Genomic DNA, 72,089 nt, shown 5'->3' with positions numbered 1-72,089 from the left:
TTGCACGGAAAAGTTTGCCCACCCCTGGCCTACACATTAACCACAATCACTTGAGGAGCACTTGGAGTGATGGTGCCTTGAAAGCCGTGATTGCTGAATGCGGGGAATGCATTTTTTTTTTAATTTTCCTGTCTCAAAATACAATCTACCCCAAAACGAAGGAAAAACAAAACGCACAACCCCAGTTGCAAATGTGGCGGGGAGCCCGCGCTCACTGCGCGCGCAGGGTGGCGCTGAGAACCCGCCCGGTTTCTGCATCCGATTGTAATTGGTCGGTTCAGGTGCCAATCACGCAGCAGCCAGACAATGGATGACAATAACTCGTTCCGCCCGGATCCAACCCGCCGGCTCAGAGCGCGCGGAGCCCGGATTAACCGCCCGAGACCAAATGCCGTCTCTTCAGCGCTGCTTGGCACCAAGTGTCCGCTGGCCGGCCGGCCAACCGCCCGCTGACTGAAACACAACCCCCCCCCATCCCCCCCGAGTCGCGGCGGTGGCAGCGGACCCCTCTGCACGGTCCCAGCCAGGGAGCCGCTAAAGCGCCGCCCGCTCTGCGCGGAGCCCCAGACCAGCCTCCGCCGATGGAGACGACCCGGGGCTGTTTTCCCCTCAACGTTTCTCAATGAATCCCGAGCAGAAAGCCCCCCCTCCCCGAACCCTTTCCTTACCCACGACCGGCGCTGCACTCCGCCCGGTCCGACCCGGACGTGCTTTTTAACGCCCGGATTTACACCCGGAGGCACTTAAAGGCGAAATACAACACGAAACATTCAAATGCAATTTTCAGTCCGATTCAGTGATTGTACTTATTCTGGCCGCTTTTGAGTTTCTTGGCAGTGTCGAGGTTATAACATTTTTAAAAAGGGTTAATCTTGAAAACGGTGGCCAGCCGCTATTTTGCATTGGTCTGCGGACCCTCCTCAAGGTTGGTTTTACATTGCAGGAGTAATGGCTGTTAGTTGGCATTTTATAGCTAGTTTAGAAGACATTATCCTTCATGCACATATATCCAGTGGGGCTATTAACAAAAAAAAGACTACAAACCTAAGCACAAAGCTGAAAAAGACTTGGGGTCTTCAGCTCCTTGGTGTAACGCTCAATTAAGGTAGTTCAGGACAGCACATTACAATAAATCGTTCACAAATTGTGGACTATTTACATGTAGTTGTGTATTCGGTTTCAAACTTCAGAAATATAGGACCAGGATGGTATTGAATAATGCTCGAAACAAAGTAAATTTAATACATTAACATTGCAGGATTTTAGTGACAAGGTTAGGTTTTTCAACCTTTCTTAAAATCTATATGGACAACGTTTATTCTATTCCTGTAATTGATTGATTTGATTTATTGTCACATGTACTGAAGTACAGTGAAAAGTATTTTTCTGCGGCCAAGGGGGAACATACACAGTACGTACATAGTAGACAAAAGAATAATCAACAGAGAACATTGACAAATGGTACATTGACAAAACAGTGATTGGATACAGTGTGGAACAAGGGGCCAAACAAAGCAAATACATGAGCAAGAGCAGCATAGGGCGTCGTGAATAGTGTTCTTACAAGGAACACATCATTCCGAGGGGGAGTCGTTGAGTCTTGTAGCTGTGGGGAAGAAGCTGTTCCTATGTCTGCATGTGTGGGTCTTCAGATTTATCAATCAACTTTCTCTGTTACTTCAAAAATCCATCAGGTCATGTCTATAATAAATCCATTCTTTAATTAATTCAAACATTTTTTGTGCCTGTTGATTGTATTCCCAATTATTATTTCTAAAACTATGGATGTTAAAGTAGCAAGTACTGGCCAGTCAGAGTGTGCTTGCATCCTCTTGCCACTCCATCCTCTAGCACAGGGTTTTCCTGTGTGATACATCCAGGGGTTCCGCAGGAGTCCAGCCTGATGTATAAAATTTGAACAATGCGATGAAGGTGCCTGTCTAATCAGAAGGTGGTTTCTCTCTGCATTGGCTGCTGATAGGCTCATTAGTGATTAGACAAACTGGAATCTGCAGGAAAGTCGGTCCTCCAAGGTCAGTGAAGCAGGAGGGGCAAGGGCCATGGATCAAGGAAGAGAGAATATGTGTGTGAGAGAGGGAGGTGTGTTAGTGAATGTGTATGCGAGGTGAGTGTGTGTGTCTGTGAAATGAGAATCCAGTTCTCCAGCAGCACTCCTAACATTCAACAAATTTGTGAGCAGAAGCATCACTTGATGAACCATGACAAAAAGATAAGACTTAAGTACTTTGTTGAGTAAGATAAATTATAATAACTGGAAAAGATATAAAAATACTTTCATAAATTAGTTTTTGTACATAATGCACAAAAACATCTTAACATAATATTTCTCAAGGGTTCGATCAGTATTCTTCGAAGTCGAAAGGGTTGTGTGGCTCAAAAAATTTGGGAATCCCTGCTCTAACAGTTCTCCCATATTTGTAGAAAATTGGAAGATTATGGTCAAACCTTCTGCTTTCTCTACCTCCACTTTCCTTTGAAATCTGGGATGGTAGCCATTCAGACCAGACAACTTACCCAGATCTCACCCATCAATTTTCAATCCATCCATTGCCTGTGCCACTTGCACTTCTACCAATATTTTGTCAGCATCTTAGGAAACACCAATACAAAAATGCATTTTATTCTAGCATTGCCCTGTGCCTCATTGCACACATCCCCTTCTATGTCCCAAATGGGACTCACTTCACCCATTCATTCATACACTTACTATTTACATGTTTGTAGAAAACATTTAGATTCTGTGCTACCATGTATACAGTCCTTTGATCCCATTCAGCCCTGGCAGTTCTTCCCAGTCTGGTTCCTCGAACAATTCCTCGAACCAGACTGGGATGAACTGTCAGGCTGAATGGGATCAAAGCATTGCATACACGGTAGTGCAGTGGTTAGCACTGTCGCTTCGCAGTGGCAAGGACCTGGGTTCAATTCCCGGCTTGGGTCACTGTTTGTGCGGAGTCTGCACGTTCTCTCCGTGTCTGCATGGGTTTCCTCCGCACGCTCTGGTTTCCTCCCACAAGTCCCGAAACATGTGCTTCACTACCCGAACAGGTGCCGGAGTGTGGCGACTAGGGGATTTTCACAGTAACTTCATTACAGTGTTAATGTAAGCCTACTCTTTGCCAGTCTTATTTTACTCTCCATTACCCCTCAGCTTTTTAAATTTGGCCAACTTCTCACTTGGATTTGGAATTTGTTTATTGTCACGTACTGAGGTACAATGAAAAGTATTTTTCTTTGAGCAACTCAACAGATCATTAAGTACAGGAAAAGAAAAGAAAATACATAATAGGTATACAATGTAACTATATAAACACCTGCGTCAGGTTAAGCATACAGGGGTATAGTGTTGAGGTCAGTCCATAAGAGGGTCGTTTAGGAGTCTGGTAACAGCGGGGAAGAAGCTGTTTTTGCGTCTGTTTGTGCATGTTCTCAGACTTTTGTATCTTCTGCCCGTTGGAAGAGTGAGTAAGCCGGGTGGGAGGGGTCTTTGATTATGCTTCCCGCTTTCCCCAGGCAGCGGGAGGTGTAGATGGAGTCAATGGATGGCAGGCAGGTTCGTGTGATGGACTGGGTTGTGTTCACGGCTCTGAAGTTTCTTGCGGCCTTGGGCCGAGCAGTTGCCATACCAGGCTGTGATGCAGCCAGATAATGCTTTCTATGGTGCATCTGTAAAAGTTGGTAAGAGTTAATGTGGAAGTAGAAGCACTGTTGTGCTTTCTTGGTGGTAGCATCGACATGGGTGGTCCAGGACAGATTTTCACTTAAGACTTCAAGTGACATGCATAATACATCCTTCTTTTGTTTCATCATATTCTCCATCTCTCTCATCATCCAAGGAGCTCTGGCTTTGGTTCCCTTACCTTTCACCCTTGTTTCAGGCACAGATTAGATGCAATCCAACATCTCTCTTATAAAAGATCACCCAGCGTTTTGTTCCTGCCAGTCTTTGGTTCCATTTTACCTTGGTTAACTACCCTCTCATCCCCTTGAAATTAGCCCGCTTCCAGTTTAGAAACTCTACTTTTGAGTTCTCCTTGTTTTTCTCACTAATTTGATACAATGCCTTCTTGCACAAGTATTCCCTCACAAATACTGGCTCACCTCATTCCCAGCAACAGATCAGTAATGCCTCCTCATTCGTTGGGACACAGAATATACTGGCCAAGGAAATTCTCCTAAATATATTTCACAGATCCCTCCCTCCTTACCCTTTAAAAGTTACCCCATTGATACTTGGGTAACTAACTTTCCCAAGTTCACAACTCTATACTTCTTGAACATCTGATTTGCCTGCAGATTTGCTCTTCTATGGATATTCATAGAATAATCACAGTAGCGTGATCATACCTTGTTCTCAACTCGAACCAAATGGATTCTGCCCTTATGTCCTCAAGGAAATCTTTCCAACAATATAATATCTTCCTTAATCAGTACTGCCACACCACTCCTTTTTCCCTTTCCTATCTTTTCTAAGCACTTACTATCCTTGAATGTTAAGCACCCATCCTCCATTTCTATTATTGCTATTACATCATATTCACATATGGCTATTTGAGCTTGTAGCTCACCAGTCTTATTCATCACACTTTCTGTATTTACACACCTGCATTGTAAAACTGTCTTGCTATTCCTTGCAGTCCTTCGTCTCCTATTTCTAGTTCCTTTCTCTTGTATCATCCAACACAGTTTATTATGAGCCTTTTTGCTCATTTCTACTTCTATATGCTGGTGCCCATCCCTCTGCTAATTTAGACTCACCCCAACCAAATGAACCTCCCCATGAGGACATTGGACGCAGTGCAACCCATCCCTTTTGAATAAGTGCCTCCAGCCCCGGAACTAATCCCAATGCCTCCAGTATCTGAAGCCCTCCCGATTTATCCTATCTTCCTAATTCTATTTTGCTAACGCTTTGCACTGGACTACGCCAGAGAGTTACTACTTTGAGGTCTTAATTTATCTTCCACCTTAGCTCCCGAAAGTATGACCATAGGACCTCAATAGAACATACAGTGCTGAAGGAGGCCATTCGGCCCATTGAGTCTGAACCGACCCACTTAAGCCCTCACTTCCACCCTATCCCCGTAACCCAATAACCCCTCCTAACCTTTTTGGTCACCAAGGGCAATTTATCATGGCCAATCCACCTAACCTGCACATCTTTGGACTGTGGGAGGAAACCCACGCAGACACGGGGAGAACATGCAGACTCCGCACAGACAGTGACCCAGCCGGGAATTGAACCTGGGATTCTTTATGTAATTATTAAATTACATCCCCTCTTTATGTAATTGCTATCGAAGTGTACCACAACCTCTGGCTCACACCCTTCATTCCCCACAACATGTGGGGAATGACAGTTACAAAGATGTCTGTTCTTCCAACTGTGGAATCTCATTTAATGACAGTATTTCACCTCTTTGCTAGTCCTTCCTGTGCAGTACTGGTATTATCCACTTGAACTCAAGTTGTAAGCCTTCAAATTTACTACATCCAATATATAATCTCTCTTATTTACCATATTATTTTGGAAATTTATGTTCACTCCATCCCTTAGAAAGCAACCATACCATTGTCCTTAAAATAGTACTTCCTATGATACTTTAAATTATTGTTGACTCTCAAATTATGTATCACTATGAAAACTTTAACTGAATCTCTAATCAGTGATTTTGCCATGGCTTTTCCATCGTGATCTTGTACTATTCTTCATATCCAGGACATTTTGCAAGCCTTTGACAGTATTTGCACCACACATTTTAGTTCCCATCATATGCCCTCGCACCAGAACTGTTAACAGCTAACCATGTTCCATTAAATCACATTATCGCTGCAGTTGACATTTCAAATTGCCGTCTTGTTAAGTTGTGTACTGTCAGGTTTCTGTCCTATCTTCATATCAATGGGCTCTTCCACATTTCACCCAATTAGAGTGTAAGATGTGGGCATGGTTCTTAATTGAATATTTTGCATATTTTCCAAAAACGAAAGGGACAATGTAGGCATTACAATTCAGAAGATGGAGTGTGCAATATTGGAGAGGATAAACATAATGAAAGAGGAAATATTTAGTTTTGCATCTTGGCAAGTAGATAAATATCCGGGCCCAGGTGAAATCCATCCCAGGCTGTCAAGATAAGCAAGGGAGAAAATGGGGAAGGTTCCGACCATTTTCCACTACTTTCTAGCTTGCTGGAGAATTGAAGGACTGCCAACATTGTATCATTGTACAAGGGAGAAAGAGATAGTCCACTGGCCAGTAAACCTAAACTCCGTGGTGGGGAAATCATGGGACAAAAACCGAGGGACAGTATTAATCATTGTTAAGGTAGTGTCCAGGGATCTTAGAATCACAGAATCTCTACAGTGTAGGAGGCCATTCGGCCCATTGAGTCAGCATTGGCCCTCTGAAAGAGCACCCTACCTAGGCCCACTTCCCCACGCTATCCCCATAATCCCACCTAATCTGCACATTTTTGGAAACTAAGGGGCAATTTTAGCATGCTTTATCCACCCAACCTGCACATTTTTGATTGCATTTTTTGAGGAGATAACAAGGAGGGTCGATGAAATGAAAAATGAAATGAAATTATTGTGACAAGTATGCTTCAAATAAAGTTACTGTGAAAAGCCCCCAGTCGCCACATTCCAACGCCTGTTCGGGGAGGCTGGTACGGGAAAACATTCAATGTAATCTACGTGGATTTTAGTCAAAATACTTGCAATGTCTAACATGACAGACTGGGCAGTAAAGCCCATGAGATTCAAGGGAAAGTGGTAAATTAGATCCAAAATTGTCTCAGTGGCAGGAAGCAAATGGTAACAGTCAACAGGTGTTTAGTAGCTAAGGGACTGATTTCAGTGGGATTCCATAGAACTATAAAGTCCCTTGATTTTTGTGGTATATATTAATGATTTAGACTTGCATGTGGGGTCAAGATTAAGAAGTTTGCAAATGATGCAAAAATGACCATGTGACTGAGTGAGAAAGAAAGTTGCAGACGACCGGAAGGTATTAATGGACAGGTCAAGGGGTCAGAAAAGTGGCAAATGGAAGTTCAATCAAGGGAGGTGTGAGGCACTGTCTTTGGAAAGAGCAAGCAAGAAAGCAGAACACACAATAAATGGAAAGTTACAGAAAGGTGTTGAGGAACATAGGACCGAGGAGTCCATGTCCCCAGAACCCAGAAGGTAGCAGGACAGCTAGATAAGAGCAGGTAATGCTAGAATGGTATAAAACACCAGTTAGGCCTAGAGTACTGCATACTATTCGGATTGCTGCATTGTAGCAAGGATGTGACTGCACTAGGGAGAGCATAGTGGAAATGTATCAGGATGTTACCAGAAATGGGAGAATTTTAGCTATGAAGAAGGTTATAGGCTGGTGTTGTATTCTTTGGAATAGAGATGGAGGGGAAATTTAATTGAGGTGTACAAAATTGAGGGACCCAGATGGATAGATAGGAAGGATGTATTTTGCTTAGCAGAGATGTCAACAACCGGAGGATATTGATTTCAAGTAACTGGTCGGAGTAGAGGAAGTTGAGGAGAATCTTTTTGATCACAGTAGCAGTGGTTAGCACTGCTGCGTCATAGCACCGGGTTCAATTCCAACCTTAGGTGTCTGTATGGCGTTTACACATTCTCCCCGTGTCTGCATGAGTTTCCTCTGGGTGCTCCAGTTTCTTCCCACTTTCTAAAGATGTGCAGGTTAGGTGGATTAGCCATGCAAAAATTGCTCCTTAGTGTCCAAAAGTTAAGTGGGGTTACAGGGATAGGGTGCTCTTTTAGAGGGTCAGTGCAGACTCGATGGGCCAAATGGCCTCCTTCTGCACTGTCGGGATTCTATGGATCAGGGGTCATGGATATCTCAGCTTACTGAAGAGACCCTCAAGTCTTTTAACCCAGTGGTTCTCAAAGGTTAATTGAGGAACCCTTTTTCAAAGGTAGTAGTAATCACGGACCCCCCGACCCCCCCCCCCCCCCCCCCCCCCAGGTAAATTATACTATATCATGTTCATAACTATGAATGACTATGATTTAGTACCCATTACTGAAACATGGTTAAAGGATGGTCACGACTGGGAGTTAAATATCTACGGGTATCAAACTAATCGGAAGGACAGAGTGGATGGTAAGACAAGTGGTGTAGCTCTGTTACTTAAGGATGACATCCGGGCAGTAGTGAGGGATGACATCAGTGCTATGGAGGATAACGTTGAATCCATTTGGGTGGAAATCAGGAATAGTAAGGCGAAAAAGTCACTGATAAGAGTAGTCTATAGGCCACCAAATAGTAACATTACAGTGGGGGCGGGCAATAAACAAAGAAATAACTGATGCATGTAGAAATGGTACAGCAGTTATCATGGGGGATTTTAATCTCCATGTCGATTGGTTTAACCAGGTCTGTCAAGGCAACCTTAGAGGATTTTATAGAATGTATCTGCAATAGTTCCTAGAACAGTATGTAATGCAACCTACAAGGGAACAAGCAGTCCTTGATCTAGTCCTGTGTAATGTGACAGGACTGATTAATGATCTCGTAGTTAGGGATCCTCTCGGAAGGAGCGATCTCAAGGAATTTAAAATACAGATGGAGGATGAGAAGGTAAAATCAAACACTTGTGTTTTGTGCTTAAACAAAGGCGATTACAATGAGATGCGAGAAAAGCTGGCTAAGGTAGACTGGGAGCAAAGACTTTATGGTGAAACACTTGAGGAACAGTGGAGAACATTTTCCACAGTGCTCAGCAAAAGTTTGTAACCAACAAAATGGAAGGATGGTAGAAAGAGGGAAAATCGACCGTGGATATCTAAGGAAATAAGGGGGAGTATCAAATTGAAGGAAAAAGCATACAAAGTGGCAAAGATTACTGGGAGACTAGAGGATTGGGAAATCTTTAGGGGGCAACAGAAAGCTACTAAAAAAGCTACAAAGAAGAGTAAGATAGATTGTGAGAGTAAATTTGCTCAGAATATAAAAACAGATAGTAAATGTTTCCACAAATATATAAAACAAAAAAAAATTGGCAAGGGTAAATATTGGTCCTTTAGAGGATGAGAAGGGAGATTATATAATGAGAGATGAGGAAATGGCTGAGGAACTGAACAGGTTTCTTGGGTCGGTCTTCACAGTGGAAGACACACATAACATGCCAGTGACTGATGGAAATGAGGCTATGACAGGTGAGGACCTTGAGACAATTGTTATCACTAACGATAGTGATGGGCAAGCTAATGGGGCTAGTGATGGGCAAGCTAATGGGGCTAAAGGTAGACAAGTCTCCTGGCCCTGATGGAATGCATCCCAGGGGAACCAAAAGAGATGGCTAGGGAAATTGCAAATGCACTAGTGATAATTTACCAAAATTCACTTGACTCTGGGGTGGTCCCGGCGGATTGGAAATTAGCAAACATGACACCACTGTTTAAAAAAAGGTTGGCAGAAAGCGGGTAATTATAGGCCAGTGAGCTTAACATCGGAAATAGGGAAGATGCTGGAATCTATCATCAAGGAAGAAATAGTGAGGCATCTGGATGGAAATTGCCCCATTGGACAGACGCAGCATGGGTTCATAAAGGGCAGGTCATGCCTAACTAGTGGAATTTTTTGAGGACATTACCAGTGCGGTATACAACGGGGAGTTAATGGATGTGGTATATCTGGATTTCCAGAAAGCTTTTGACAAGGTGCCACAGAAAAGGTTGCTGCCTAAGATAAAGATGCATGGCGTTCAGGGTAAAGTAGTAGCATGGATAGAGGATTGGTTAATTAATAGAAAGCAAAGAGCGGGGACTAATGGGTGTTTCTCTGGTTGGTAATCAGTAGCTAGTGGTGTCCCTCAGGGATCAGTGTTGGGCCCACAATTTACATAGATGATTTGGAGTTGGGGACCAAGTACAATGTGTCTAAGTTTGCAGACGACGCTAAGATGAGTGGAAAAGCAAAGAGTGCAGAGGACACTGGAAGTCTGCAGAGGGATTTGGATAGTTTAAGTGAATGGGCTAGGGTTTGGCAGATGGAATACAATGTTGACAAATGTGAGGCTATCCATTTTGGGAGGAATAACAGCAAAAGGGATTATTATTTAAATGATAAAATATTAAAACATGCTGCTGTGCAGAGGGACCTGGGTGCCCTAGAGCATGAGTCACAAAAAGTTGGTTTACAGGTGATTAAGAAGGCAAATGGAGTTTTGTCCTTCATTGCTCGGGGGATGGAGTTTAAGAATAGGGAGGTCATGCTGCAATTGTACAAGGCGTTAGTGAGGCCACGCCTGAGAAAGAACATATTGACGTTGGAGGGTGTGCAGAGGAGATTCACTAGGTTAATCCCAGAGTTGAGGGGGTCGGATTACGAGGAGAGGTTGAGTAGACTGGGACTGTACCCGTTGGAATTTAGAAGGATGCTGGGGATCTTATAGAAGCATATAAAATGATGAATGGAATAGATAGATGCGGAGAGGTTGTTTCCGCTGGTGGGTGAAAGCAGAACTAGGGGGCATAGCCTCAAAATAAGGGGAGGTATTCAACCAAAGGTTTGTGAATCTATGGAATTCCCTGCCCAGTGAAACAGTTGAGGCTCCTTCATTCAGTGTGTTCAAGATAAAGATAGATCGTATTTTTGAAGAATAAAGGGTTATGTGTTCAGGCGGGAAAGTGGAGCTGAGTCCACAAAAGATCAGCCATGATCTCATTGAATGGCGGAGCAGGCTCGAAGGGCCAGATGGCCTACTCCTGCTCCTAGTTCTTATGTTTGTATAATATGAAAGTGCTGCATGTAAAGATTATTTCAATAATAATTTTAAGGCATCAGATATCAGAGATGGGTGTGCCTGCTTCTTACTGCTCGTCTTTCCTTGACAGGACCCTGGGGATAGTGTTACAGACAAGAGACGGATTAATGAAAACTTCCCTGACTTCTCCTCTCACTACGTCTGTAACAGAAAGGGGTTTTTAATTTTCCCCCTTTATAATTGGTGGTATATTTTCCCCAACACTTAAATTTGGAATGTTCTGATCCGCTATTAATAACCTCACAGCAATCTAGAGCAAAGGTAAAATAAGAGGGTTGGTTTATTTTGCATACAAACAGTATGCAGGATGGGATTTCGCAACATTCATCCTTTTAACACTAAAAGAGGGAGAAGGGAAAGGGGTACAGGGAAGACCATGATAAAAATAAGAGTTCTGGTTTCACGCGAGTCCCAAAATCAATATGATGTATTCCTTCAGAGGTTAGCAGGCTGAAGCTGTTGCAGGGTGATTTGTCTTTCCAAAAGCGAGGACTTCCACGATCGAAAAAAGCATGCAGGGATGAATAGGCATTGATACAGGAGTTCTGATGTTCCACTAGTACAGTGTAGATAAGGGCCAGGCAATTTACCTGGACAGAGTTCTTTCTGCTATTACTTATTGAACGATAAAATGGTAGACTGTCTGGGTTCTGTTCCAAACGGTAACATTATGGATTCTAGCAGCTTGGGGAGGCCATGTCACATACCTTCCATTTCTTCTGGGTTTTGGACAAAAGGTTTTACTTTTTCAGGTCTCTAATCTTGAGATGTTCAAAGCAGTCTGGGGCCCGTTTGTCCTTGCAGACATAATGGCGTGTTCTAACTGAATTGCAACAGAGTCACGTGTCAAGCACATTTAGCCGGGTGTTTCCAATGGTTGTGATTGTTGGAGATCAATAATCTAAATCCCAGGACATCACTGCAGGAATTCCTCAGGGTAGGGTCCTAGGCCATAGAATCCCTACAGTGCAGAAGAGGCCATTTGGCCCATCAAGTCTGCACCAACCCTCCGAAAGGGAACCCACCTAGCCAACCATCTTCAGTTACTTCATCAATGACCTTTTCTTCATCACAAGGTCAGAAGTGGGGATGTTTCCTGATGATTGCATAACGTTCAGCATTATTCACAACTCTCAGACACTAAAGCAATCCATGCCCTTATGCAGCAACACCTGGACAACATTTAGGCTTCAGCTGACAAATGAAAAATAACATTTGAGAGAAAAAAGTGCCAGGCAATGACCATATCCAACAAGAGGAGCCTCACCATTCCCCCTCGAGATCCAATGGCATTACCATCACCAAATTCCCCATTGTAAACATCCTTGACTAGAGCTGAATTGGGCCTACATGAGGAAAAACCTTTTTACACAGAGGGAAGTGGGAGACTGGAATTCTCTGCCTAAGTAGGTGGTGGAGATAGAGAACCTAAACCTTTTTTTTTTAAAAAGTACCTGGATCTACACCTTAAGTGCTCAAAGCTACACAGCTACGGACCTGGTGCAAGAAGGTGGGACTAGAAATGGCACCTGGGTGTCCTTGGGCTGGCATGGACAAGATGGGCCGAATGGCCTCCTTCTGTGCTGTAATTTTTCTATGATTCGATATAAATACTGTAGCTACAACAGCAGGTCAGAGGCTGGAAATTCTGAGGTGCGTAACCCTCCTCCTGATTCCCCAAAGCCTGTCCACCATCCACAATGTACAAGTTAGAGGTGTGATGGAATACTTTCCACTTGCTGGGATGAGTACAGCTCCAACAACCCTCAAGAAACTGGATTGTCCAGGTCAAAGCAACCATTTGATTGGCACCCCATCCATCGGCTTCAACATCCGTTCAGCCCACTATCAATGAACCAGGTTGCAGAAGTGTGTACCATCTAAGAAGCACTGCAGCAACTCACCAAGGCACCTTCAACAGCAGCTTCCAATCCTTGATCTCTACCACTAAGGAGGACAATGGCAGTAGAAACATGGAAACACCACAATCTACAAGTTCCCCTCCAAACCACACACATATTGTCCTCGAGAAGGTAGTGGTGAGTGAGTTACATTCTTGAACTTCTAGTCTTGTGGTGTATAGACAGATAGGACGATAGATGGATAGATAGATAGATAGATAGATAGATAGACATATAGATAGATAGAAGGTAGACCCAGAGTGCTGTTAGGGAGGGAGTTCAGGATTCTGGCCCGTTGACAATGAAGGAACGATGATGTGGTTCCAAGTCAGGATGGTGTGTGGATTGTTTGTCCAAGTTTGGGTGGACCAGAACTGAACAGCGCCCTGGGGAAGCTGATAAATCCCAAAAGGCTAAGTAGGTTTAAACACTACTTAGGCACGCGTCGTATGGTCACTCCCCTTTTGTGCTTCAGATTCCGATGCCTCGCGGAACTTGCGTAGATCCCGCAAGGCGTGCACAGATCCGAGGCATGCTGAACATTTCCTTTTTTTTTAAGAAAATATTTTATTCAAGGCATTTTCATACATACACACAAAAAAATCAGAACAGAAAAACTCAATGAACAACCACACTCCACCTGCCCCTCTGACACCAACCCCACCACATCTTGCCTTCCCCATACCCCCCCCTTGCTGACCCCATAATCCACCTTAAAGAAATCAATAAGCGGCTTCCACCTCTGGGTGAACTACTCTGCCGACCCCCTCAAAGTGAACTTCACCTTCTCCAGCCTCAGGAGTTTTGCAGGTTAACTTTTTTTAAATATAAATTTAGAGTACCCAATTATTTTTTCTCCAACTAAGGGGCAATGTGGCGTGGCCAATCCACCTACCCTGCAAATCTTTGGGTTATGGGGGTGAAACCCACGGAGACACGGGGAGAACGTGCAAACTCCACACAGACAGTGACCCACAGCTGGGATTGAACCCTGCTCATCAGCACCGTAGGCAGTAGTGTGAACCACTGCACCACCGTGCCACCCCTTCTGCCAGGTCATTTACCCACACTCAGGCAGCTCTGAGTTCTGCCACCCTAACAAAATCCATCTCTGGGCAATCAGGGAGGCAAAGGCCAAAACATTGGCCTAGCTCAACCCCTCGACTCTCTGGTCTTCCGAGACCCCAAATATCGCCACCACTGGACTCGGAACCACGTACGCACCCAGCACCTCGGACGTCATCTGGCCCCTGCCAGAACCCCCCGTCTCAGACACACCCAGAAATGTGGATGTGGAAGTGAGTCGCGGGCCCCCTGCGCACCCCCATACCTATCCTCTACCCCCACAAAGAACCTACTCATCCTCGCCAATCATATGGGCCCGATGCATCACTTTCAACTGGATGAGACTTATCCTCACACATGACGAGGACACGTTCACCCTCTACAAAGCCTCGGCCCCCACCTCCCCTCCCAACTCATCCTCCCAATTACACTGGATGTCCCCCACCAGGGCTCCCTTACACTCCATCAACTCCTCATAGATATCCAACACCTTCCCCTCCCCTATTTTGTCCTTCAAAAGCACTTTGTCCTGCAAACCCAGGATTGGCAGCCCAGAAGTGCTGAACCTGCAGATTCTCCTCAGGTTCAGGTTCTCAAGTCCTGCAAATGTTCCCCCTATAAACAAGTCACCAAAGCTCTGAATCCCTGCCTGCTGCCGCCCCTGAAACCTCACATCCAGCCCCACCAGCGCAAACTTTTGGTTATTAAAGATAGGTGCCCTTACAGAGGCACCATCCAGCCAGAAATGCTGCCTCCACTGCTCCCACACCCTAAGGGCTGACATCACTACTTGGCTCATGAATTATCCAGCCGGCAAAGGCGCCAACAACAAAGTCTTCAAACACGTACCCCTAATAAAACCTTTTTTGTTGTTACACTTAGAAGCAGAGCTCGAGGCACAGATTAGGCACCAAATCCTGGTGACCGGAAGGGGGAGCTAAGGAATTGGGTTTAACTAACACTATGTCACCTCTGGTAGTACATACTCTGAGCTGGCATCGGCAGAATTCATATGTGTGGTGAACGTATTACTGCTACCATTCACCATTGTATTGCATTACATTGTATTGTGTTATGTTATGTTATGTTGGTGCCCTTTGGGCTCCGCCCCCTCTTGGGAGGTATATAGATCTGCAGCCTGTAGGCAGCACTCAGTACAGAGCAGTCACAGATCTAAAACCACTGTTCACTTCTACTCATCGTCTGGTGTGAATTGATGAGTCGCATCAATATGTAAGTGGGGGACAGAACCAGGTTGCCTTTCAGCCTGGGTTTCTCTCCTCTTCCTGCCTGGAGTATGGGTAGGTTTGTGGGGAGGGAAGAAGGTTTTGTGCATGCATCTGATTCACTCACAGTCTCCGGGTTCTCCCTCCCTCACACACTCACCATCGAAGGAGGACTGAAGTTGGCAGAGAAATTAGTACCGTAGAACCCTTGGAAGAACACATTCAGAACCAAAATCAGAACTACCTGTGGGGAAAGTAAAGCCTGAGCATGTACTGGAGGAGGATCCTGTGGTAAAATTCCCCCCACTTGTCAATCCAGCACCCATTCTGGCTGAGGATTCAAGGATCTTCTCCTGGTCTTCAGATCATATTGTCAAACATCCTACATCACAGCTCTGACCAGAGACAAAGCCAGAAACAAATTCCACCCCCAAAGTCCTTGTGAATAGTGATTGCTAGGATGGCAGAGTGTGTCACCAACACGCCTCAGGCCAGGAGGCAATAAAAATTACCCGGGTGATACAGAAATACAGCGCATAATCTAATATTCAGACAGTCATCAATTATCTGTCGAGAACCTGCATCAAGATATTGATGAGACGGAACTGAAATAATTTTTCCACAAAATATGGCAACTTGGAGGAAATCCATATTAACACCAAGAGTAATGGCCAGAGAGGGGTCAGGAAGGGCCGGAGACATGAGTCATTAGGTGCTTTACCTCTTATCTTCTTCTCTAGCAACCACCAGCCAGATCCGAAGTAGGAAGATCAAGGAAGCAGCACTCAGTGACAATAAAGGTCCAAAAAGAAGTCCATGAGGTAGGTGCAAAAGGAGAGTAGGAATCTGGCACAACCCATTACTCAGCCAATAATAACTGTTGTCCAAAACAACGGCAATCACTGGCCCAATTAGCCTGTCAATCAGGATGGGTACATGCGAAATTGGCTGCTTTGGATATGAACATCCAGATTGGCCACTAAACTCAGGTGATTAAGCACCATCTGTACCCCTACTATCCCAGGCCCCACTGCAGTCTAGTTGACAGTAGTCATGCTTGATTGTTTGAGATCAAAGGAAGGCTTAACTATTTTACTGTGAAGAAAGTGCAAGATATTTAAGTTTGCACACAATGGCAGCAGTCTAGTAGACTCAGAGTCTCCCAAAATCGGCAGTATTGGGTTTGTAAACAGTTGTGCAGTAAACTGTCCATTTACTTATAAGGTGAAAGAGAATTGGGGTCAAAATAACTCATCACCATGCACTCTTAGATGCATAGCTTATGTGTTTCACATTGCCAAGGGGAAAGAGGGCAGAGGAAGCCATTTTTGAGATCAGGTCACAGGCTTCTCTACATATCAATGAATATCACTGACAGCAGCAATGTTTCTCTGGTCAACAGAGAAAAGGCTGCTTGGCTTTGCAAACTACCACAGGAGACAGTCCCTATTCAAAGAGACACAATCTGCAGCTATCCAAAGTTTCTGAGGAATTTGTCCTGGCATGGCCAGGGGAAGAACGATCATCAGAACAGACTTTACTGTTGTGCATTTAAGAAATTCTCCAAAAACTGAGGAAAGTACCTGGAGATGATTACTTGAAGCAACCACTTAGTGAAACAGCAACACAGGAATCCATTCTCTGGGAGAAACTGTGAATTGTCTGCTACACAGACTGTATTTCCATAGGGAGTGAAATATATTTCCATGGAGAGTGAAATATGTTATAAGTATAAAATAGGAATTTTCCTCACTGTAGTTTAAAGTATAAGTTGCATACAAAAATAATATGTTTAGTCAATAGTGCTTTTAGTCATTGGTTATATTAAAAGTTTTAAAATGTGAAATCAGTTGTACAATTCTTTCAACAAGTAACTGGAAGTTCAAATGTCTTTTTACAAACGTGATCAGTCTCGCCGATGATGTAACAACAGCACAGATCAGTTACCTGGATTACTCACCGATAACAGTAGCGATCTTAAAAGGACAGACTGGATTAGCAGCTAAACAGCACAATCGTACGACCCATCCTAGACAATTGGCAAGACATATCTATGTTCAATAGTAATTCTTATGTTTTGAGATGTGATCTTTGTCACAGGAAAGATTTAAAAATGAATTATGTTAGAGGATTAAACTTTAAATTAAGGTTAATTTTCACACTTGAAGTGTCCATAACAACTGGGGTTATTAAGCGTTTCGTTTATTTTCCTCTCGTGGACAAACAGAACATCCAGAACCTATTACAGTTGGGATGATTTAATTATTGAACCAAGTATGTGATGTCTTGTGAGGACATCTCTTTGGAGAGGGACAGTTTGGCTGCCAGGTTTACTTGAAAATGCTCGATGCGGAATGAGTCAGAGACATTGATTTTTCCTATGAATGCAGGGTTGGAAATGGAGGGGAAGGCGAGACAAGGGCAATCAGCCATTTTGTTTTTTTTAAACAAAATGACAAGTTGAAGGCCTGGGAGCGAAAATGCAGAGGTTAGTTCTTGCAGTTAGTCAGTTGTTCAGAGAGAAAGCTATTGCCAAAGTAAAGTCAGCCCACAAAAAGGACAGAGCATGTGGTTTATCTTTATTTTTTCCTCATTTTCAAAAAGAGAAGCAAAACTGCATGAAGAAAGGGAGATTTGCTTACAAAGGTTATATTCACTTGCTGTCTATAAAATAAAGCAGCTTAACAATTCAAACCAGGGCTCATCTCACTAAAGTGTTTCTCATTCTGTGAAGATATAGACTAGAGAAGTTCAGTCTAAATGTCAAACACACTATAACTAAGGATCTTATTGTTAAATATTCAGGTTACATCATCATATAATTAGATAAATAGCAGTAGGGGCACACCTCTGACTGCAAGGTTTTCAGCTCACCGAAGAGAGTGATCATCACCACTGCGCCAAAAGGAATATCTAAGACAGACTCAAATTTGTAACAAATTCAGAAAATGTAATTTTACTTCCTCCATTGACTTAATCTACTTCAATTTCCTATGCTCCAAAATTGACTGAAAATGTCCGAATAATACAAAATACCTTAAAGACATACAATATGGAAATGCATTTTAATAACAGTAACACTGTATAGATACATAGCTGCAGTGTAGTTCACCTTTTAAGAACTAGAACACAATTGTTGTGCTGATGGGACAATGAACATTCTGGGCTAACAGTTAAAGATGTCATAAGCCAGAGTATTGACTTTTGTCTGGGATCTGCAACACAGTTAAAAAATAGTTATTAAATTATCACCTAAAAATGTAGTTGTAAAAAATTGCCATTTTATTGGTTGGCCATAAAATACTTAATTTTATAATTTTGTTGCATCTATTGGAAAGTTTACACTTAAGTGTCCACAGGACCGCCATCTGTGAAATTCAACGCGGAAGCATGAAAATAGACATGGTTCAGTAAACATAAAGGGAAAAATCAAATGTTCTTCAAAGGGTAACAGATGCTCAGCAGCAACAAGTTTGCACCAAAAGTGTTTACCAAGTCACAATAGCAATGACAATGGCAGAAACTTTGCAATTTGCCCTGCATCATCTAAAAATTGGTTTACCGGTATGACAATGGTGAACTGAATCATGATCAGAAAACTTATTGCAGCTCAAAGTGCACATTACGACCAAATCAAAAAAATGACGGGGTCAGCATCTTTGCTACTGCCAAAAGTGCTAAGGCCATCATAAAAAAAACAATTTGTGCAGTTAAAAGATGCAATCAATCCTGTTTAACTACATCTTCCTTTTGAAAAATCTTTCATAGGCAGTGTAGTGGTGCAACACCACCACAGAAAGTGGTGGAATGTGGCCTTTCAATCTGTGAATCCCCATAGAGGAAGTTTCTGATCTGCTGGGGCGGGGGGGGGGGGGGGGGGGGGGGGGGGGGGTGGCGAGAAGGCAAAGCGCTTTTGAAAAAATATGACTGGACACCACAAGCTACTCATGCAGACATCCCAGCAGCCACCTCAGGAGCAGCAACAATGGAAGGAACCTGGGAAGATGTCTGTTGAGCTATTTTGGACAGGAAACAAAGCACTGTAACATGTGATCCAGAGGTAGAAAGTTAGGGCCCGAAAGAGAATATATTTTAAAAACTGAACCAGAAGAAAAAAAAATGTTAATTATATCTAGAAAAAGCTATACACCCTGAATTCCATCAGTTCTATCACCAATTAGAGCTCACCTAGCATCAGTTACCGCAACAGGGAGCTTACTGTCACCGACTTAATTAATTCAGCTGGCAGGCTTCAGAACACACAGTAATCATACAGCTATCAATTCCATTTATTCTCCAGAAGATTGCAAAATGGGAGGGCTAAGGAAGACACAAAGAAAATCCCTTTCTTTGTATTAAGATAATATTTCTACTCATGAGCAGTGATATTGCTACATTAACACTCAATACCACTGTAACTCTACTATAAAGGAACACTCCTTTTAACATTAATTCAGAATATAGAATTTTTTAAAAATTGTACAAGATTCTAATTCATGCATTTTTGTAATTACATTATTTTTGAGACAGAATTGCTTTTCAAAGATTTTTAAGTTACATCTTAAAACTTAATCAAACATTCAAACAGTACATTAGCCATTTTACATCTTTGAATGTTATGGTGTCATCCAATGGGGTGGAAAGTGCTTCAATTAAGGAACTAGGGGGTTATGTTCCGACACAACAATTGAAATCCTATATTTGTTTCAGAGCACAGTTCAATTCTGCCTTACTCTCAGCAGCCTGTGTAGAAAAAGAGAGTGCTTATTCATTTGCAATATGCTACTGTCCACATTGGAGATGAATGCTCATGAATCAAAAACATTACATTCAGTTTTTCAATCGTTAGAAGATCATCAAGAATAAAGAATATTTCAGCTGTCCTGCTCCCTGCCCCCCCCCTCCCCCACCCCCCCCGCCCCTTTCTTCCCCTCATCCTCCATTTCCTACCAGCAGCTGACTGTCAAACAATCCAAATACTGCACTTGTGTTCATAATTCTGCGATGCCAAATATGGTGCCTCAACCAATATGGTCCTGCGAATAAAGACTATCCAGAGAATTTGTACGGGCAATTTAACACAGCCACAATTTCAGATTGGAAACATTTTTTTTCCGCTGAGTTTGAAGTTGTATGGGATCTTTGAAATAGAACATGTTCCTACTCTGTATTGGCATCAAATGGGTCAGTTACTGGTAAAGCTTCCTTTATTTTGCACCAACAATGCGAGATCTAATTTTTTCCAGGGTCAGTCTCTTTTGGCCATGGATTGATTAACTGTTGCTGATCTGCTTCCAGTACTGAAAATATTGCTAGCCACAGCACAGGGGTTCATCAGATATTTCTTCTCACTTCCTATATGTTGCTACAGTCCCAAAGAACCAAAGGCTGCTCTCCCTTTCGAGAGCTGACTGGTGGTGATTTGCCTGAGGGCCACTACATCTCAGGTGAGAGGCATAGTTGAGAAGGCAGGCCTTCATGAGTAACTTCAGCTGGTCCAGGAATTGAACCCACGCTGTTGATGTTGCTCCGCATGATGAACCAGCTGTGCAACCAACTGAGCTAGCCAACCCCCTCCCACATTATAGCTTTACCTTGGCTCTACCCAACAGCTGCAGAGGTCATTTAATTTGTACTCCACCAGACTACATTTAATCCCAATTTTAGCTGCAGCTAACGCAAGTGTAACTTCTCCCATACTGCCCATGTCTTGGCCTAAATAGGAATGCCAATAAATTAAGAACAATTCATGCAATGTATTCAAACCTACAGGTAACTAGAGCAGTTGCAAGATAGAGCAGATTTATCTCACCACTCTGGCTGGATTTAATATTCAGGTCCCTGAATTAAAAGACCAGAGTGCTAACTCACTTCACCACTAGATCCCTTTTAATCTCAACTTTTAAGAGGGATCAGAAAGTTGGGCAGCACGGTGGCGCAGTGGGTTAGCCCTGCTGCCTCACGGCACCGAGGTCCCAGGTTCGATCCCGGCTCTGAGTCACTGCCCGTGTGGAGTTTGCACATTCTCCCCGTGTTTGCATGGGTTTCACCCCCACAACCCAAAGATGTGTAGTCTAGGTGGATTAGCCATGCTAAATTGCCCCATAATTGGAAAAATTAATTGGGTACTCTAATTTATTAAAAGAGGGATCAGAAAGCGGCCAGGGGCACTGATTAGTCCAACACATTATTTGTATAATTTGGATAGCTGACAAGTAAAAAAGAATATCTACAAGGAGGGTTTGCTTGTGTGCATGTGCCCGTTTGTCTCCAAAGTGCCACTAGATAAATTTCGGAGCTAGTTTGATCGGTCACAGATGAATGATGCAAAGATCTTATGCAGGGAGGAATATACTTGAAACCACTAAGAATGGGGTTGAAGAGAAAGGTGAATCAATATTGGTTATTAATCAATAGCTTTAATACTTTGAGATAACTGCCCACGGCTATATAATTCTGGCCTTCTGATTTAAATTTAACAGGATTCTCTGTTCCCAGTCAGCGAGGACAATGTTAGTTTCAGTATAGTTGAGAACAAACTTTACAACATGCACATGTACATTAAAATCACATCTACTAAGTAATTTAAGATAAAACTTTAAAACAGTGCCCAAACCAACTGAAATGATCAGACACCAAAGGAACAATTATGTCAACGGGACATAGAGACACTGTTTCCACCCCATTATACAGCACCCCATTATACAACATAATACAATGACAGTTTATCAAGCCAGGGCTAGCAAACAGCAATATAACCTACTAGACAAAGTTGAGGATTCCTTTATAAATGAGCAGTTTTGTCTGCTACTTGACTCCTTAGACAGGTCAAATGTAAATTAAAAAAATTATTGCAGTTTAAAGCAGTTCTGATGCATTTCTAACAGACAAGTTTCGGCTTTGTTTCCTGTCGGACAAGTTTTCTTTAAATACTATTTTCTAGCCCTTGAATTTCACTTTCCAAAAGTGAAGAATAGGGTTCATCAAAATCTTCTCATTCCAGCTGTTCATTTTCCACCTCTGTTTAGCCAAACCTGTAGGCTGCCAGGAATGGGTAATAAATTTAATCACACAATAAAAAAAATAAAAACAGACAAAAATGAGAATGGATACAATTATCATAAATACATAGTCAAGTGCTGGAGAGCCTTCCTCGTTTTTTTTGGACTCCATCCTACCTCCTTCCGCCTGTGCCATATCCTGGTTAAATAATGTTCAGAGTCCCACAGAGGGCTGGGAAATCCAGTGGTTCTGGCTTTTGGCCCCTAAAAATAATTCTAAGAGAACAGATTTTACTCAACCATAGGAACACCAACACAATATCCATTTTGTATAAGCTATAACACATCCACATATTAACCAACTGTGAATACTTCAATACACCAAGACTACCATATTTTAATGCTATTTAAAAAAAAATAACTTTATGTACATAGTTATTCAATGCACAGCATTTCAAGCTGCTTGATCTTGAAATTCTAAGTGATTTTTCAGTGGCACAGCCCACTGATTTTTACTAACTATTAATGTTTACTTTCCCATAACAAGTGGCTTACAGTAGAATTATTCCAGCTTGGTTGTATTTGTTTAGAATATTGTTTGGGAAGAAAATAAAGTATTTCTCACAAACAGAAATACTCAACAAAAGCTGAACAGAAATTGGCTCTCGATTTTCTGCTACTGCAGAAGACTTCACTTTGGTTTTACCAGCAGATATTTGGCTCTTTCCAGTTGAGAAGTTGTCACAGAAAGAGGCTTCTCAGCTTCCTCCATTCAAATCGACAGGCATTCTGTAGCATTCTTCTCTCCAGTTAACTGACCTCCTAATGAACTCCTTGGATAGAGGTTCTTTAAAACTGCTCATATCCGACTCAGAAATCAATGGGGGATCTGTAGCGGCTGGAGTTTCTTTGGCCTTGAGGTTTCCAACTATATACAGTGGTACATAACTGCATCTGTTCAACATGATGCTAAGGGAGTATTTGCAAACTGCCTGCAGAGGAGATAGTTAAGGGTAGCACTAAATAAATCCTTCACCATCTGTCAAGCTTCTCTGAATCTGCTGCTTGTCATCCACATTGTCTCCAGCAGACTCATTCTCCTCACTTGATTCTATGTACACAGGCCAGTTGGCCTCTTTGTCCTCCTTCTCCTGGGTCTCCAAAACTTGCTCAGTCTGGCTCAGATTGACCGGTGACGTTTCCTCGTTGGTGGTCATCACACATGTGCAGCTATCACAGAGGCCAAACCGCCTTGCACCATGCTGTAGGTTGCTGGTAAATGTTCTCCTGCATCCCTTGCAGACAATTGGTCTGTTCGAACGATGTACCTGAGAGAGATGGAATTCAAAATGTATAGTTCAACCTTTGACCATACAAAGATGTCTTAATCAAATGAAACACAATAGGATTTCAAAGTGAGAAAAAAATAATGTTAACCTCCAGGTCACAATATTTGTTGTAACAAACGGTTAAATAGATATTTCTGGACAATTGAGTAAAGGTCTCATTTATGTCAGAGACTATGAATCACACCCAATCTGAAGGAAGAACTGGATAGCAACCAATACATTTACTAGTAACCCAGGGTCTGTGGTAGTGCAATTGGTCCAGGTGTGGCCTACAGACTACTGAAAAAGTGGCAACAGTCACCAATAGATTCCTGCATTTGTCCAAAGGACACAGCAAATTTACATGTTGCTGACAACCAATGTTTAAACTGAAGGGTAATGCACTTCAACATTCTGTTAGTCTTGCTGCTTGAGAGCTTTTATGTCAAGTAGAAATGTTTTTCCATTGGTGATATAACACTAACACTGTCACTCAAGTCATTACCCTATTCTAAAGAACTGAAAGCAGAAATTACCACTCTGTAGGGAACTGGTCCAACCAACAAATGCAGAATTGCTGAAAACAACAGTGCCATGTTGGTTTGTCAGTACACATTAAAAAAAAAGATATCTAACACTTTTATACCAGCTGTTCAAAATCAAATTACTTCCAAGGATATTGTAAAAATAGGATACTGTAAAAATAGAACACATCATTTCTGAATGGCTTTGGTAAATAAAGCAGACTCAGCTGTTTAGCTACAGGTTGGGTCAGAAAATAACTGGCATGAACAGAGGGTACTGATCCCAGTCCTGCCTGCACAAGTACTCACTCACTAGACTTGTAGCTTTGTTGTAGAAGGAAGCACAAGCTGCCCCAATGCCTCGGATGGTAAAGGCAGTGTACAGCCAAGCCTGAAGGATTCTTGATCTATGTTGGGTTAGTTGGTACAACAGGGCAGGCGTTGTTAAGGCCTTTCTAGATACTCTGGACGTTTTGTCATGCCCACGACAGTCCACGTTTGTGCTCATACTGCCAATATCCAACTATAAACCATTGTTATATAACCCTCAGCAATAGAAACTGGTGAACTGAACTAAATGTTGTATCTTTCCATACACATTGCTCTAATTTTCTGAAGGCAGACTGAAACTTTTAAACAAGAAGCAGCAGATATTACTGGTCAAGTTGTTTTACTACACATACATAGTAGTCGTCCATACAGGCCCCGCAGTTCCCCCTTCCCAGAGTGCCTGCGTCCAGTAGTTCCTCTAACATTGTGTGTCTCGGGGTCCGTGGGCATGTTGTCCTCTCCATGCGGAGGAAGCTCTTTACCTGTAGATGTCGCAGTTTGTTCCCGTTGGATAGTTGTAGATTTTCTGTCAGTTCCTCTAAGATCGCTAGCCTGTCCTCTGTGTGGAAGCCCCAGTCAGTGTCCCCCCATCCTGTCTCCACCACTTAAAGGTGGCGCGAACCTGTGGCTTCTGCAGATGGGTGCCATAGTGGACATTTTGCTTGGCTGAAGTGCGCCCCCCCACTCCCCCCATGTTGCTGATCCAGTCCGTACATTGTCTACCGAGACAAAAGTCTCCCAAAAATTCCTTTTAGCCAATAAGAGTTGAGACATTAGCAGCCTGGAACACAAAGCCAATTTCCAATCACTGGACAAACATCCTTTGTCAAAGGACGATTGGAGAGGTAGGTCATGTGACATGGGCCTCTGGCTTGTGGAACAGGTATTGTTGCCTTGCTGAACTGCATTCGTCAGTCTGCTATTCACCATCTGACTAACAGGCCACACCGTAGTAACTCTAGGATGGCCACCTGGCTCCATGAAGTCTGTACTATTGCCTATAAGACTGATTGATTGCTGAATGCCTATCGCATTGTGTGAAGTCAACACCATCGGAAAAGTTAATTATTCAGCTTTGGTTTTGAGCGCACTGACTTCAGTGCAGGAATACCCGATTGGACTTTGGTTCAGCACTCTGGAACCCAAGTGAACAATATTTATTCTCTCTGTGGTCTCTGTACAGTAAACCTTTCTTTTCTCTATCTCTCTCTTTATCACCTGGTTGGGAAATACAGCACCACTTAGAAGAGATACAAATCAAAACACCTTTCTGTTTCTGTATGGATGGTGAGAGGAGAAATTAGTGCTATTTAAATTAACCTCCCCCCCACCTCCTTTCCGAAACACAGGTTTAATAGACCTGGGTGAGACAACTGACCCTCAAAGTTTCAGCTTGACGAAACAGTGAACCATCACATTCTACAATCTAGATCATCAACTTTCAAAATTTCAACCCCTGAAGTCAGTGCCTTTTTATTAAAAACTGTGAGAATTTTGTTTTAAAACATAACACTAAAACATATCTAATTCCCAAACTGTTTCTAAAGAAAGAAACATAACTAATTCCCAAACTATTTCTGAAGAAAAGTGCAGACAACAAGCACAAAACCTGATACCACAATTGGTATCATAAGAACATAAGAACTAGGAGCAGGAGTAGGCCACCTGGCCCCTCGAGCCTGCTCCGCCATTCAATTAGATCATGGCTGATCTTTTGTGGACTCAGCTCCACATTCCGGCCCGAACACCATAACCCTTAATCCCTTTATTCTTCAAAAAAACTATCTATCTTTACCTTAAAAACTTGTAATGAAGGTGCCTCAACTGCTTCACTGGGCAAGGAATTCCATAGATTCACAACCCTTTGGGTGAAGAAGTTCCTCCTAAACTCAGTCCTAAATCTACTTCCCCTTATTTTGAGGCTATGTCCCCTAGTTCTGCTGTCACCCGCCAGTGGAAACAACCTGCCCGCATCTATCCTATCTATTCCCTTCATAATTTTAAATGTTTCTATAAGATCCCCCCTCATCCTTCTAAATTCCAACGAGTGCAGTCCCAGTCTACTCAACCTCTCCTCATAATCCAACCCCTTCAGCTCTGGGATTAACCTAGTGAATCTCCTCTGCACACCCTCCAGCGCCAGTACGTCCTTTCTCAAGTAAGGAGACCAAAACTGAACACAATACTCCAGGTGTGGCCGCACTAACACCTTATACAATTGCAACATAACCTCCCTAGTCTTAAACTCCATCCCTCTAGCAATGAAGGACAACATTCCATTTGCCTTCTTAATCACCTGTTGCACTTGTAAACCAACCTTCTGTGACTTATGCACTAGCACACCCAAGTCTCTCTGAACAGCGGCATGCTTTAATATTTTATCGTTTAAATAATAATCCCGTTTGCTGTTATTAACAGCACCCATCTAGATAAAAATAATGGGCGAGGTACCTACACCTCGTCACTATCCAGTAATTCTTGCTAGAAAGTTCATGTGGGCAACTGAAAACAGGACCATGACCATTTATGAAGCTCAATACTGTCAAATAACCAGCGAGTTCTGCTGAGTCACACATGTAGAATGGGCACTTGTTTATTATCCTGTCCTGCTTCTCCTCTTTCAATCTTTTTATAATAACTGTCAGCCCAACAAACTCAAACTAAAAGTATATATTCACAAAAAGTACTTTAAAAAGTGGAACAGAGTGGTTGATCAAGATAAAGTTATGACTAAATAGCAGTCACTGACATTTGCCTGGGAAATTGAATACTCCTGCAGATAGATCATTCAGGAAGGGTAGAGGTAGCAAGCTGGATAACATTATTAAATAAGTAGCTCAAATAAATACAACTGAAAAATGACAAGGCGTCAATAACTTTACTGACAGTACATTATAGACTGTCAAACAGTGGAGAAGAAACAGAAGCCTGCATTTGTAGGCAACTTAAAGAAAAAAACATTAATCATTAACATTGCAAATTTTACACTGGTTCAAAAATAGACTGGGATATGAACAGCGTTTATGGTGAACAAAGGAACCCTTTTGTAGTATTTTCAGGAGGTTTCCTTTGTTAATATTTTGTTACCTCAGGGAAGGAAACCACTACTTGACATGGAAATCATGCAAGGGTACATTTGGGAAACTATGCAGCATGATGGCACAGTGGTTAGCACTGCTGCCTCACAGCGTCAGGGACATGGGTTTGATTCTGGTATGTGACTGTCTGCTGAGTTTGCACGTTTTCCCTGTGTCTCCTCCTGGTGCTCCGGTTTCCTCTCACAATCACAAAGATGTGCAGGTTAGGTGGATTTGGCCATGATCAATGCATGGGTTACTTAGGCAGAGGTGTGGGCCTAAGTAGAGTGCTCTGTTGGAAGGCCTCCTTCTGCACTGCAGGGGATCCATGAATAACAATAGGTTCAGAATTGGCTGAAAAAGTAAAATAATTTATTTTTTAAATGATACTTAGCCAAATTAACAGGATGGCAAGATAGTAAACAGAAGTGTCGATCAGGAATGGGAAATATTTAAATAGAGAATGGAAGGCTAAGTGTAGTTAAAGGGGGTGCAAGAGGAGACACATCTGGGGCTACTTGTGGACTAATCTTTGAAGGTGGCAGGACAACTAACAAAGCAGTTAACAAAACATGAATCGTTTCTCGGCCTTTTGGCTAAGATGAGCGCCGAGGTCAGGTGTAATGCCTGATCTGGTATGTCTCTCTTATGGGGACCATGAATTGGATTCAACTTGAATTGGTTTTTGGAGCAGGTGGGGATCTGGATTAGGGGTTTGCCCCTGTCCACACTCTGATCTCTGGCTTTGTAACACTGATAAAATAATTTTTAAAAAAACATACGAGATCTTGGGCTTTCAAAACAGAAAAATAATAAAGACTACAACAGCCAGAAAGGCAAATTCTTCATAAACACTATTTTGACCTCAGCTGGAGTAGTGTGCGCAATTCTGGGAGCCACAATATAGATGGGCATGAAGGCAATGAAGAGGGTACTCAGGAGATTTACTCAAATGGTTCCAGGGTTGAGGGGTTAGAGCAGTGGTCAGCGACCTGAGGTTCGGAGTGCGGACTGTTGCCCATGCACATGGTTACCACATTCTGCTGGTTTCTATCTGGGAATTTATTTTCCTACCAGTATGACTAAAGTGGCCCGCACGTAAAACAGGCCATGTGAAGTAAGATGCAGCACACGCAATTACTGCGAGAGTCGTGCACTCCCTCGGTGTCCAATCAAAGCATAAATATTTATTTTGTTTTAACAATTTGATGTTGATACTTCCATTAATATACGAACAATTAAACATTTTGTAAAACTGGTTATGAAATATTTGGAGTGTATTAAATTTATTTGGCACAGGTGGCAGAGGCCGTAAGTGCCGTGGGCCCCACCACCAGGAGTGCAGCAGTGCAGGAAGAAGCTGCACAACGTCCTCAGGGCAGCCAGGGTGAGTTACCAGCTCAGTGTCACTGGCACCTCCCCCGTCCCACACACGCCATACCCATAAATCCCCCTACTCCTCCGGCAGCCCCCCCAGGCTGAACGGTAGGCAGTGCTGGGCAAGGGTAAGCAACATCCCAGCCCAGCCAGGGTGTGCCACCTCCATCACCGTGCACCTGGCACCAACCCCCATAGCACCCCATCTCCCCTCCCCAACCGCCGAGAGGCGATCGAACCCCACTCGCCAGCAGTCAGCGCGCATCCCACCCTGAACCAGATACCAACACCCACACCGTCCGCCAAAGCCGGGTGTCTTGCACATATAGGCCACCAGCGGCAGATCCCCTGCGCTTCCCACGTCTCATTCTGGGGGTCAGAGAGGGGCAGTTGCCGAGACAGAGGTCGGCATCGGAGATCCAAGTGAGCCCGCAATGAATAGCGATAACCCTATGCCACGTGCGGCAGTCCCCACCACCCTCACCCACGATCTAACCATGCATCTTGTCTTTTGTTTTGCAGAATCACCTAACGACGAGGAGGGTCCGTCTGAGTCCCTCACCCCCAGTCGCAACCACACAACTAATCGAGCGATGAGGCGGGACCTGCTGGTGACCCGCGCTCCCAACCACAACACCGCAAGACCCTGGAGCACAGATTGGGGACAACACTGACTTCTTGTCAATACTGTCACCGACACTCTCCACCATCCCAGAGACACTCATCTTGGTTGGGTATGTTAGTGAAGACGCTCCTGGGGCACTATCTGGTGCGCACAACACACATGCAGTGGTACGTCAGGTGGATGTAGGAACTCCTGAGAAGCGGATGGTGGCCCAACCCCAGAGACTAGCCGCTGTCCAGAGGGTCTCAGGCTTCCGGAATGGGTGGTCCCATCAATATTGGGGATGCAGGCGCAGAGCCGGGGACTACATGAGGGACTGTCAGCAATGATATATAACGCCTGCAGGTGCAGTTGGAGGAGTCCAACTGCTTGCAGGGGCAGGAGGCAGTGCCAGCCAAGCGTGCTACCCAGGCTAACACCGCAAGGGTAGCGCACGTGGTGGAGACCTTGGATCAGGAGGTCCAAGGCCTGGAGCACAATGTTCGGGCAGTGGACGGGGTACAGAGCAGGGCCACAAGCAACCATGCATCAGGGCCACACGGACATTGCTGCGCAGCTCCAGAGCATGGCCCAGTCACGATAGAACATGCCGGCAGGCGTGCGGAGCAATTGCTTAGCGTTGGCTGACCTGAACCAGACACAGAGGAGCAGGCCCAGTCCGAGGGTGGGTGGTGGGAGGCCTCTGATGTGGGGCATGGGTGCTGGAGATGGGCTCGGGCCAGGGTCCCCAGGGTAGTTGAATGCCACCCCCGGTGTCGTCCCTGGAGGCGGCAGGGGACAGGCTAGATATGTGGGGGTGCCACGTGGTAGGCCTACCCAGTGCATGATCCACCACCGCACACCTTGGTTTGTTCCATTGCAAATAACCCCTCTTCGCCACAAGGCTATCAATAAAAACTAAAGCATAAGTTAGGGGGAAAAAGTATTTAACCAAAAGGTGGTTACAATACAGTCTTCTACCGAATCACAGAATTTACAGTGCAGGAGGAGGTCATTCGGCCCATCGAGTCTGCACCTGCCCTTGGAAAGAGCACCCTACTTAAGCCCACGCCTGCACCCAGTAATCCCACCTAACCTTTTGGACACTAAAGGACAATTTATCATGGCCAATCCACTTAACCTGCACATCTTTGGACTGTGGGAGGAAAGTGGAGCACCTGGAGGAAACCCACGCAGACACTGGGAGGAAGTGCAAACTCCACACAGATAGATATCGCTGAAGCAAATCCACAGATCATTTTAAAGAGGAATTTGTTAAAGCAAGATTATTAAATGAAATGAAATGAAATGAAAATCGCTTATTGTCACGAGTAGGCTTCAATGAAGTTACTGTGAAAAGCCCCTAGTCGCCACATTCCGGCGCCTGTTCGGGGAGGCTGGTACGGGAATCGAACCGTGCTGCTGGCCTGCTTGGTCTGCTTTAAAAGCTAGCGATTTAGCCCAGTGAGCAAGCACTAGAGTGGAACTAGACTAGATGGAAACAAACAGCAGCACTGAAGGAAAGATATGGGTCAAATAGCACTTTACAATGGTATGACATTCTAAGCTTCAACGGTTAGCACAAGAAAATGGAATACCAGGAAATAGGCAATGCCTTCAACAGAGGAGCTCAGCATATTGGAATGTAGAAGGGCAGGAAATAAAAACAGGAAAACAACATATAGACAGAGCACAAATGCATTTTGTCCTGTGAACATATTTGCTGATATTGTCCAAGCTAACAAACCAAGGTAACAAAGCATTTTCCTAAACACAGAATTAAGGTTCACTGCAACAGTAAGTTAATCATTCAGAACTTTAGGATATCTCAAAGCACTTCATAGCCAGTTACATACTTTTGAAGAAGAGTGACTGTTGAAATGTGGGAGTCAATTTGCATATGGCAAGATCCAACAAATAGCAAGTGATAATCAGATGATCTGATTTTAGATGTGAGGGAAGGGAAAAGTAATAATAATAATAATCGCTTATTGTCACAGGTAGGCCTCAATGAAGTTACTGTGAAAAGCCCCTAGTCGTCACATTTCAGTGCCTGTTTGGGGAGGCTGGTACGGGAATTGAACCTGCGTTGCTGGCCTTGTTCTGCATTACAAGCCAGCTGTTTAGCCCACTGTGTTAAACCAGCCCCTTATTAACAAGGAGAACTCCCATGTCATTCCTTGATATAATGCCTTTGGATCTTTTATGTCCACCTGACAGGGCAGACAGGCCTTCAATTTAATATATCAAAAGGATGGTATCTTCGGCACTGCAGCAGTCAAATGACAGGCCAGATTGTGTACTCAAGTCTGTGTAGTGAGCCTTGAACCCAAAGCTATATAATTTAAAGAGTTTAACTGTAGAAATTAGGGCGTCAAGATGACACAATCACAGCCTATCTATTGTGAAGGTTGGGGCTAAAGTTTCAACTAATGATGGTCATAAGCAAGAAAATGCAAACTTTACTCACGCTTAAAGCATGGCTTCGGAGATGCTCAAGTCTGGTGAATCTTTTTCCACAGGTCTCGCATGGGTACGGCCGCTCTCCAGTGTGTGAGCGCATGTGTCGTTTTAAGATTCCTTTCTGTTTAGCTGTGTAGGTGCAAAACGGGCACTTGTAGATCTTTTTTGGCACAATTATTCCATTCCCTAGAAAGAAAAACCATCAGTGTTAAAGCATGGACTGGCTCAGGCGAACCATTTGGGGAGGGGGGAGTGGGGTGGCAGCATGGAGATTAAAAATCTATAAATTTGACAGGATTTTATTTAGAAAGCATCCATAAGAATAAATCTCCATATGGGACAATGCAATGCCCAGTTCACCCAAGAATATTGTACAATATGACAGTAATAACCCCAAAATCCAAATACAGTTTTGAATCTTAGTTAAGTCTCCGTAGAATCTTAATGAAGTGCTACTGAAAATTTAGACAATATTAATTTCAATTTGCGCTTTTTGCTACATATTTTAAGGATGTTCTTGAATTAACCCACACAACACAATTACATAAGCATGTTGGCAACCGCACTTATGCAACAAAATATTTTACTTTAAATTACCCCTCCCAGTTAAATTTCTTGCTCCACTCCTCTCCCAAAAGCATTGATTTGTCTGCTGAAGCACAATTCTAAAGATGCCAGTAACTTAGCTCAAATGGACATTATTCATGTGACAGTCTCAATGTAAAGGACAACAGACCATTCCGAGACCAGAGCATCAATTATTAAAGTTCAAACTGGTGATCATCCAAAACTGGGCAGCACAGTAGCATAGTGGTTAGCATCAATGCTTCACAGCTCCAGGGTCCCAGGTTCGGTTCCCGGCTGGGTCACTGTCTGTGCGGAGTCTGCACGTCCTCCCCGTGTGTGCGTGGGTTTCCTCCGGGTGCTCCGGTTTCCTCCCACAGTCCAAAGATGTGCGGGTTAGGTGGATTGGCCATGCTAAATTGCCCGTAGTGTCCTAAAAAGTAAGGTTAAGGGGGAGTTGTTGGGTTACGGGTATAGGGTGGATACGTGAGTTTGAGGAGGGTGATCATTGCTCGGCACAACATCGAGGGCCGAAGGGCCTGTTCTGTGCTGTACTGTTCTAAATTCTAAAACTACACCGTTTTCTAGCACGTCATTCAAGACAGCACGGCCATTTTCCAACCCCCTGTAACCTGTAGTGCAACTATAATGGCTTCGTGTTACCCCTATGGAGTTTGCCTAATTCCATATAGGCTAGAGATCAAACCTCCATCATTTGTTGCACGTCCCTAATTGCCCTCGAACCACATGGAATTTCCAGAGGGCAGGTAAGAGTCAATTACATTGCTGCGGATCTGGAATGTAGGCCACACGTGAGTGAATCATACTTAATTCACATTTCATGGGGTACGATTCAATCCCGGGTCCCCAGAGCATTTCCCTGGGTCTCTGGAATACTAGTCGAGTGACAATACCACACCACTATTGCTTCCCATGTTTACATTACTCATTGCATAAACTTGCTGAATCATGAGAAGCATATTATTTAGTTGTGGGTTATACATGGGGTAAAAGCACTTGACTATATAGACTACATTACAGATTTCATTCCTAGTTTTTGCCAGGTTAGTTAACCTGCACCAGGGAGAAGCCAAAAGTAACAACTAGCAACAGCCCTACTGATAGGAAAGAAGGGAAAGAAGGAAAGAAGGGGAGGGCAGATCAGGGTACCAGCTTCTGGATATTATCCAGTGCCTCCTCCTGCAGGAAAATACAGTCTCCTCACCATCCCACTGCAGACTATCGCCTGGCAATAGTGACATTCGATGGTTCACATTTGAAGAATTGGAAGTTGCTGGAGGGCTACCAATTGCAGTGGGTGGCAATACATTTTTAGAAGAAAGGTTAGAGTAACATACATCAAATGTAGAATCACCAATGGCACAGCTCTGCAGATTAAGGAATGGAACACACACACACACTCTCTATGGACCAAACATTTTATCTTCCCCTTCAATGTACCAAGCAAAGATCCAACAACAGTTGTTTCTTTGCACTGCACCTGCATAATCCCATGTTAAATATCTGGTGAAAAACATGTGCTGGTAATCTCAGATCTGTAACCTGGAATTTGCTTACTGCAGTCACTAAGAAGGTCTGAAATAGCTTTACAAGGATTTCTTGCACAACCTTTGATGAATGAATCTCACCATCAAAAGCTCTTCTAATAATCAAAAGGACAAAGCAAGCGATCACTGAATGTGGATGGAAAATAGAAGAGGGAATCTATAAATAAATCCGGGAGATAGGCAAGGAGTAAACAGAAAAAATGAATGACTTCCTAAAGTGTGTGCCTACAATGGAAGGGACATTGCTAAATCTAGGTACGAGTGACAAATTAGCAATTTTAATGAAATGCAGTAAGCCTAATAGGATACTTTTTAAGGTCCCATTAAAAAGTGGAAATATCAGTATTAAAGTAGGAACGCCAAATTAGAATTGATTTTACAAAAAACAAGAAGGAATAACCTAGCAGAGGTTTGGGAAATTATCACACAACTGGAGAAGAAAAATGGCATTTTAAGAACTGCAAAGATGCAGTATAAACATACAGCATTACAAAAAGGAGACTAGTTCAGGTTTCCCAATTCAATGGATAAGAATTGTTAGAAACAAGCTAGAAATGAAGAAGAAGGTAAATGGAGCCAGTAGGAATGATAATAATAAAAATGGTTATAAGCGACTGAATGGTTACTCATGCAATGAATAATCGAAGAGAATCGTAAAAATCAAACCAGAAAATATTCTTGAAGTACATTGGTGAAAAGAGAATCGTTAGAAGATAAGCTCCCTGCTAAGAAAGGATGGTGTGTTAGCAAGAGGGTATATGAAAATTGGCAGGGATACTTAATGAGAACTTTAGAAATAGGATATTGGGGAGAAGATAAATCATGAAATTAAACGTCAGAATAAATTAGAACCATTGAATCATGCAGCACAGTAGGAGATCATTCAGGTCATGTCTGTGGCAGCTCTTTCAAAGAGAGCTATCCAATTAGTTACACTCCTATGTTCTTTCCCCATAGCCCAGCAAATATTCCATTATATATCCTATTTCCCTTCGAAGGTAACTATTTAATCTACTTTCATCACCCTTTCAGGCAGCACATTCTAACTCGCAATGTAAAAAACAATTCCCATTTCCTCCCCTCAGTATTTTGCCAATCACCTTAAATCTGTCTCCTTTGGTTGTTGAGCCTCCCCCAATGGAAATAGTTCCTCTCCGTTTAATTCCTCAGTGTATTAAACACCGCTATTAAATCTCCCATTAGCCTTCTCTGCCCAAAGGCAGAGCAACCCTTCTCCGTATATAACTGCATTAATTTCAGCCCGGTGCCTTTCTGGGAAATCACCTCTGCACCATCTCCAAGGCTTTGACATCATTCCCAAATTGTGGTGCCCAAAGTTGGACATCATACTCCAGCTGAGGCCTAACCAGCGATTTATGAAGGTTTACCAGACATTTTGTTTTGTATTCTATTCATAAAACCCAGGATTCTGTATTTTTTTTTTAAAACAGCCCTTTCAACTTACTTTTCCTGCCACGTTCAAAGACTTGCGCATGTCTCTCTGTTCCTGCACCCCCTTTAAAATTGTACCAGTGAGTTGATACTTCCTCTCCTAGTTCTTCCTTCCAAAAAGTATCACTTCAAACTTCTAATCAGAGAATCATACTACACAGGAAAAGGCCATTCACCCTGCCATACACATTTCTCTGCATTAAATTTCATCTGCCACCTGAATGCCTATTTCTGTCTGAAATGTACTCTTATGTTTACTACATTTACAAGCTTCACGTCATCTGTAAACTTTGAAACCATGCCCCCATACACAAGTCCCGATTATCAATTAATTATGTGATACCAAAAGCAAAACATTGCAGATGTTGGAAATTTTATATAAAATCAGAAAATGCTGGAAATATTCAACAGGTCTGGCAACATCCATGGAGAGAGAAACAGAGTTAATGCTTCAAGCACGAGATCTTTCCGCAGAACACATGATAATTTCCTCCTTTAGAATCTGATGAAAGGTCAGAGGCCTGAAACATTAACTCTGCTCCTCGCTCCACAGATACTGCCAGACCCGCTGAATATTCTCAGCGTTTTCTGGTCTTATATTGCTAATTATATATTAAGGCAGGGTTTTTCAAAGTGCGGGTCATGACCCGCGGGTGGGTGTTGGGAGGGTGGTAGCATTCCCGTGGTGGTCCCAATTGCAGAGGTGCCCAACAGCCACTACAAGCATTTTTATTGAGAATGCCAATCGCTGCTGCCTTTTAAATAAGAACAAAACGAGGCTGTGTGCATAAAACAAGAAGAAATACCATAAATGGCAGCAGTGAGCAGGTCACACACCCTGAACGCACAGTTGACGTCAAGTGCCCTGCAGGTATGTACTTTTGACACCAAAATCACAGAGGAGAGCTTCATCCATTTTCTAGCTACTAGAAAGCAAGGCAAAAGGACTGTGAAGATGAATCCTTTTGTTACAAGAAAGAGACGGAGAGAGAAACAAATAGGCCGAGTACCTTCAGGCCAGGATCTTATATCTGAAACTGCTGGAGAGAGCTTCCTCAGGAGAGTCCAGGGGAGGATAGAGCAGGGCTAGTGTTAGCCCTGAACAGAGTTCCAGGGCCTCTGGTTACCAGCCTACAAAGAAGAAACTTAACTTGGGAACAAAAGGAGTATAAAGATGATTTCCTGAGTTATGGTTTTGTCAATTGTGCCAATGCAAATAAGGTTGTGGGTTAATTGCAGGGAGGTACTGGCAAATGAGGGGAGAAGTTTCAGAATTTGAAAGACAACTGGTGAGTGAAAAATTCCTTTTGAAGTTGAAACCCTAGAGTCAATTATGAACTTACAGCTGACTCCAAATGAAAAGACTACGCTGTTATACCTGACCTGTGATAACACATTAAAAACATGCCAAAAGCCCGTGAGGCTGCCCGCATTCGTGAATAACATCTCCCACACGTATCTAGTACTGACTAAAACAAGCATTGCTTTGCTATTGTCCTTCACAACGACCTACGTGTGTGAGGTAGGACTTTCCAGTTATCACAAGGATGAAGTTTGCACCTGGTATGCGCATTGCCCTCTCCCCCCTGTAAATCTAATTTGAGCGAGATTGTGAAAACAAAGCAGGCTCACCTTTCGCATAGTGAACGTGCCATGTGTCGCAAAGGTCAGCCAGCATGGGTCGCAAAGGTCGATTAGCAAAAGTGGGTCACGGGAAAAAAAGTTTGGAAAACACTGAGGGAAGTTAATTCAGTTACAGGAGGACATTACAGAACTAGGGAAAGAAACAGCAGAGCTTAGAAATTAGATTTCCCTAGTGTGTGGATTTTAGCTAGCCAACAGAAGATCGGCCAATGCAATAGCCACTGTCAGGCAGAAAGCAAGTGTAATTACAGGCCACGCAATTTAACTTCTGTGGCAGAGGACATTTTGAAATCTTTAATTAAAGGTCAATTTATTAAATTTCTCGATTAAAATAATTAGAACCAGTCAACATAGAGAGAGGAATCATGTTTGACAAACATGATGTTTCTCACATCCCCAATGAACTAAGTGACAGATGGGAAAAAACAGCAGAAGTGGTATATAAAACTTTCAAGAAGCCTTTAACAAGGTCCCACATTAGACTTTAATGGAGAAGATAATAAAAATCTTTATTAGTGTCACAAATATGCTTACATTAACACTGTAATGAAGTTACTGTGAAAATCCCCTAGTCGCTACACTACAGCATCTGTTTGGGTACACAGAGGGAGAATTCAGAATGTGCAATTCACCTAATAAGCACGTCTTTCAGGACTTTTGTGGGAGGAAACCGGAGCACCCAGAGGAAACCCACGCAGACACGGGCAGAACATGCAGACTCCGCACAGACAGTTGCCCAAGCCAGGAATTGAACCTGGGTCCCTGGCGCTGTGAAACAACAGTGCTAACCATTGTGCTACCGTGTCACCCAATTAAGGGATATTAAATTAAGGAAAGAGTAGCAAACCTGGTTAAAAGTGATCAGAAAGGGGGACAAAGAATAAAATTTAACAGCAGCTTCTGATAGTGGATGAAGGCAGGGAGCCGTGTCCCATAGTTCTATTCTGAGATCACTTTAATTCCCGTAGATCAACGATTTAGACAAGGTAGCCAAACTGCAAAGTAAATCATTCTGAGGAGCAAGGAGGCTGTAAGGGGATATGGATTTGATGGTGAAAAGATCAAATTCAATATCAGTGAGGTGATATTATTCAGTAAAACTCCACCCCCATATTAGAGCAGAGGCTTTAAGGGGTCCTGCGTCATCAAGACATTAAAAAGCAGCACTTCAAGTGGACAGGCAATTTAAAAAATGCTAATGGAAAACTCTGTTACATGGCAAGAAATATAGAATAAAAAAGTCCAAAGTGTAATGGTGAATCTTCATAAAAGCCAATTAAGACCACAGGTGCAGTACTACATAGAACAAACAGTGCAGAAGGGGGCCATTTGGCCCATCGAGTCTGCACCGACCCACTTAAGCCCTCACTTACACCCCATCCCCGTAATCCAATAACCCCTCCTAACCTTTTTTGGTCACTAAGGGCAATTTATAATGGCCAATCCACCTAACCTGCACATCTTTGGACTGTGGGAGGAAACCAGAGCACCCGGAGGACACCCACGCAGACACAGGGAGAACGTGCAGACTCCGCACAGACAGTGACCCAGCAGGGAATCGAACCTGGGACCCTGACACTGTGAAGCTACAGTGCTAATCACTTGTGCTACTGTGCAGTATTTGATTCCACAAGAGGAAGAATGTTGAGGCATTGCAGGGTACAGGTTCATCAGATGCAGTCTAGTATAAGGACATATAAATATAAAGATGTGAAAGGTTGAGTGGTGATAATTTGGATTTGGTACCACATGTAGCCATTGAGGCAAACATTGTAGAAACATTAAAGGGGAAGCTAGATAAGTACCTGACAGAAAGAATTAGAAGAAAAATGTTTACAGGTTAAGATGAGAAGATGGTGGAGAAGGCTCCTGTGGAGCATTATCACAGTTGGGCCAGAGAGGCTGTTTTTATTCTGTAAATATCTATGTAACTAGGGTCATTTTGGATATGGGTGGCCTATACCACCTGATTTAATGGGATGCTTAAAATCATGAAGAGTTGAAACAGCAGACTGCTTCCAATGATTGTGTGATCTAAAATGAGGAGACCAATACATTTAGAGAGCAGGGGAAACTTAAAAAAAAAAACAGCTAGTTTTAAGGCTGTGGAATACAACACCAGAATTAATGACTAAAGCAAGACCACATTAACATTCACGGTAGCATAGTGGTTAGCATCAATGCTTCACAGCTCCAGGGTCCCAGGTTCGATTCCCGGCTGGATCACTGTCTGTGTGGAGTCTGCACGTCCTCCCCGTGTGTGCGTGGGTTTCCTCCGGGTGCTCCGGTTTCCTCCCACAGTCCAAAGATGTGCGGGTTAGGTGGATTGGCCATGCTAAATTGCCCGTAGTGTAAGGTTAATGGGGGGATTGTTGGGTTACGGGGTTACGTGGGTTTAAGTGGGGTGATCATGGCTCGGCACAACATTGAGGGCCGAAGGGCCTGTTCTGTGCTGTACTGTTCTATGTTCTAATAGATTTAACAGGCGGATGAAGGAAAGGGCTGTGGAAACAGGGTGGGCAGATAGATTAGAAATAATCCTTGCTTAGAGGATAAAACCAGCATGCACTGGTTGGCCCAAACATCTTGTGTCTGTTCTAAATTCAATGTCATGATTATAGTGGTTTATTTGATGTCTTTATTAGCAGTTTGATGACAGACAGGGTGTGGATACCAGCTTTCTGGACCGTATAGGTAGTTCCCTGCAACAGCAGCATGACACAAATGTATTGCCAAGTTCTTTTGAGATTGCGAAAACTGGATTAGATAAAATACCTAAAGCCAACAGAGTACAAGAGAAAATATTGAAGTAATTTACAGTTGGGACAACTAGATTTCTGAATGGGGCTGACTGGCAGAGAAACAATCAGCCTTATGATACATGTGGTTTCCGTGTCGATGGCACCAGCTGTCATACTGCATCGATTTAAATATTCTGATGCTTAAAATGATATTCCTAGTGATGCTCTTTAAAAAAAAAAAGAGACTGATACGCAAAACAAGATTTTATATCAATTTATGATCACAAAGTCAAAGGTCTCTCTTGTATTTCTCTGTGCTACAGCAGTAATGTGAAGTCTATTTTTTGGGATTTGATTCTAAAGGTGAAACCCATCTTCTCACCGAAGTGGTCATTATTCATGTGCGAGCCTCAACAAAAGAGAACTGACAAGTTTATTTAATCACAAAAGGCACAACTGAGGACTACCAATGCTCCCAAACAAATACTCAGCATTTTACAGACAGATTCATGCACAGCATGAGGGGGTTCCAAGAAAAAAAAGCCTTGCATTTATCTAGCACCTATCACGATCATCACATATTTCAAAGATCTTTATAAACAATGAAGTCCTGTTCAAATGTAGTCACTGCTGTTTTATATGGAATGCGGCAGCCAATTTGTACAGTAGGCTCCCACAATATGATAATGGCCAGAATTTATTTTTGTGATGTTTGTTAAAGGATAAATATTGGCCAGGACAATTCCCATGCACTTCTTCAAAATAGGGCCATGGAATATTTTACATCCACCAGAGGGCAGATGGGTCTTGGTTTCAACATCTCACATGAAAGAATGCAAGTCCTCAGTACTGGAGCGTCACGCTTGACTTTTGTGCTCAAGTCTTAAGAGTAGGACTCAAGCATGGGACCTTATGATTCAGAGGCAAGGGAGCTATCAACTGAACCATGGCTAACACAAGATCAATTATAGTTATTGTACAACTACCTCAGATAAATTCCACATAGACTACAGGTCAAACATGGGGGCTTTGCTAAGTATCAAGATAATAAAAAGCAATTATTTCCTCTCATATCTCCTAGATTTATATCCTATATAGTACAACTGAATCAATAATAATGGGTTTCTTGCTTGCTTTTGGATTGGTCTATGCTAATGTCCGGTATAGGATTGTAAAATAAGTGGCTAATGAGGTAGATGCATTGGTGTTGATTTTCCAAAATGCATTAGATTCTGGAAAGGTTCCATTCTCACACTGAAAAGTAACAAATATAACCCCTCTATTCAAGAAAGGAGGGAGGCAGAAAACAAGATATTATAGAGAATGAGCTTAACATATGTTTTGGGGAAGGTGTTAGAATCGATCATTAAAATTATAGCTGGGCACTTAAGACCCACTCACGTTAGTTTCTTTCTAAAATTCATTTACAGGATGCGGGCAGTGGTAGCAGGCCAGCATTTATTATCCATTCCCAGTTGCCCTTGAGAAGGTGCTGGTCCGCTGCTTTCTTGAACTACTGCAATCAGAGGTGTAGGTACATGCACAGTGCTGTTAGAGAGGGAGCTCCAGGATTTTGACCCAGCGACAGTGAAGGAGCGCCGTTTTATATTTCCAAGTCAGGATGGCGAGTGCCTTGGAGAGGAACTTCCAGTTGGTGGTCTCCCACGTGTCTGCTGTCCTTGTCTTTCTCGATGGTAGAGGTTGTGGGTTTGGAGGCTGCTGCCTAAGAAGCATTGGCAAGTTCACACGGCTGCTACTGTGCATTGGTGGTAGAGGGGTTGATTGTTTGTTGAAGGGGAACCAATCAAATGGGCTACTTTGTCCTGGATGGTGGCGAGCTTCTTTGTTGGAGCTGCACTCATCCAAGCAAGTGGACAATATTCCATCACACTATTGAATTGTGCCTCGTAGATGGTGGACAGCATTTGTGGAGTCAGGAGAGGACTTACTTGCCACAGGATTCCTAGACGTCAACCTGCTCTTGTAGCCACAATGGCTAGTTCAGTTTAGTTTCTAATCAATGGTGACCCCTCAGGATGTTGATAGTGGGGGATTCAAAGGAGGATATACGATGGCGGTAATATCACTAAATGTCATGGGGCCATCCTCTCTTGTTGGAGATAGTCATTGTCTGAATCTTACTTGCCACTTGACAGCCCATGCCTGGATATTGTCCAGGTCTTGCTGCACTTGGACATGGACTGCTTCAGTATCTGAGGAGTCGCGCATAGTGTCGAACGTTGCACAATCAGCAGTGAATATCCTCACTTCTGACCTTGTGAAAGAAGGAAGTTCCTTGGTGAAGCAGCTGAAAATGGTTGGGCCTAAGACACTACCCGAAGGAGCTCCTACGGTGATGTCATGGAACTAAGATTATTGACCTCCAACAATCACAACCATCAACTTTTGTGCTAGATATCAATACAACAGAAGGTTTCCCCCTAATTCCCACTGACTCTGTTTTGTTACGGCTCTTTAATGCTGTAATCGACTAACTGCTGCCTTGATGCCAAGGGCATTCACCCTCACTTCACCTCTAGAGTTCAACTCTTTTATCCATGTTTGAACCAAGGCCGTAATGAGGCCAGGAGCTGAATGACTCTGGCGGAACCCAAATTGAGCATCAGCGAGCAGATTATTGCCGAGTAAGTGCCGCTTGATATCACTGTTGATAACCCCTTCCACCACTTTACTGATGATCGTGAATAGTCTGATGGGGCAGTAATTGGTTGAGTTAGATTTGTCCTGTTTCTGGAATACAGGACATACCTGGGTAATTTTCCACATTACCTAGTAGATGCCAGCATTGTAGCTGTACTGGAACAGCTTGGCTAGGGTACAGCAAGTTCTGGAGCACAAGCCTTCAGTTCTATTGCCAGAACGTTGTCAGGGCCCGGGCCTTTGCAGTATTTAGTGCCTTCAGTCATTTCTTGAAATCACGTGGAGTAAAGTTGATACACCCCCAAGAATTTCTCTCTCCCCCCCACCATCCTCCCGCAAATTAGAGCACAGGCTGCTGTTTTATTCTCCCACTCTCTCCCCCCCCCCCCCCCCCCACCCCACGGATTTTCCCCATCCCTCCCCAATTCTCAGTAGTAACTTTGCCCTAACTCTCACTACTAATTTTGCCCTAACCATCTGCAGTGGTGAGATTCAAACCTGAATCACAGCATTACCCTGGGTCTCTGGATCACTAGCCCAGCGACAATTCCACTTTACCACTACTTCCTCAGAGCAGTGGGAAGAGCCAGCATGGTTTTATGAAAGGGAAATAATGCTCAACCAATTTACTAGAATTATTTGAAGGAGTAACATGTGCTGTGGACAGAGGAGAGCCTGTAGAAGTATGGCACTTGGATTTCCAGAAAGCATTTGATAAGGTGCCACATCAAAGGTTATTGCAGAAATTAAAAGCTCATGGTGCAGGCAATAACATATTAGCCTGCACTAAAGGCTGGCGAGCAGAAAATGTAGAGTATGCATAAATAGGTGTTTGTCTGATTGGCAGTATGTGATGATGTGATGAGTGGAGTCCTGCAGGGCTCTGTGCTGAGGCCATAACTTTTTACAATTTGCATTAATGATAGACGAGTGGAGCCAAAGAATTATAGCTAAATTCGCAGACGACACAAAGATAGGTAGGAAAGTATGTTGTGAAGACATACAGAGCTTGCAGATGGATATCGATAGGTTGAGCAAGAAGGCAATAATCTGGCAGATGGAGTTTAGGGGCTGGTTTAGCTCATTAGAGGCTGGTTTAGCTCACCAGGCTAAATCGCTGGCTTTGAAAGCAGACCAAGGCAGGCCAGCAGAACGGTTCGATTCCCATACCAGCCTCCATGGACAGGCGCCGGAATGTGGCGACTAGGAGCTTTTCACAGTAACTTGATTGAAGCCTACTGGTGACAATAAGCGATTTTCATTTAATTTCATGGAGTTTAATGTGGGAAAGTGTGAAGTTGTTCACTTTAGCAGGAAGAATAAAAAAAGCAGTGTCACTTAATGCCGAGGTGCAAAGGGGTTTAGGTGTTTTCGTGCATGAGTCACAAAACGTTAGTATGCAGGTGCAGCAGGTAATAAAGAAGACTAATGGAATGTTATCCTTTATTACGAACGCAAAATGCTTCAGTTATACAGGGAAATGGTGAGACCGCATCTAGAGTATGGTGTGCAGTGTTGGTCTCCTTGTTCAAGAATGCAAATCCTTGAGGCGGGTCAAAAGAAGGTTTACTCGATTGATAGCTGGAATGAGAGGGTTATCTTACAAGGATACATAGAAGATAGGAGAAGGAGGAGGCCTTTTGGCCCTTCGGATATGTTAGACAGACTGGGCTTATTTCTACTGGAGTTTAGAAGAATGAGGGGTTACTGAATTGAAGTAGAGAAGATACTGAACAGTATCAGCAAGGTGGACATTGAAAGGATGTTGCCTCTTGTGAGCGAGTCCAGACTAGGGAGGATTTAAAAAAAATTAGGAGTTGCCCTCATAAGACAGAGGTGAGAATTATTTTCACCCAAGAGGGTTGTGTGACTTTGGACCTCTTCTGTCTCAGAGGTAGTGGAAGCAGGATCATTTTATATCTTTAAAATTGGAGGTAGGTAGATTCTAGTTAGGCAATGGATTCAAAAGGTTAATGGGGTAGATGGGGAACGCACAACTCGAACAATTAGATCAGCCATGATCTTATTGAATGACAGGGTAGACTCGAGGGGTTGAGTGGCCTACCCATGCTCCTATTTCATAGGTTTGTATGTTCATATATGCTTAGCAGGGACTAATCAGATACCAGGATCTCAGGAAAGCATGCTAGCAGCTCGAGTCATTGTTTTGTAAGTATACTGACCACAGAACCCAAAGCTCAACTTGATTCTACAAACATATATCTATTAACCCCACATTTTAGTGTGTCTGGTCACTAGTAACTCAAATAAGATTGTTTTTAAGCTTGTCCCAGCTCTAGAGCTAGTTCGTTCATCAGAAACAAACAGGTTACCCACTACTAGATTAAGAAAATATCAAAAATCCACTTGAATTCTCTCGCAAAATGTGGAAGACATGTTCAAGTACAAGAAACATGAAAATGATTGTAAGGAGGACAGAACATTAAAAATAGGAAAACAGCAGGAGTGTAGGCCACACCCATTCCTCTCCCCCCACCCACCCACATACACACAGACACAGACAAAGCTTAGTGTACCATTCATCAAAACCAGGCTATTTTTTTAACCTCAGTTCCACTTCCCCCTAACCCCCACCCTTTGATTCCTCAAGAGTCCAAAAACCTTTCAATCACAGCCTTAAATATACTCAATACTGAGTATCCACAGCTCGCTGCAGAGAATTCAAAAGATTCACAACTCTGAGTGAAAAAACTCCTCCACATCTGCCTCCTAAATGGATAACTCCTTATCCGGAGACTCTGACACCTAGATTTATTTCTGCAGCCAGGAGAAAGAGCCTCTCAGCATTGATCAAGCCTTCTATGAATTTTATACATTAGTGTTTCCCCAGTCTGTACTTTGTTAGGATCAATATTTTAAAAAGGTTAGTTTTAATCACTAACAATTGTTTTAGTTTATCTTAATTTTCCAGAAGTTCAAATTTTTGACATGATTAAATTATTTATTTTCATACCTGCCTTAAGAAAGTAACAATTACAACAGTTAAAATACAGTGCCAGGAGAGAAGTTTACTATTCCAAGACCTGAGCTCAAACACCCTCACTGCACTAATAAAAAAGCTGAACTATAAATTACATTTGCGTTATTTCAAGTTTACCAACAAACCCACTTGAGCATTTAAACAAACATGAATTGATCAGAGAACCTGAAAGGGCTTATAAAGCGGATGTCATTTCCAACAAACCTACTTAAATTTTCTGAAGAGGAAACTAACGAGACAGCCAAGGGACCATCTCTGGATGTTAAATATACATTTGGACTTCCAAAAGGCATTCAACAAGGTTCTTAGCAAGAGGCTATGAAAAAAGGAACAAAATGCCCTCTGGCCTCAGTAGTGAATCAGTTACAGGATAAGAGACAGTGGAAGGCCACTGGGTATATACTCAAATTGACAGGATGTACCCAACGGTGTCCCATTCATATCAACACTGGGACCACAGCTTTTCATGATGTTTAGGATAAAGGAAAGCCATTTATACAAGTTTGTTGATGACCCAAAAATAGATTTAACAATAAATAGAGCGAATGCGAGCAGAAAGTTGCAATAGCACATAAATAAAGCGAGCACTAACAGGAGATACGCTGAGGCCCCGGAGGCAGGGTTATTGAAGGAGCAGCGGCAAGCTACGGATGGAGTTTGGTATGTTGTCTACGGGGAAGGCAGTGGAGCAGCTGAGGATGGCAATATATGAGTATGGAGAGAAGGCCAGCAGAAGGCTTGCACACCAGCCAAGGAAAAGGGAGGCAGCCAGGGAGATAGGTAGAGTGAGTGAAGAATAGAGCTGGGAACAAGTCTTGGACCCCCAGCAGGGGTGAACGGGGCGTTTAAGGAGTTTTACAACCGACTATATGAGTTGGAAGCCCCAGCTGGGGTGGAAGGGCTGAGGTAGTTTCTGGGAGGCCTGGAGTTTCCGAGGATGGGGGAAGGTTGGTGGATGGCCTGGGAGCCCCGATCGGGATTGAAGAAACAGCAGAGGGGCTAGAGACCATGCAGTCGGGTAAGGTCCTGGGACCGGACGGCCACCCAGTGGAATTTTACAAAAAAGTTCTCAGAGATGCTGGGCCCACTGCTGGTGGGGACATTTAATGAGGTGAGGGAACAGGGGGGCTCGTCCCCCGACAATGTCACAGGCCTCGATCTCATTGATCCTGAAGCAGGAGAAGGACCCTGAGCTATGTGGGTCATACAGGCCAATTTCCCTATTGAATGTTGATGCCAAACTGTTGGCTAAAATCTTGGCCTCAAGGATAGAAGATTGTGTCCCAGAGGTGATCGGGGAGGGCCAGACGGGGTTTGTGAAGGGCAGGCAGCTAACGGCAAACGTTAGAAGGCTCTTAAACGTGATCATGATGCCCCCAGAGGGGAGGAAGGTGGAAGTAGTGGTCGCAATGGATGCAGAAAAGGCCTTCGACCGGGTGGAATGGAACCATTTGTGGGAGGTGTTGGGGCGGTTCGGGTTTGGGCAGGACTTTATTGATTGGGTCCGGTTGTTGTACCAGGTACCGCTGGCGAGTGTCCGAATGAATTGGTTGACGTCGGACTATTTTAAATTGCACCGGAGGACTAGGCAGGGATGCCCCCTCTTCCCACTGCTGTTCGCTTTGGCCAAAGAGCCTCTGGCTATGGCGCTAAGATCTTCAAGGGACTGGAAGGGGTTGGTCCGAGGTGTGGGTAGGACACGGGGTCTAGCTATAGACCGACGACCTGCTCCTGTATATTTCCGACCCGTTCGGGGGGGAAGGGAGAGATGAGGATTTTAGGGGAATTTGGCCGGTTTCCGGGGTACAAATTGAATATGGGGAGGAAGCTTTCGTTATTTGGGAATCCAGGTGGCACGGGACTAGGGGCTGTTACATAAACTGAATTTGACCCGGCTAGTGGAACAGATGAAGGATGAAGGAGGACTTTCGAAAGTGGGACATGCTCCCACTGTCACTGGCAGGAAGAGTACAGACCGTGAAAATAATGGTCCTCCCGAGGTTTCTGTTTGTTTTTCAGTGCCTCCCCATCTTTATCCCAAGGGCCTTTTTCAGATGAGTAAACAAAAAGTGATTTTGGGTTTTGTGTGGGCGAGTAAAACCCTGCGAGTGAAGAAAATATTGGTGGAGCGTGGCAGAGAGGAGGGTGGGTCGGCGCTGCCGAACTTTAACCAACTATTTCTGGGCGGCATATACAGCCATGATTCGGAAGTGGGTAGTTGGGGGGGGGGGGGGGGGGGGGGGGGGTATGGGAGCGAGTAGAAGCGGCATCAAGCAAGAACACAAGTTTGGGGGCATTGGTAACGACCCCAATTGGTTCTCACAAGCCCGATACTCCACAGGCCCGGTGATAGTGGCGGCCCTGAGAGTCTTAGGGCAGTGGAGGAAGCATACGAGAGTGGAGGGAGCATCGGTCTGGGCTCCAATCAGCAATAACCATCGGTTTGTAGCGGGAAGGCTGGATGGGGGTTTCGGAGATGGCAGAGAGCAGGGATGGGGGATCTATTTATAGATGGGAGCTTCCCCTGTTTGAAGGATTTCGAGGAGAAATTTGAACTGCCAGCAGGAAATGGATTCAGATATCTGCAGGTAAGGGATTTTCTGCGAAGGCAGGTTTTGACATTTCCGCTCCAACCGCCTCGGGGGATACAGGACAGGGCAGTTTCCAGAATGGCGGCGGGAGTGGGGAAGATTTTGGATATTTATAAAGAACTCATGGAATCGGAGGAAACACACACAGAGGAGCTAAAGTGCAAATGGGAAGATGTGCTGGGGGGGGGGGGGGGGGGGGGGGGGCAGATAGAGGCAGTTCTTTGAGCGGATGCGTTAAGCAGAGTCAACACATCCTCATCATGTGCCAGGCTCAGCCTGATTCAGTTTAAGGTTGTTCACCGGGCACACATGATGGTGGCCCGGATGAGCAAGTTTTTGGGACAGAGGATAGGCGTGCGAGATATGCGGGAGTGCCAGCAAACCATGTCCTTATGTTTTGGGCATGTCCAAAGTTTAGGGGATTTGGGCAGGGATTTATAAATGTCATGTCCACGGTCTTAAAAACAAGGGTGATGCCAAGTCCAGAGGTGGCAGTTTTCGGAGTGTCAGAAGATCCGGGAGTCCAGGGGTGATAGAGGCTGGCGTCTTGGCCTTTGTCTCCTTGGTAACCCAGAGACGGATAATAGAACACACAGTGCAGAAGGAGGCCATCTGGCCCATCGAGTCTGCAGCGACCCACTTAAGCCCTCACTTCTACCCCATCCCCGTAACCCAATAACCCCTCCTAACCTTTTTTTTAAGTCACTAAGGGCAATTTATTGTGGCCAATCCACCTAACCTGCCCGTCTTTGGATTGTGGGAGGAAACCGGAGCACCCAGAAGAAACCCACGCAGACATGGGGAGAACGTGCAAACTCCGCACAAACAGTGACCCAGCAGGGAATCAAACCTGGGACCCTGGCACTGTGAAGCCACAGTGCTATCCACTTGTGCTACCGTGCTGCTGCCTCCATGCTAATGTTAGCGTGGATGGACGCGAAGCCCCCAAATTTAGAGACCTGGCTTAGTGACATGGCTTGTTTTGCAGACTTGAGAAAATAAAGTTCGCCCTAAGGTGAGGTGGGGGTGGAAGTTATATTATTGTTTAGAGGAGGTGGGACTTGTGAGGAAGAGAGGCAGTCTTTGCACTACGTTTATATTTGTACTGTTTACTGTTATTATTATAAAATTATAAATGCCTTAATAAAATGTTTTCCACAAAAAAAGCGAGCGACTTTGTGGTCGATGGAGTTTAATTTGAAAAAATGAGAGATAATTTGGACCCAAGAAAGACAAATTAGACTTTCTAATTCGAGAAGAGGAGAAATTTAGGGGTACAAGTACAGAAGTTACGAACAGACAGGTACAAAAAAAATGAATTTACAAGTTAATGGGATGTTAGCCTTGATCTTGAGAGGGATGGAATGTGAAGGGATGGAATGTGAAGGGGTGGAAGTTATGCGATAGTGGTACAGAGTTCTGGTTAGGTCCATCTGCAGTCAGCTCTGGGCAGCACACCTCAGGAAAGTAATTTTGGCTTTTAGGGGGCATAATGCAGATTTACAAGAATAATGCCAAGGTTAAATAATGGCATAAGATTGCACAAACTAGACTTGCATTCCCTTAAACATTAAAGATTAAGCGGTGAACTGCTTAATATGATTAAAGGAGTTGATAAAAGTAAGAGTGAAGCTATTTCCTCTGGTAGGGGAGTTCATAGCAAGGGGGCCTGGCCTAGGCCAATCATGGGTGTTGTTAACAAACACTTATTCAGATAGTGGAAATCTGGAGCTCGTTTCCCCAAAGATCTGTCGAGGCTGGGGATTCATTGAAAATTTCAAACACGTAACTGATAGATTGTTTGTTATGCAAGGGTATTACAGATTAGGGAACCAAGGACAGTAGATAGAGTTAAGATACTGATCAGCCATGTACAGTAAAACAGACTCAGGGGGCCAAACGACTTACTCCTGGCTCCTATGCTCCCAACAGTCGACGAGTGGCACTGAGACAGAAATAAAGTCCTACAACAGCAACAGTACAAAGTAAGCAAATTTCTCAATCCAAGACTCTGAGCAACTCCTCAGTGTTAGGAAGGTTTTTTGTATTAAAAGGAACTGATTCAAGAGGAGAAACTGCCTCTTGAAGCAGAAGAGGGATGTTAAACTATTTAGCAGTACAACCATGATAAAAAGTAAAATAGTACTTTAAGAAATAGTAGCTCCTAATCTACTTAACCTGCCATCAGTACAGGGACAGTAATAAAACGTTTGATTTGTTCTGAAGTCTCTAAAACATATACAGGATCTTGTTCACAGTAACTCCTACAGTACATCTTGGTTCTTATGCAACCGTTTCCCCTGAGACTATCCCTGGATAAGTATTATGTTGCAATTTAGTGTTGATGATATACACCATGATCAAAAACGACATGAAATGTACAGGGAAAAACTTGTAGCTCAAAGTAAAGTAATAAGAACCGAGCAAGAATTGCCAGCCCATGATAAACACACTGATTAACACAGTAGAAGCCAATTTACTCACTGCATCTTATATACACAGACGTATGTAACCAGGAGGAATTATACTAAAACCACGCAGTTAATAGGGTTAAGATTTTCCCAAACATCTTAATGTTGAAGCCCATCGGTTGGCCCATCGTCCCAGTCACACACTGTTACTGGTGCATTGTTAGCCATACTAATCTTCATCTACTGGATCAATGTTAAACTAAACCCGATTTGAATTTGTGTGGGTTTTGTACAAAAAAAGGCTTCATGTCACCTTATGGCAATCTAAAATTGAAAAAGGTGTATTTTGCCAAATCCATGGGTTACTGATTCAACTAATATCTTTTCCTTAGTATTACTTTGGCTTCACTAAGAATCATACCGCAGTGGTCAGCAGGTTGCTTCACAGCTCCAGGGACCTGGGTTTGATTCTTGGCTTGGGTCACTGTCTGTGTGGAGTCTCCACGTTCTCCCAGTGTATGTGTGGGTTTCCTACGGCTGCTCCAGTTTCGTCCTGCAAAAGTCCTGAAAGATGTGCTTGTTAGGTGAATTGGACATTCGGAATTCTCCGACACTGTACCTGAACAGGCACCTAGGAGTGTGGCAACTAGGGGATTTTCACAGTTAATTCATTGCAGTGTTAATGTAAGCCTACTTGTGAAACTAATAAATATTTTTTTTAATGCGTGCAAGTGAAGGTAGTTCTTCCCTGTTCACATGTAGAAAGCATTTTGGTTATCTGAATTTCACTGCACCTGGGTTACTGGATTAGTCACCAACTGTATAAATGAATACAGTATGTTATCAGAATACAAATTCCTAAATGCATTTCCCCCATAGTATTGATAATGTAATCCATTATTGGTTAATAATGTGAATCTCACCTGCATCCTCCCCGTACCAATCACTTTGTACATCCATCATATTGGAGAAGGAGCCCCCTCCATCCTCTGGACGCCCCCCTCTGGAAAAGTGCTGTATCAGATCCTCCTTCCGCTGTACGTTCCCTGTCCTCAATAAAACCTCCAAGAACTGTTTCATCTGATAATTTTCATAGGCTATTTCCATAGCTGGGGCAGATTGCAGCCTCTCCTCAGCCTGGTCTGCAGCAGATGATGTAAACTGCCGGAACCTGTCAACTGATTCTACTTCATCTTCGTCAAACTCAACTTTAGGTTCTGGAAGTTTAGGTAGCGATGCAGGATGAAGTTTCTCTGGAGAAAGGTTGTCCTGATCTTTCTGAGCAAGATCTATAGGATGGTAAGAATTGCACTCATTCCAGGTTATGCTTTGATTATTGTCAGGACTAGATTCCTGCTGTTGAATTGGAACAGGATTTGGACATTGATTCCTACAAAACGACACAGCATCTCCAAAGGCTGTTACACTATTCCCATTTTCCACATGATTACAATTATCGTCCTTCTCATCTTTCACACAAATATCAAGAGAAGATCTGATGTACAATTTGCAGAAGCTGACTACGTCAGTCATCTGTAGGTAACTAGCTGCTGACATAACTTCAATAACATTCTTACTGCAAAGGTTCAGCTTTCCAGAATAAAGAAAGTCCAGTATTATGGAAAAGGCCTCAGATGTGACAATGTCCAGGGAGGCAGTGCTAGGACGCCCACTATCATGGATATAATGAATCAGCAAGGCTCTGAAGTAGCCACTGTTAGCAAAGAGAATATTCCGGTGAGCTTTGAAGATCCTCCCCTCCACAATAATGCTGCAGTCACAGAAGAAGTCCTGCTTCCGCTGTTCATTTAGTTCTCCCAGAAGTTTAGTGTAATATGATGTGATCTCCATCTTTAGTGAGCAAGACTTTGTCAAAGGTGTTTTGCCGCCTGTAAAATATTTTTTAAAAATTGAAAAAAGGCATTTTTTAAAAATAATTTTGTATTCAAAAACATTTTACAGTTGAAATTATTTTTCAATTTGGCCTCAGTGGCAGTATCAATTAACCTCAGCAAATAAAGCTCCAGAGAAAAGAAAATATAGAATAATGAAAAGATCCTCCTTATAATATCCAACAGACAACACTCCTTTTACTGTCCTGAAAATGCATTTTATCCCAATGAGAGTACCTATTTTCTGGTGCACAGAGAAACTTTCCACATCAGCTTTCCTTAAACCTCTCCATACAGACCAATGCATTGCCCATTTGAGATGGCTTATGAACAGTTTTAGCTGGAAAATCATGCTGACTAGAAATAAAATGCTTGGTTGGCATTAGGTTAAAGAACGAAAGGCAGATCAGCATTCGTGAATGCAAAGGTTACTAGTGATGGTACAATACTAGTTGACGGAGCCATTGCTGACCTCAGTTCAGCACCCATCAGTGCTTTCAATGGACTTAAAAAATTAATTTTCACTCAGAACAAGACACAAATTAACATATAATGTCAGATAAAGTGGATGTTTGTCAATTATTTTTAAAATGTTTTGAACTATGATGGCAGATCGGAGCAAAACAATCATATCAGACATCCAGGGTATTTTAAGTACAAGGGGCTGGGCTAGTAATCAACCTTAACAAAAATTGTCCATTAGAGCAGAAAAGTAGTATTACAAACTGACAAAATGAAATGAACATGCTCTTACCATTACATAACACAACTGCATGAAAAAAATACTTGCATGCATTAATGCACAAAATACTGCAGGCACACTGCTTTGAGGGAAGTGCCAGTTTATCATGGCAGCACCGGATTCAATTCCATTTTGCTGTCCTTAATAATAATAATCTTTAATGTCACAAGTAGGCTTACATTAACACTGCAATGAAGTTACTATGAAAAGCCCCTGGTCGCCACATTCCGGCACCTGTTCGGGCACACTGTGGGAGAATTCAGAATGTCCAAATTACCTAAATAGCATTTCATTTGGGACTTGTGGAAGGAAACCAGAGCACCCGGAGGAAACCCACGCAGACACGGGAAGAACGTGCCCACTCTGCACAGACAGTGACCCAAGCCAGGAATCGAATCTGGGACCCTGGGTGCTGTGAAGCAACAGTGCTGACCACTGTGCTGCCATTGAAGTCACAAGTTTTTCAAACAAAACTCTTCTGACTCACTTTTGAACAGCTCAAAATGCCAAACCAGCTTATGAAAACTGGATATGGAGCAGCAAATGATGGGGTAACAATGGCATCCACGTTTTGAGATAGATGAGCACTGACTAAATGAAGAGGTACACCCCAGGGCACATTAACCCTGCTCTTCTTTCAGGACCTGCTCATGGGCCAATTGTTTTAAAATATTCGGTTCTTGACACTCTTTATGACGTCACAGGGACCTTTTTTGACCCACAACTTGACATCTTCCAGGAATAAAGTTGCTGCCAGACACCCAGGCCCAGCAAGTTCAATCCTGAGGCTGAGAGTGAAAGATTAAACCATGCCAGAGGTCTAACTGTGCTGCCGCAGCACAGCACTTAACAGTTGCTAATGAAGACTACAACAGGTCAGAGTTTAGGATCACACCCTCTCATCCCCCTCGGCAAACACCCCTCTCACTTCACTTGTCATCTCGTTGACTCGTTCCAGGCCGCAGTCCCTCAGTGGGCTCCATATTTACCTTTTCTGCCTTTGGCCAGAGCAGAAGATTTCACCGATGCACTCCCTCCCCCCCACTCAGCCAGCCCCGTCAGCCAGCACGCCTCGCCAACCTAGCCTCACCTCACCTCGCACCGGAACTCGCTGCGGCGCCCCTCGATTGACAGCAGCGTTCGCCAATAGAAGCAGCCGAGCGGCGAGATGGCGAGCGTTTCAGCCAATAGACGGAGGGGGTGAGTGGGCTGGACTATTGGGCCAGCAGGTTCGGTTGCAGGCGTTTGGGGGCCCAGTGCGCGCGCGCGTCAAGCGGCTGTCGGGGGTTGTAGTTTCCTTCCTCATTGGTCACTGCGCCGGCATGGCCGGAAGGAACTACAGCTCCCAGCGTTCAGCGCGCCCAGGCCACATCTGGTCCACGTCAATGACGGTGAGTGGCCCCCAGGTCCAGTGATGGTTTCCGCTCGGTTCAGTGACCATCCAATGGAGCCATTGCAAAACTCACCCAATTCTCACAAAGCAATTCGCAGCCTTATATGCTGGAAGCTGGCAGGGGACTGACTGGCTGAAATATTGACTCACGGAACGGTCACAACACAGGAGGAGGCGGCAGCGGCCATTCGAGACGTCGTGTCTGTTCTGGCCCTCTGAAGGAGCAATTCAGCTAGTGCCACTCCCCTACAAATTTCCCCTTTTCAGATAATGATCCGATTCATATTTGAGAGTCCCAATGGATCCTGGTGGCTCAGGGCTGGATCGTTATTGTTGTCACTCTGTCTGAAGGCTGCTTCTCAGAATCCCACAATTGCTCCGACGTTGAAGTCACAAATTGCATTTCTGAACTGTCTAATTTTCTGTTTAGATATCATAGTGTAGATGGTGGGGTGTTAGGTATTCAGTTGGTTTAATTATTTGCAGCCCTGTTGGCTTATTTGGTTTCATGATTGTGTTTGATGTGTAAATATATAAATGCCTCAACAAAATATTTTTGAAAAAATACATCACAGTGTGGATTACATTTTTACACAATTTTTCCCATTGAAGTGAAATGCATTAATTCCACTTCTGACAAATGCAGAATCATCAAATGACCCATAAGACTATAAGATGTAGGAGCAGAAGTCAGTCATTCGGCCCATTGAATCTGCTTTGCCACTCAGTGAGATAATGGCAAAGAAGTAAGCCATTTGGCCCATTGTGTCCGTACTGATACTTGGACCTCTCCTGTGCCTTTTGTCCATAGTGCTGCGATCTTGAAAGTCAATGTTTTAAAAAAAAATTTTTTAGAGTACCCAATCCATTTTTTCCAATTAAGGGGCAATTTAGTGTGGCCAATCCACCTATTCTGCACATCTTTGGGTTGTGGGGGCGAAACCCACGCAATCACGGGGAGAATGTGCAAACTTCACATGGACAGTGACCCAGAGCCGGGATCGAACCTGAGACCTCGGTGCCGTGAGGCAGCAGTGCTATCCATTGCGACACCATGTTGCCCTTGAAAGCCAATGTTGAATCTGTCCCCACCACACAAGACAGTGCATTACATATCCTATCTACTCCCTTCATATAAATATTTTTCCTCATGTCGCCTTTGGTTCTTTTGCCATTCACCTTCATCTGGTTCTCAACCATTCCGCCAATGGGAACAGCTCTACCTGTCCAGACCCCTTATGATTTGGCACACTATCAACCTTCTTTTCTATAAAAAGAATAACCCCAGCTTCTCCAATCTATCTACTCGATCTACTCAACAAAACAAAGGACATTATCATCGACTTCAGGAAGCGTAGTGGAGAACATCCCCCTGTCTACATCAGTGGGAACGAAGTAGAAAGGGTCGAGAGCTTCAGGCTTTTAGGTGTACAGATCACCAACAGCCTGTCTTGGTCCCCCCATGCCGACACTATAGTTAAGAAAGCCCACAACCGACTACTTTCTGAAAAGACTGAGGAAATTTGGCATGTCAGCTACGACCCTCACCAACTTCTACCGATGCACCATAGAAAGCATTCTTTCCGGTTGTATCACAGCTTGGTATGGAGCCTGCTCTGCCCAAGACCGCAGGAAACTACTAAAGGTTGTGAATGTAGCCCAGTCCATCACGCAAACCAGCCTCCCATCCATTGACTCTATCTGTAATTCCCACTGCTTCAGAAAGGCAGCCAGCATAATTAAGGACCCCACGCACCCCGGACATACTCTCTTCCAACTCCTTCCGTCAGGTAAAAGATACCAAAGTTTGAGGTCACAACTGACTCAAGAACAGCTTCTTCCCTACTGCCATCAGACTTTTGAACGGACCTACCTCATATTAAGTTGATCTTTTCTCTACACCTTGCTATAACTGTAACATTATATTCTGCAGTCTATCCTTATGTACGGTATGCATTGTTTGTACAGCATGCAAGAAACAATACTTTTCACTATATCCTAATACATGTGACAATAATAAATCAAATCAATGGAAGCTTATACCCTGTCTAATGCAATCACTCTTCCTAAGGTGTGATGCAGAAATTGGGTCCAATACTCCAGCTGAGGCCGAACCAGTGTTTTATGAAGATTCACCATATCTTCCTTTCTTTTGTACTCAAGCTATGTTCATATTGGGGGAGGCAATGATGTAGCAGTGTTGTCACTGGACTAGCGGGCAATAATCTGGGAGCCAGGTTCAAATCCCAGCATGGAAGATGGTTAGATCTGAATTCACTAAAAATCTGGATGGCCATGAAACCATTGTAGTAAAAACCCATTTCGTTCACTAATGTCCTTTAGGGAACAAAATGGTTTTTTACTACAATGGTTTCATGGCCATCCAGATTTTTAGTGAATTCAGATCTAACCATTTTACGTACTGGGATTTGAACCTGGCTTTCAGATTATTGCCCGAGATTATTACAGCAATGTGATTGACTCTTAAATGCCTCTAAAACGAAATGCCGCTCAGTTCAACCTGCCCTCCCAACTTCAACAATTTATATGCAGATAATGTGAGATTCTAGTACTTCTGCACCTCCTTTAGAATTGTATTCTTTATTTAATACTGTTCCTCTTCATTCCTCCTCATTGATGGCCGAGCGGTCTAAGGCGCTGCGTTCAGGTCACAGTTCCAGAGACGGTGAGTTCGAATCCCACTCCTGATATTGACTTTAGGGGCTGGTTTAGCTCACCAGGCTAAATCGCTGGCTTTTAAAGCCGGCCAGCAGCACGGTTCGATTCCCGTACCAGCCTCCCCGGACAGGCGCCGGAATGTGGCGACTAGGGGCTTTTCACAGTACTTCATTTTTTAAAACAAAATAATTTTTATTGAAATTTTTACAAAATATAAACATCTTAACTCTATTAACAAACAACCGCGGTAACACCCCAAGAACAATACCCCCCCCAACTTCAAGAGCAACTTCAAACAAAAGGAAAAAGAAAAAAAACAAAAGAGCACCCAAACAACAAAAGGGAAAGAGATAGCACCCGCCACATCCCACAGACCCATGTACACAGTTCTTCCTCCCCCCAATCCAAACCCCCCCCCCCCCCCCGGGGTTGCTGCTGCTGTCGGCCTATTTCCCTACTGTTCCGCCAGGAAGTCCAGGAAAGGCTGCCACCGCCTGAAAAACCCTTGTACTGATCCCCTCAGGGCAAATTTCACCCTCTCCAATTTAATGAACCCCGCCATATCATTGATCCAGGACTCCACGCTTGGGGGCCTCGCATCCTTCCACTGGAGCAAGATCCTCCGCCGGGCTACTAGGGACGCAAAGGCCAGAATACTGGCCTCTATCGCCTCCTGCACTCCCGGCTCCACTGCCACCCCAAAAATTGCGAGTCCCCAGCCTGGCTCGACCCTGGATCCCACCACCCTCGAGACCGTCCTTGCTACCCCCTTCCAAAATTCCCCCAATGCTGGGCACGCCCAAAACATATGGGCGTGGTTCACTGGGCTCCCCGAGCAACTAGCACACCTGTCCTCAGCCCCGAAAAACCTACTCATCCTCGACCCAGTCATGTGGGCCATATGCAGCACCTTGAACTGTATGAGGCTAAGCCTCGCACAGGAAGAGGAGGAATTCACTCTCTCCAGGGCATCCGCCCACGTCCCCTCCTCAATCTCCTCACCCAGCTCCTCTTCCCATTTACCCTTCAGTTCCTCCACCGAGGCCTCGTCTACCTCCTGCATTACCCGGTATATGTCCGAAATCCTCCCTCCTCCAACCAACACCCCCGAGAGCACCCTGTCCCGTACCCCACGTGGGGGCAACAAGGGGAACCCCTCCATCTGCCGCCTGGCAAACGCCCTAACCTGAATGTACCGAATCATGTTCCCCGGGGGGAGCCCAAACTTCCCCTCTAACTCCCCCAAGCTCGCGAACCTCCCCTCCACAAACAGGTCCCTCAACCTCCTAACCCCTGCCCTGTGCCAGACCAGAAATCCGCCATCAATGCTCCCTGGAACAAACCGATGGTTCCCCTGTATCGGGGCCTCCATCGAGCCCCCCATTTCTCCCCTGTGCCGTCTCCATTGCCCCCAAAATTTGAGGGTAGCCGCCACCACTGGGCTCGTGGTATACCTCGTTGGAGGGAGCGGCAACGGCGCCATTACTAGCGCCTCCAAGCTCGTGCCCACACAGGACGCCGCCTCCATCCTCTTCCATGCTGCCCCCTCCTCGTCCATTACCCACTTATGCACCATCGCTGCGTTGGCAGCCCAATAGTACCCACAGAGGTTGGGCAACGCCAGCCCCCCCTATCCCTGCCTCGTTCCAGGAACACTCTTCTAACCCTCGGAGTCCCATGCGCCCACACAAATCCCGTGATACTCCTGTTGACCCTCCTAAAAAAGGCCTTCAGGATAAGGATGGGAAGGCACTGGAACAGGAACAAAAACCTCGGGAGCACCGTCATCTTAACGGACTGCACCCTCCCCGCCAGTGACAGTGGTAACATATCCCACCTCTTAAACTCCTCCTCCATCTGCTCCACCAACCTTGTGAGGTTGAGCTTGTGCAGGGCCCCCCAACTCTCCGCCACCTGGATCCCTAGGTACCTGAAGCTCTTCCCTGCCTGCTTCAATGGGAGCCTACCAATCCCCTCCTCTTGATCCCCCGGATGCACCACAAACACCTCACTCTTGCCCAGGTTCAACTTGTACCCCGAGAAACCCCCGAATTCACTAAGAATCCTCATCACCTCTGGCATCCCCCCCACCGGGTCCGCCACATACAGCAACAGATCGTCCGCGTACAGCGACACTCGATGCTCCTCCCCACCCCGCACCAGGCCCCTCCAGTTCCCTGACTCCCTCAGTGCCATGCCAGGGGCTCAATTGCCAACGCGAAGAGCAAGGGGGACAGGGGGCACCCCTGTCTCGTCTCCCGGTACAGCCGAAAGTACTCCGACTTCCTCCTATTTGTGGCTACACTCGCCATCGGGGCCTCGTAGAGTAGCCTCACCCACCGGATAAACCCCTCCCCAAACCCAAACCTCTCCAACACCTCCCACAAATACTCTCACTCAACCCTGTCGAAGGCCTTCTCCGCATCTAATGCCACCACTATCTCCGCCTCCCCTTCCACAGCCGGCATCATAATAACGTTGAGGAGCCTTCGTACGTTTGTATTCAGCTGCCTTCCCTTCACAAACCCCGTCTGGTCCTCATGAATGACCCCGGGCATGCAATCCTCTATTCTAGTGGCCAGGATCTTTGCCAGTTCACAGTACTTCATTGAAGCCTACTCGTGACAATAAGCGATTTTCATTTTTTTCATTTTTTTTTTAATAATGTATAAATTTACACTTCTCTGAATTAAATTTAATCTGCCATATGTCCGTCTATTCCACCAATTTGTCTCGTGCTTTTGAAGTCTATTTCTATCCTTCTCACAATTCACAATACTTGCAAGTATTGCGTCCTGCTCACACAAGCCTAGGTCATTTTACTGATCGAGAAAAGCAGTGGTCCTAATTTTGAGGGAATCCCGCTATATCCAGTCCAAAATAACTTCACCACTACTCACTGCTTCCTGTCAACAGCCAATTTTGTGTCCATGTTTTATTCCATGGACTTGGGACTTTTTCAAAAATGTATTTTATTACAAACATGTATCAAAACATGTACAACAAATAAACACCCCGGGAAACATACTTCTCAGCAATCAACTATACAGTCTGCACAAATGTTTCCCCTTTTTCACCCTCTCCCCAGTGACGAACAACTCCTCAAACACGGTCACAAACATCCCCCACCTTTTCTCAAATCCCTCTGCAGAGCCCCTTAACGCAGACTTTATCTTCTCCGCATGCAGGAAGTCGCACAGGTAATCCAATCAAGCCGCTACCCCCGGTGGTGATGACGACCATCACTCCAGCAAAATTCGCTGCCGTGCAATCAGAGAGGCAAAGGCTATGATATTGGTCTTTCTCCTGTCCATGAGCTCTGGCTTCTCTGAAATCCCAAATATCACCACCAGAGGGTCCGGGTCCACTCCCTCCTCCACTACCCTGGCTGACACCGTAAACACTCCCGTCCAGAATCTTCTCAATTTTGTGCTACCCCAAAATGTGCATGTGATTTGCTGACCCCTACCCACACCTCTCACACTCATCTGCTACCCTCAGGAAGAACTCACTCATTCTCGCCCCAGTCATATGCACCCTGTGCACCACCTTACACTGTATCAGGCTGATCCTTGCACAGGAGGAGGTCCCATTTATCCTGCGCAGTGCCTCACTCCATACTCCCCAACTGATCTTTCCTCCCAACACTCCTTCCCATTTCTCCTTGATCTTTACCATCCGCTCGTCCCCCTGCTCCCCCAGCCACTTGTATATATCCCCAAATCTTCTCTCCCCTTCCACTCTGGAAGCAACAGTCACTCCAGCAGGGTGTATCCGAACCTAGGGAACCCCCTCCAGACCTTTTGCGCAAAGTTCCTAACCTGCAGATACCTGAACTCCTTCCCCCTCGGCAGTTCTACACTCTCCCTTATCTCCGCCAGACTGGCGAACCCTTCCTCCAAATATAGATCCCTCACCTTGACCAGCCCCACTTCCCTCCACCACCTGCATACACTATCCATCCCCCACTCCCCACCGCAACCCTGGCTCAAACCCATGATTCTCTGCACATCGATATCCCTTCTACCCTAAAATGCCTCCTCAATTGATTCCATATCTTCACTGCACCACTGGGCTCAGAGCCATTGGCAACGCTGCCATCACATAATTTTTCAGGATTAGCGTGATTACTGCCTGCAGCATCATCTCCAGCAGTTCCCATTCTCCAGTGCTTCATTAAACGGTCCCAATAGGTGTGGTGCCAGGTCCGTCGCAAATTCCTTATAAAGTCCACTTGGTACCCGTCAGGCCCTGGGGCCTTTCCCGACTTCATACCACTGATACTATCCAGCACCTCCCTCAGCCCCATGGACTCCTCCAACGCTTGCCGCTTTCCTTCCTCCACCTGGGGAAATTCCAGCTCATACAGAAACCGTCCATGTCCCCCTCCTCTCCCCCCCCCCCCCCCCCCCCCCCCCCCCCGGGTCCGTCTTGTACAGTCCCTGGTAGTACTCCCTGAACGCCTCGTTTATCTTCCCTGGCTCCGACACCACATCCCCAGCCCCAGTCTATCTTTAATATTTCCCTGTCTCCGCAGCTGGTGTGCCAGCATGTGGCTCACCTTCTCCCCATACTTATATTTCACCCCTCTTGCCCTATGCAGTTGCCCTACCGCCCTCCCCATTGTCAACCTGTCACTGTCCCGACAACCTTTTCCTCCTCGCTAATCATGGCGTTCGTATGGGGGGGAGGGGGGAAAGAATGCTAGGATCCCAAAGAGGCCCTACAAAAAACAAAATCCGGTGGGGGAGGAGATAGCCCTCCCAAACCTACAATTCTACCACCAGGCAGCAAGGGCCGAGCGAATAAGGGGATGGATCAAGGAGCCAGAAGCCATGTGGGTGCACGCGGAAGAGGCCTCCTACTTGGGGACACCTATCTGGTTCCTCGCCATGGTGGCACTCCAATCCCCACCCAAAAAACACTTCAACAGCACGGTGGTGATAACCACCCTCCAGTCCTGGACCAACTACGGCAGAAATTTGGCCTGACCAAAATGTTGGACAAAGCTCCCATCTGCACCAACCACAGGTTCGCACCAGCGCTGACTGACGCCACATTTAAAAAGTGGGGACAGGACGGAGGGACACTGACAGTCAAGGACCTATACACGGACGGCAGGATTGCAACACTGGATGAACTGACAGATAAATTCCAGCTAGCCAGGGGGAACGAGCTAAGGTACCTTTAACTCAAAAACTTTCTACGAAAGGAGACAAGGACGTGCCCACAACTGCCACGATAGACATCACTGGAAGAGTTACTGGATGCAAGCATCCTAGATAAAGGAGACTGTAGCGACATGTATGACTGACTGGTAGAAAGGGCAGACACAGTACTGGATGCAACAAGAAAGAAATGGGAGGAAGACCTGGGGATTGAAATAGGGTGGGGACTCTGGAGCGAAGCACTGCATAGGGTCAACTCCACCTCCACGTGCGCAAGGCTCAGCCTGACTGTCGTGGAAATTATAATAAAGTCAAATTCCTCGAGGTTCAATTTAAGGACATTTATTTACACAAATGTATTTGCGGAGCGAGAGTGTTCCAGCTGCAAAGCCAGTGCACTGCACTCTGAGATTCGATTGAAGGAAGCATATCTTTATAGTCTGAAATAACAGTTTGAAGTAAACAGCCATGTTTATATTAAGTAGGAGTTGGAAAGTACATAAGCTGAAATATGTAGGACGTATGTTCTTGCCCTTGGCTAAAAACAACTTGAGTACACATTTTGTTATCTTTCGGAGGACAATGTGTTATCATAATAAGGCCGAGACCAAAATATTAAGCAGTGTTTTGTTTATGTTACCTGACCTACTTATTTTCATTCAAAAGCAGTGTTGAACTATAGTCAGGCATTTCCCAGCATGCTTCTAAGTTGGCAACTCATTCATTTCCCTTCCACACTGACGCAACTAAAAGTGCTACATAGAGCCCACTTAACAAGAACCCGTATGAGTAGGTTCTTCCCGGAATGGAGGATAGATATGAACAGTGCCAAGGAGGCCCGGCCAACCATGCCCACATGTTCTGGTCTTGCCCCAGACTTGCGGGGTACTGGACATCCTTCTTCGAGGCAATGTCCAATGTAGTAGGGATGAAGGTCGAGCCATGCCCGAAAGTGACCATCTTTGGGGTATCAGACCAGCCAGATCTATTCCTGGGGAGGAGGGCGGACACTGTTGTCTTTGCCTCCCTGATCGCCCGCCGTAGAATCCTGTTTGGCTGGCAGTCAGCAGCACCACCCAAAGCTGCAGACTGGCTGTCCAGCCTCTCAGAATCTCTCCAAATGGAGAAAATCAAATTCGCCATCCAAGGGTCAGATGACAGCTTCCACAGAACGTGGGAGCCATTCACCCAATTGTTGCGGGACCTGTTTGTGGCCAACGGACAAGCAGAAGAATAGCCAGGTAGCCAAGAATCAGGGGAAAGTAGCCAAGGCAGGAGAGGGAGAGATAGACCAGGGTGGGGACCAAGGGGGAACAGCTAAACGGAAGGAGAAAGAAAGGCGAACCACAGGTGGGGGGGGAGGGGGGAAGTGGCAGAAGGGGGGGAGGGGGGTGAAGAGGGAAGAGACAGGGAACAATAGAGGAGAACCAGAGAGGTGGAGCGGGAGGCAGGGGAATGATAGCCGGAAGGAGGGCATGGGATACGATAACAAACTTGGCATCTCCAGGAACAGAGAACAAGGAAAATCCAGGCGAAAGACAGGATGAACGGCTGAAGCGGAGGTGAACGAGAGACGAAAATGGCAATGAAATCCGTCCGGGAGATGCAAGTGACAACACCAACACCAGACCTATTCGCATATTGCCCTCTGTAATTGTTTCTCCGGCACCCAAATGTATATCTACCTCCCCAGTCTCCCCCTCCCCCACACACACACAAACAGATGCCTACTTATGTGTTGTAAATAATATTGCCAATTGTACAGAGTTGCTGCTGTTGAGCTGGTGCATAATACCATACCAGTTATTTTATTTTATATTTTATTTCTTTTTTCTTTTTTGGTATGTTTGTGTGTGCCTTCTCTTCTATATATACATCTTATTCTGTGTACATAACGGTAAATATACTTTGTTCAAAAACCCAATAAAAAACATTTATATATAAAAAAAAGTAATGTAGGATGCCAGTTAGGGATGGTCTATTATTGATCAAATAAACATCTTCCACGTGGCCATTAATTACACAACCCCAAAATGCATTATAAATATTTCAACCCAAACTTAAATCTTTCGATTCACCAGGGAGACCCATTAGATTGACTTCTGAACCTAGCGAACCTCACTTGGCGATTATGGTAATATTCCTTTAATATTTGATGGATACCCTTACTCAATTGCTCTTAAAATTCTTATACCTGTAATAAGTAATTGTCTAATTGTTGGGTTCTGTCATAGCATTAGAATTAGTTATTTTTTCTTTTCGGAATTTAGTTAGCTCCTTGCATAACCACAATCTCACATGCTTTATTAAAATGGATTTATGTGTATTCATAATTATGTATGACCTAATCTTCTGTACCAAGCACTCAGTGAATAAAACTCCTACTCCCTTAATGGCGGGGGAATATTTACTGAGGAGTATATTATTTTGAAAATTATAATCTAGCTAAAATATTATTAAAATTTAGAATATTGTGAGGAATATAAAGCCCTTAGTTGACTTTCTTCCTTTGGCAAAGCAGCAGGTTTGATTCATTAGACCCAAGAACATGTTTGTGGGTCTGGCTTCCTCTGGTTGAAGATAAGGGATAATAATTGGGAGCTGCATATGATTTCATTAGCTATGGACAGCACGGTGGCACAGTGGGTTAGCCCTGTTGCCTCATGACGCCGAGGTCCCAGGTTCGATCCTGACTCTGGGTCACTGTCCGTGTGGAGTTTACACATTTTCCTCGTGTTTGCATGGGTTTCGCCCCCACACAACCCAAAGATGTGCAGGCTAGGTGGATTGGCCACGCTAAGTTGCCCCTTAATTGGAAAAAATGAATTGGGTACCCTTAAATTTATTTTTTTTAAATGATTTCATTCACTCCAAAATGAGGGGCTAGAATTGCAAAAACACCACAAACTGATAAGGAGATTATTTCTACTTAAACGTTGACACGTCAGTTTGCCAGATGGGATGCATCAAGGATATTGAGGGAAGTAAGGAAGGAAATTGTACAGTGCTTAGCATTGCTGCCTACGTCGCTGAGGTCCCGGGTTCCAATCCCGGTCCTGGGTCACTGTCCGTGTGGAGTTTGCACATTCTCCCCATGTCTGCGTGGGTTTCACCCCCACAACCCAAAGATGTGCAGGATAGGTAGATTGGCCACTCTAAAATTGCCCCTTAATTGGAAAAAATAATTGGGTACTCTAAATTTATTTTTAAAAAGTATAGTATAGGAAGGAAATTGTGATGGCACAGGCCATAATATTCCAATCCTCCTTAGATACAGGGGTAGTGCAAGAGGACTGTAGAATTGCAAATGTATACACACTTGTTCAAAAAAGGGTGGAAAGAACTCTGCAACTGCAGGTAAGTCAGTTTAACCTCAGTGTTCAGAAAGATTTTCAAAAGGAAACTAGAGGATACAGATATAAAGTGAATGGTAAAAGAACCAATGGCAATGCCAGGTAAATCTTTTGTACATAGCAGTTCCCTCCAAGTCACACGCCATCCTGACTTGGAAAGATATTGTTGTTCCTTCAAAATTTCTCAAACTCTCTCCCTAACAGTACTTAAACTGGGGTGGTTCAAAAAGGTGGTTCTCCATCACCTTTTCATGGGTAATGCGGTATGGGCAATACTGCAATTCTCACAAGGATATGATTGCACTGGAGAGGGTTGATGTACCGTCAATGACCACGAGACGAGAATGGTGAAACAATCGAGGTTTTATTGCACAAGATGTTGTGCCTCCTGCAGCTGGAACCAGAATGGGAGCAGCGCAGGAGAGCATACACTTTTATACACCACCTGCTGGGAGGAGCTAGCAGGCTGGGATTTACTGTGGTACCTGTAATACAGTGGCAGTACCGTAATACATGCAATATGTTACCAGTGGTGTTTACTGCAAGGGTGCAGAGGTGATTTACCAGGATGGGCTTGGGGACCTGAGCTATGAGGAGAAATTGAGTAGTCTGAGGCTGTTTTCCTTGAAGCAGCAAAGATTGAGAGGGGACCCGATAGAGGTGTATAAGATCATGAGGGGCATAGATAGGGTGGACAGGAAGGCACTTTTTCCATTAGTAGAGGGGACAATAACCAGTGGACTTGGATTTAGAGTCAGAGGTAGAAGGTTAAGACGGAATTTGTGGAGAAACTTGTTTCACTCAGAGGGTGATGGGAGTCTTGAAAGGAGGTTGAGTCAGAAACTCTTGTAACATTTAAGTATTTAGATATTCATTTGCGCTGCCATAAACTCCAGGGCTATGGGTCAAGTGCTGGAAAATAGGATTAGCGCAGTCAGATCTTTGTTGGCCGGCATGAACAAGATGGGCCGAATGGCCTCCATTTGCACTGCAAACATCTATGAATCTATGAGTCTAAAATCCTGTGAATGAATAGCAAATAATTAAGCTGTGCGAATATCCGACAGTCTTTCACTGATCAGAGGGGGGAAAAGAAAAAATAAACACATCTCATGAGAAGATAAAAACAATTTTATATTTCACTCTTGATAGGTTTTTAATCAAAAAATGAATAACAAAATAAATATTTAGATTTTCAACAAGCTAATATATTGTCACTTCTCCAAAAATAATTTCAACAGTCATTCTCCCAGATCCAACACCACTACTGAGATACAGACATCCCCTAAGCCCTTCATATCCAGTTCATATATTCCATCCAATTGCAGCCTTTTACAGAAGTACCCCAACTTCTCCAACCATTCGGGGCAGCACGGTAGCATGGTGGTTAGCACAATTGCTTCACAGCTCCAGGGTCCCAGGTTCGATTCCCGGCTTGGGTCACTGTCTGTGCGGAGTCTGCACGTTCTCCCCGTGTCTACGTGGGTTTCCTCCGGGTGCTCCGGTTTCCTCCCACAGTCCAAAGATGTGCATGTTAGGTGGATTGGCTGTGATAAATTGTCCTTAGTGTCCAAAATTGCCCTTAGTGTTGCGCGGGGTTACTGGGTTATGGGGATAGGGTGGAGGTGTTGACCTCGGGCAGGGTGCTCTTTCAAAGAGCCGGTGCAGACTCGATGGGCTGAATGGCCTCCTTCTGCACTGTAAATTCTATGAATTTCAATTTGTACAGGCACTACTTCTTTCCAGTCAACTGTCTCAGCACTCCTCAGCGGTTGAGACGGACAAGAGTATGAAGAGAAAAAATAATGCAGGCGGGCAGAGAAAGGGGAAGGGTAGTGGGACTGACAGAGTTGATCTTGCAGAGAGCAAGCACAGATAATATGGGCGAATGGCCTCCCTCCGTGCTATATCCATTCGATGATTCAATAACTTCAGTGGCTTTACAAGGTTGCAGTAAAGGTGGTGATGTGCAAAATGGCGGAAGAGATAGTGTGAAGAAAATAAAGCTACCCAGTTCATGCTGTACCGTTTCTTTATTTCAACCTGTCTTTGCTTTCTTTTTATTTGATGTCTTGCCTTCTTGCTTTGATATATGTCAATACGTGTTTATTCTGACATGATTTCTGAAATTTGCTCTTAATGGTACCAAGATCAAATGCCAGAGTTGGAACGAAGCACGAGAATGCATCACATGTGTGGTTTCAGACAATGGGGTGGTTCTGTGAACCAGGATGCAGGAAATATAGCAAACACCAACCACTGATGCCCAGATGCAATCAATCATTTTCCCAATTAAGGGGCACGTTAGCGTGGCCAATGCACCTACCCTGCACATCTTTGGGTTGTGGTGGAAAGGAATCCACAAATGGAACCTCACCAGTCTGACAGAGGAAGTAAACAAAGACCTGCAAAGATGGAACACACTCCCACTCTCCCTCGCGGGGAGAGTCCAGACAACCAAAATGAACGTACTGCCCAGGTTCCTCTTCCTACTTAGATCTATCCCGATCTACATTCCTAAGGTCTTTACAAAGCACTAGACAAACTAATCATGGCGTTCATATCGGGTGGGGAAGGGGGTAGAATGCTAGGATCCCAAAGAAGGTTCTACATAAAACAAAATCCAGGGGGGGGCTAGCCCTCCCAAACCTAAGGACAATTCTACCACTGGGCGGCAACGGCTGAGCGAATAAGGGGATGGATCAAGGAGCCAGGAGCCGAGTGGGTGCCCGCGGAAGAGGCCTCCTCGAAGGGAACCTCTCTCCAGGCCCTCGTCACGGCGGCACTCCCATCCCCACCCAAAAAACACTCCAGCAGCCCATTGGTGATAGCCACCCTCCAGTCCTGGAACCAACTACGGCAGCAATTTGGCCTGACCAAAATGTTGGACAAAGCTCCCATCTGCAACAACCGTAGGTTCACACCAGCGCTGACTGACGCCACCTTTAAAAAGTGGGGACAGGACGGAGGGACACGGACAGTCAGGGACCTATACACAGACGGCAGGATCGCAACACTGAACAAACTGATAGAGACATTCCAGCTAGCCGGGGGAACGAGCTAAGGTATCTGCAGCTCAAAAATGTCCTACGAAAGGAGACAAGGACGTATCCACAACTGCCACGACAGACATTACTGGAAGAGTTACTGGACGCAAGCATCCTAGATAAAGGGAATTATAGCGACATGTATGACCGACTGGTAGAAAGGGCCAACACCGTACTGGACGCAACAAGAAATAAATGGAGGAGGGCTTGGGGATTGAAATAGGGTGGGGACTCTGGAGCAAAGTACTGCATAAGGTCAACTCCACCTCCACATGCGCAAGGCTCAGCCTGACACAGCTAAAAGTGGCACATAGAGCTCACTTAACAAGAACCCTTATGAGTAGGTTCTTCCCGGAGGTGGAGGATAGATGTGAATGGTGCCAAGGAGGCCCGGCCAACCATGCCCAAATGTTCTGGTCTTGCCCCAGACTTGCGGGGTACTGGATAGCCTTCTTCGAGGCATGTCCAAAGTAGTAGGGCTGAGGGTGGAGCCATGCCCGAAAGTGCTGGTCTTTGGGGTATCAGACCAGCCAGATCTATTCCTGGTGAAGAGGGTGGACGCTCTCTGCCTTGCCTTTTGCCTCGCCGTTTGCCTCCCTGATCGCCCGCCGTAGAATCCTGTTCGGCTGGCGGTCAGCAGCACCACCCAAAGCTGCAGACTGGCTGATCGACCTCTCAGAATCTCTCCAAATGGAGAAAATAAAATTTGCCATCCGAGGGTCAGATGGCGGCTTCCACAGAACGTGGGAGCCTTTCACCCAATTGTTCCAGGACCGGTTTGTGGCCAACGAACAAGCAGAAGAATAGCCAGGTAGCCAAGAATCATGGGAAAGTAGCCGAGGCACGGGAGGGAGGTATAGACCTGGGGGGGGGGGGGGGATAGCAGCTAAACCTAAGAGAAAAGAAAGGTGAACCACAGGAGAAGGGGAGGGGGGGAGGGGGTGGAAGTTGGAGGAGACAGGGAACAATAGAGGGGAACCAGGGAGGTGGGGGGGAGGCAAGGGAATGTCAGCCGGAAGGAGGGCACGGGGAACAATAACAAACTTGGCATCTACAGGAGCAGAAAACAAGGAAATTCCGGGCGAAAGACTGGACGAAGGGCTGAAGCGGAGGTGATCGCGAGCCGACAACGGCAGTGAAAACCGTCTAGGGGAAGCAAGCGACAACACCAACACCAATCCACTCACGTATTGACCTCTCTAATAGTTCTGTATTTGTTTCCCCAGTGCCCAAATGTATATATACCCCCCCAGTTGCGCCCCCCCCACAAACAGATGCCTACTTATGTTCTAAAAACAATACTGCCAATTGTACAGAGCTGTTGTTGTTGAGCTTGCACATAATACCCTACCAGTTATTTTACTCTAATTTTGTTTTTTGTTTTGTTGTTTGTTTTGTTTTTTGTGCGTGTTCTCTTCTTTTCTGTGTGTATATACATAACGGTAAATATACTTTATTCAAAACCCAATAAAAAAACATTTATAAAAAAAAAGTCTTTGGGTTGTGGGGGTGAGACCCACGTGGACACGGGGAGAATGTGCAAATTCCACACGGGACAGTGACCTGGGGCCGGGATCGAACCTGGGACCTCAGCGCCGTGAGGCTGCAGTGCTAACCACTGCACCACCGTGTTGCACAACCAGATGCAATCAATCATATTGGTTTTACCTGACTGATCTGTTGAATCCAATGCTACTTTAGAGTTTAAAAAAATTAAGCTGAAATGTGTCTGCAAAGAAACTTTACAAATATCATGGGCCAGATTCTCCATTTCTGAGACAAAGCAACAGCAAAATTGACGGCGCACCTGGACCGATTCACGAACCATTAAGGGGCTAGTACCGGCACCACATGGAACACGACTGATTCTAATGAGAAATGGTGCCGGATTCATCAGGTTCGGGATCGACACTCAGGAGGCTGACAAGCTGCTGCCGCATATTGGCACTTCACTCTCCACGCCCACTCATCCCAGCCAACAAGGTGGCAGCAAGGAGAGTGGCGCACCATTTCACGGACGCCAGACTGGAGACCCTGGTAGACCCCATGGGGGAGAGGCAGGCAACCCTGCACCCAGGGTGGGAAGGATGTTCCCAGCCGCTGCCGTTTGCAGTGCCTGGACAAAGCAGGCGGAGGTTGTGAGCACCGTGGGCAATGTCGTCAGCACCGGCTAGTAGTGCCAAAAAAACTCCACAACCTCCTCAGGGTGGCCAGGGTAAGTAGGTCGCACAGTGGCCTTAGTCCCAACCCCCATCCACACACACATAGCACAAACCCCCCACCCCACCCAGAGGGAGGCCGAAACCACACCCTGTACCACATGCCAGCACCCATACCGGCCGGCATGGCCAGGTGCCTTGGCCACAGAAGCCACCAGCTACCCACCCCCTGGGCTGCATGTGTCGGACTGTCTAACATTGTGTGGTTTCTGTTTCCCCATTGCCCCTCCCCACCTTCCAGGAGCAGGCCGCTCACAATCACCTTGAGAGAGAGAAGACTGGAGGAGGATCGCCGGACCTGTGGCCCCTCACCGCATCGCAACAGAGGGCACTGGGTTTGGTCGGTGGGCCCGGAGAGAAGGCAGTCATCCAAGAGGGGGTTGGCATCGGGTGAGGAAGTGAGACCCCGCTGTGTTGTGGAACTGATGGCCAGGGCCGGCTCAAGGTACCGGCAACTCGGGCAGTCGCCCGGGGCGCCATGTGCTAGGGGCGCCGCGTAAAAGACTCGGGTACCGCGCATGCGCAGTTGGGCCAGTGCCAACCAGCGCATGCGTGGTGGCCGCCCTCCCTCAGGCCGCCCCGCACAAACATGGCGGATGGATCCAGGCTCGTCGGTGGTCACTCTGCCCCCCCCCCCCTCGGGCCCCCTCCGGTCCGCCCCCCCCCCCCCCCCCCTCCGGCCCCCACTCCGGCCCGCCCACACCCTCCGGCCCCCCCCGCCCCCCCCCCCCCCCCCCCCCCCCCTCCGGCCCCGCCCCGCCCCCCCCGGCCCTGTTCACAAATACTTTTTGTTCTCTGTTGCATCACACCTGGAAAGTGGGCCCTTGTGCTCCCCACAACCAAAATCTATTCAAAGTTGTGGGTCAGGTGAACTTTGGTGTTCTCTAAACCCTGGCCCATAACAGCAGTAACTGGCTGGAGTGGTGCAGCCCCAGAGGGAGGTGGTCCACTCCCTGAGCTCCATGGCTGTGAGCATGGAGACCCTTGTCGAGAGGTGGGCAGGCCTCCAGGACTGGCAGCGCCAGGTGGTGGGGGAGCCTCAAGAGTTAGCTCCGCTTGCACCCCTGTCCCATAGAGTAGCCGAGGGGCCATTGGGCACCCCGAAGGAGGAGGAGGTGCTGGGGCCTGTGCCGGTGACTCTTGCACGCAACACCGCAGCACCTCGGACTCTCCCCACCTGTCCCTGGTGTATCTAGTGGGCACCGGGCAGAACAGGCCAGCACCATACCACTGGGACACCTGAGCAG

The 72,089-nt window shown here is 45.0% G+C and overlaps 2 protein-coding genes across 4 annotated transcripts in view; both read right to left on the bottom strand.

Moving 5' to 3' along the window:
- Window positions 1–709, bottom strand: part of LOC119967760 (zinc finger and BTB domain-containing protein 8A-like) — an 18,972-nt gene extending 18,263 nt beyond the window's left edge. Inside the window, exon 1 of the mRNA XM_038800684.1 lies at window positions 669–709. The gene's annotated coding sequence lies outside the window, so the exon portion shown is untranslated. The remainder of the gene's footprint in view (window positions 1–668) is intronic.
- An 18,574-nt stretch (window positions 710–19,283) lies between these two features.
- LOC119967748 (zinc finger and BTB domain-containing protein 8B-like) lies at window positions 19,284–54,079 on the bottom strand. Of its 3 annotated transcripts, XR_005461063.1 has the most exons (5): window positions 53,973–54,079; window positions 51,273–52,238; window positions 31,724–31,902; window positions 22,720–23,341; window positions 19,284–22,289 (listed from the first exon to the last, which is right to left on the bottom strand). XR_005461063.1 is itself a non-coding variant. In XM_038800662.1 (4 exons), the coding sequence occupies exons 2-4, from the start codon at window positions 52,198–52,200 to the stop codon at window positions 23,033–23,035; spliced, it is 1,416 nt and encodes a 471-aa protein (XP_038656590.1). In that variant the 5' UTR covers window positions 52,201–52,238; window positions 53,973–54,079; the 3' UTR covers window positions 19,284–23,032. The 3 variants fall into 3 exon arrangements, 2 of the variants coding, with proteins under 2 accessions (XP_038656590.1, XP_038656596.1); XM_038800662.1 differs by having other exon boundaries at window positions 19,284–23,341; XM_038800668.1 differs by having other exon boundaries at window positions 19,284–23,341; window positions 53,912–54,026.
- Window positions 54,080–72,089: the final 18,010 nt, after the last annotated feature.

The sequence above is a fragment of the Scyliorhinus canicula genome, chromosome 1 (assembly GCF_902713615.1).
Source record: "Scyliorhinus canicula chromosome 1, sScyCan1.1, whole genome shotgun sequence".
In the NCBI taxonomy this organism is placed as follows: Eukaryota; Metazoa; Chordata; class Chondrichthyes; order Carcharhiniformes; family Scyliorhinidae; genus Scyliorhinus; species Scyliorhinus canicula.
Note: the sequence above shows the minus strand (reverse complement) of the source record. Positions and strands in the feature narration are given on the sequence as shown.

Excerpts from the sequence above, each read along its gene's own strand:
- LOC119967748 (XM_038800662.1), bottom strand. The coding sequence starts at position 52,200 with ATGGAGATCACATCATATTACACTAAACTTCTGGGAGAACTAAATGAA. Across the intron at positions 31,903-51,272 it reads TTGGTACGGGGAGGATGCAG|GGAATGGAATAATTGTGCCA; the intron begins GTGAGATTCACA and ends TTTTCTTTCTAG. Across the intron at positions 23,342-31,723 it reads TCCGAAGCCATGCTTTAAGC|GTACATCGTTCGAACAGACC; the intron begins GTGAGTAAAGTT and ends CATCTCTCTCAG.